Source organism: Merops nubicus, unplaced genomic scaffold, assembly GCF_000691845.1.
Source record: "Merops nubicus isolate BGI_N331 unplaced genomic scaffold, ASM69184v1 scaffold46856, whole genome shotgun sequence".
Classification (NCBI taxonomy): domain Eukaryota; kingdom Metazoa; phylum Chordata; class Aves; order Coraciiformes; family Meropidae; genus Merops; species Merops nubicus.
The window spans coordinates 1-70599 of record NW_008616523.1 but is presented as its reverse complement, the minus strand read 5'-3'; the positions used below and the strand labels follow the sequence as shown (position 1 = coordinate 70599).

The window sequence follows — 70599 nt, the reverse complement described above, 5'->3', positions numbered from 1 at the left end:
CTAGGTCATGTAGTTGAAATATTATACAGGTCATGTAGTTGCAAAACTTTGAATAGCTCAAAAAGCTTTTGAGTTCTGAGTCAGAAGAAATGAAAGAAAAATATTACTGTTGATGGGACCTTAGTGGAAACTCTGTCCCAGTAAGGATTGCAGGCCTAGGTCCACATAAAAACAGAAAAGCTAACTCAAGTTCTTACTGACATAACTAATATCACTGGTTTAAATACCTTTTTAGTAGTGTTCCACTTTGTTAATAAACCATTGCAATGAAGATTTAATACTAGAGCTACTGACACTGTAGAGCATCAGTGTTCGTAGCATAGAGTTTTGATAATGCAGTTGTCTGGGGTTTTAGAGTAAATGATTTATTTAGTTAGTTAGTTAGTTAAAGCCATTTAAGTCCTTGTACTTTGAATTTAGAATTTGCAGTACAAGACCTCTGCAATTCAAAGAATGTCTTTTTAGTGAGAAGAAAAAGTGAAAGAGATTGGATATTTTATTCTAGTTTCTCTTTCTGCTTACCAAAGTAGCAACATCTTCCCCTGGATTCTGTGTATCTAACTAGAGTGTTTAATTTTCTGTGGTCTTAAAATCACATGGTTTTGTATTCAATGTGGTCTTAAAAATAACATGGATGATAGACATTTCAGCTCTTTGGCAATTTGGAAAAAAAACTTAAACATTATTTTATGTCAAAGTGGACTGTTAATCATTATTTTTTTTGATCTAGAATTCTCAAGTTACTCTTAATGAGCAGAGTTATTTCTAATTTGAAAACTTAAATGACTTTCTAGAAACACATACTCCTGAAAATTTGAAAAAAAAAATCAGATATTTTCTTTAGATTCTTTAGATTTTTCTGATCATGTAATGTTAAAAAAATTTCTGCTGAAATGAAATACTTTTGTGTGCTGTATATAAGCTTTTCATCAAAATATCTACTCAAAATTTCTTCCTGTTCCTCCTAATTAATCATCTTTGTGTTTGGCAACTACAGCTCATTTTGTTCCATCCAGCGTGGATCCCTAAGATTCAAAGAAGTGATCCGCAAATGAAATTATTAGAGAAAAGATTCAAATCCTGGCAGGGATTGGATGCTGTTAATTCCATTTACTGCAAGGTGCTTGGGCTCAAATCGTTAGTAGCAGTTGGATGTCTAAGTAATTTTGACAGTGGCAGTTAAACACACCACCCTGGTGTCATGAGGGAGCATGTATGGATTAAATGAATTTTATTGCCCTCTCCAAATAGCACCAAGTGACACGGTGTACATTTTAACAACATGTGACAGGACTATTTACTTGTTCAGCTCTTCCATTTACATCACCACTGTGACTACTGCTGTGTGAGATGTGCTTCATCTAACTGTATGTGTCCTGCAGAGAGTTGCATGGGGTTATTTTGTGCCTTTTTGTTCTCACAAATTTTCCATCAAATATTTTTCATTCTGGCTGCTGCTCAGAAGAGTGTGTAACTGTGTGCAGACTCACTCACTCGAGGGGAAAAAAGTCCTTAGAAAAATTTTCAAACCCCTCTCCTCCCACTCCTGCATTTTTTGTATTGTGTATCTAACTCCCACTAATGTAATATGAAGACTTGAATCCTTTTGTAGAGTGAAACAAAGTTCCTTACAGTTGGCAAGATGTTCCTTACAACGTTGGTGGGCCTTAGAATGATGTTCCAGCCTCTTTGAATGTGAGCCCTGAGTGGAAGCTTTGCCTGAGCAGGACTCTCTTGTAAAGGAGGCACAAGTATCTGCAGATTGGTGCTGCAGGTATCAATATCCTACTGCTCTATGCAGCTGCTGGGCAGGGGAGATCTGTTGTGGCCACTGCTCAGGAGTCTTTGAACTACCTCTAGGCATCAAATATAATATTTTAGCTTTAATAACATGAGTATATTTTTGGTTCTCACCTTTTGTTTGCTTATGTATGTATTTATAAAGATACATATTTATTTTGTAAGAGAATAAAACCAGGAAATTGGCAAATCTGCTACTGTAGAAAGGCTGATGAGAGGGGAAACAGACCAGTAAGTTTGTGTGTAGTAAGTTTGAAAGTGAGATTTAAGACAGTGCAAGCAGTGCTGGCTTATAGATACCTAGTTATCAGAGTAGTTGCTTCATAGTTTAGTTTATCTTTTTTCACCCTCTCTTCTTGAGAAAACTAGGCTTAGCATTTAAATGAGATACTTTTATCTGTAGTTTTTCTTCATGGCAAAGGTGGTGCTGGCTGATGAGATGACTGGTCTACTCATCTTTCAGAGCTAAGCTTGCGGTTCTGTTGTAGGCTCTCTGCTGTAACACACTCATTTCTTGAGTGCTGTTTTTTAATTGTCACTCCAGTTCTGCTGGTTGGTAAGAATACTGCTGTTGAGATAATTAGAGAACTGCAAAGCAAGCTGGAATCACTTCAACAACCTCAACAATTTTAGATTAAAATTCAGTTTGAATTAGAGCACGTGTGGACAAGGTGAATTTTACAAATTACAGGGTAAAAGCCAAGTGTTTTTGAGGGGTGTGAGGGGAAAGAGAACAAGCAAATTCGAATATTCAAAACCAGGTAGCTCTTCTCAGCTAATTTAAATTGAGTCTAAAACTTCTAAATATGAGAGCTGTTCCAGTACAGTCTGAAATCCAGTAAGTACTCAACATAGCTGACATAATTGAAATCTATAATCAAATATGGTTTGATTTTGCAGCAAAAGAATACTTGCTGTCAAAATAATTGTCCTTTTGTTTGAGTCTTTTAGATTTGTGACTTGAAGCTAATGATGCATTAATTCTACAAATAACAAATGGCAGTGGCAGTAACCTTACTAGGATTAAACATCAGTCTACCTTTCAGACTGACTTGCACTTGTTTCTTCTGTCTTTTGGGACCAGTGCATTCCATTACCTGTAAATAGAGTTATTGTACAAACATGAATAAATGTGCCACTTTGGGTAAATAGCTCAAATCACTGTATACTGCACAGCCCTGAATTAATAATCTTTTTCTTCCCTAACTATAAACATCAGACTTTCCCATAATGAGTAGAGGCACTTCCAGTGCTCGTGTTCATAATATTCTCATTTCTGCTGGATGTTTTGATGAGTTGCAAAGCATTTTAGAGTGGTGACTCTCAGCATGCAGGGCATGTCATGTGAATGATTGCCCAGCCAAAACCTGTGTATTTTGTAAAGGTGACTTTTTAATTAACAAATTTCAGTCTACTCAAGCATCTGTATTAATGTGTCTTGCAGTTTGGTTTTTATAAAGTCTGTCATTGTTAGGATGAAGTATTTTCTATGGATGAAAGTCCATTCCAAATTTACAGGTGTTGGTTATTCCAAGGAAAGGAATCACTTACTTGGAACATAGCTCATCTTTCTCACTGGATATGCTAAGCTGGAAAAGTATCCATCATCTGATATGAAATAAAATTCAATGTAATTTTTATTGGCTAATATTGGCCTTTCATACCTTCCACTGATAAGAGTCCATGCATGGACAGCCACACATTTTACAGTAACATGTGAACTTTAATATCTAGATAATGTATGGGATTGTCTGCCTGGTATTTTCTTCATATTTTCGGTAAGGTTTAAAATGAGGTATATTGAACAGATTCCTATGAGGGAATCACTGCCTGAAGAGGTGGATGGTGTCACAATGTTAAGGTAGTTCTAAATGGTTTATTCTTATAAGCACAGAGTGGATGGTTGTCTCCTTGGTTTTGGAATTTTTTTTCTGTAGGCCCCCAGTAAGTTAGATACTTTTATGATGTGCACTGTTCTCACTTTTACTTCCTTTGCAATATTAGGTGCGAGTGATGGTGGATTTATGTAACAGCACAAAAGGAATATGTTTAACAGGTATGTTTATTATCTTAAGCATTACACCTATGTTAGCTTCAGGAATACAGTTACAGTGTTTTCAAAGAACTTAAGATCAATGACTGTGTCAAAGAGCTATGCTATTTATCAGAATTTACAGATCAGTTGGGTTATTTATTTAAAAAAAAAACAGGTGCTATTTTGAGACTTATCTATACCTACTTGCTGTAAATGCTGGAATTTAAGTAGCTCAGTTTATATTACTTGGAGCTACTTCTTTCCTATGTGCATTTCATAAACAAAACTTAGAGACTTAAGTGTTTAAAATTGATACTAGTTGAGGTTTAGACTTGGTATTTTTGTGTATGTCCCTACACTTCAAAGGCTAACATGAGATGAACAAGTAGGGTGTAGAAACTTGCTTTTGTTGTTGTAATTGCTGTGGGGTAGCAGGACTTGGGTGAGGAACGTGCCTGCCTCCCCTGCCTTGGGCCACGCCAGCAGGATGCTGGGTTTCACATGTTACTGGTGAGGAGTGGAACGGCTTGCGGCTGGCACACGAGAAGATGGGAGAAGTTTCTACATCAGTTGGTGAAGATAGTGTTGGGCAGTAGCCAATTTAAGGCCTACAGTCCAGCTTTGAAGTTCATAACAGACTGAATCACATGTCCTTTTTGGAAATGGGATTAGAAATAAGCCACTCTTTAGATTAAGAACATGTTTCACTTGCTGTCTGGTTTGTATTTGCAAATGGTTATAAACTCCATTTGGATCACCAGATTACAGCATAAATTAGGATTACCATAGTACACACAGATGTTAAATGCTGCTTCTGAAATTGTAGATTGGTTCTGATTGCAACTGCGGCTGAAACACAGACAACCTAAATTTTTTCTTTGGGCTCCAGACTTCTGAATTCATGCCACTTAGTGCCTTCTGCACCTTTTTGCTCTCTTGACACTATTAAATTTTGTCTCTATTACTGGCTTTCTCTGCTATAGGCTTCTGTGGTATTTGCTACTTTTCTAGCATCTTTCTTATACATCTTATGCTTATTCAAGGATAATCAAGAGCCTTGTTTTTTTGAGATGAGACGTAATTGAACACACTAATGGTCATAACATTGCAGTGTGGAAAAAGTGGTCATTTACTGGAAAACTGGCAGAAAGATGTCAACTCCTGTTACTGCCTGTGCTGATTAAAAAGGATAATTGCTGTAGTGGTATTACAAAATGGTATTCACTTTCAGCATTAATTAGAAAGCATTATGAGTAAAGTTGTCATCTTAAGGGAAATCCAGTAATTACTGTTATTTTCTGTTATAAAGAGTTTTGTTGAAACAAGAAAGGATGGTACTTTGTTGGCTGGATAAAAAATGTTCGTAGAACTAATTTGGTTCTTTAATTGCAACTACCACCTTTCTTTGTATTCTCCTAATTTGCTTTCCCTGGTTGGTGTGGTGTGGTTTTTTTTTTTTTTCTTTTTTCCTTAATGGGTATGGGGGATCACGTAAGATAAATCTTGTTACAGAAATAATTTCTGGTTTTCTCTGCTTTCTCCTTTTTAAGTCTCTCTACTTGAACTAAGTCAGAGAGAGTGAAACAAATTGTTATGTTACTGAATAACTGAAGTCCAATTTCTAATACACCAACCAGGTTCTGTGGGAAGCTTGATCCAGTCTGAAGAACAATTACATATGAAAAGCTTGATGGTGATTTATATGTAGTTAATAGAAATGACTTTTTTCCCCCTCCCTATTTAAATAATCTGAATCCTGAACTTTAATGAAATATCCATAATACACAGAGAAGCGTAGTATGTATTTTTAATGTGTATTTTCAACAGGGTTTTTAATGGTGACATTCATCAGTATTGTAAAACTATTCTGCTATTATGACAGGATCTTGGAGAGCACTTATGGTGAAGGAAATGTAATGATTACTAGATGCTTTGCTTCCATAGCATTGTAAAGACACCTAAGTCCCTGACAGTGACATTATGTTGTAGAGGTGTTTTTTTTTTCCAAGCCATTGTCAACTGAAATTTGTGAAAACCAAGACATGAATAAATGTAATTGTTTTTAAGGGTACTCTTTCAGTAAGTCTGAGTTTCTGCTAATGCTCAAATAGTAATTTATAATACAAAGCAGTTAAATCCATAGGTACTAATTTTGAAATTCGAGGTTCTTTCCCCTTTTATTGTTCTGACTGAATGCTAATCAATTCAGTTTGGAATTGTGTTTTGTTTTCTTGCTAGGTTCAACTCACGTTTTCTTTTTTCTTGTGTTCTTTTGCTTGTTCTTGTTGTAGGTCCCCCAGGCCCCCCAGGTAAGATACCTGAGCAATTGCAGTGACATTTTTGGGTAATTGAAACAGTTGCTTGTACAAAATGTTGAAAAGTACAAGTGTACCTTTTATAGAATAGTCTCCCTTTGCTGATTAAAAGGAGGGAGGGTTGGATGACTGCCTGCCTTTGTAACTTTTGTATTTAGGTCAACGCGCGTCCCTTCTGAGAGGGGGGCAGTTTCAGACAGTATACTGTTCTAGTGGAGGCAATGGATAGTTTCACATCTGCTACAACATATTTGATCAAAACCAAATGGGATTAAGTATTATTTAAGTAGCATTTAGCTGAAGAGTGTTTGTGTGTGTATGTATATATAAATATATATATATAAAAACCCCAAGTACACTAATATTATAATTTAACACTAAAAAAATATCTCTTCAGAAAAGGTTGGTTACTGATTCCACCCTCCCACCTCTCCCATAACTTTTCCTCCTTTATTTTTAATTCCCTTTTTCTGTTCTTACTCATGTGGTTGCTAGGCTATATGAATGGTTACTTGCTTTTTTTGGATTGGTTTTGTTTGTTTGTTTGTTTGTTTGTTTTTAAGGAGGATACGCTATTGGCATGGAGAACATAATGGCCCAGTTAGAGGATTTTGTATGTCTAAGGGATATAAACATAACATATGTAAATGTAGTAGATTTAAGGATAAATTGCATTTAACAGTGAAAATTCAGTTTTACTGTTTGGTTTCTTCAGGGCCTCCTGGACTCCAAGGACTGCCTGGCTACAATGGATCAGATGGAGTCCCAGGTGTACCAGGACAAAAGGGAGAACCAGGAATAAATGGAAAAAGAGGAAAAATAGGTATTTTGTGTTTGTGTGTTTTTTTTAAAAAAAGAAAACCTTTCTTAGTGTTACATTCAAATGCAGTTACGTTTAGATCTCTGTACAAAGAGAGTGGTTTCAATGTTTACAAAGAAGTTGACTTATGTGAAGCTTTGATAGATTACCTTCAAACTTACTCCACAGTGAGGGAAATGCTATACATACATAGAATAATGCTAATTACAGCTCTTAATTGCACTTAATTGAATCTCAGTATTCTGAACCTGCTCATAGTTTTATTGCAACAGTATTTCCATTCCCTCAAGCTGCCAACAGGCCCCTTGACCTCATATGTCTTAAAAAAAGGAAGCCAGAGTTTGGGGGTGGAAATTGTTACACCTTACCACAGTTTTGCTTCCAGATTTGTAACAGCTATGGCAGGACTAGTATAACTGCATGTTTTTCTTCTTTTCTATATTGTCCATTTAGGCTGAAAACTCTCAGAGTAGATTCTGTAAATTATTTTTTTTTTTTTAAATTTTGTTTTGTACTGTCATAGGGTCTCTAGGTACTATTTTAAGATGGCTGACAAGATAGAACAGTTCTGCTGAATAGCCCATAAGCTGTGTAGCCCACAAGCAATTTCCAGTGGTGATTAAGAAAACAATTTGGCCTAACTTACTGATCATGCTTCTAGCAAGTGTGGATGGACAGTTATAGTAGCCGTCTGAAAATGTTGCTAGGTAGCTGTATGTATGCTCTGTTGGGACAGTGGGAAGTGTTAAAAGTGCAATGTGTGTTGTAATGTTAGTGAATTATTCATTTAAGAAACCAGAGGAACAAGGAAAATGTCCTTTTATTTCACATTTGTAAGGCATAAATATATTACTTCATATCTTCCATTAGTATTCCTGCTTACCCAGCAATTCCCTAGCTAGTGTTGATGAAGCCCAGGGCTGTATAATTCATGATCAAAACTCAGAGATCACTAGCTAAAGAATGTATTATATGCACCAAATCTTCCTATTGGGTTACATCGATGTTTTGAAATAAGAACAAATTACAGCTACTCAGTTAAATACACATGGAAAAAAATTAGAGTGAATATATTTTCTATTTAAAAAAAATAAATTAATTGATGCATAATACTGGAACGGTGTTCTTGGTACTGAAATGGTTTTTATTTCTAGGTATGCCAGGACCAAAAGGTGATCAAGGACAGAAAGGAGAACCTGGAGAAATGGGTTTACCTGGCAAGGATGGTATGCCAGGAGGAAAAGGAGCAAGAGGAGCAAAGGGTGAAAAGGGGGATGCAAACAATGATGTGATGTTAAAAGGTAGGAAGAAACGCTCTTAGGAGCTCCCTGGCAGCAGTGTACTTGACAGAAAAAGATATACTCTGCTTCTGAAGCACAAATGTGATCTGCAGAGTAGGACCAGCCAACATAGCCATATTATCCACAGTGAAGTTTGAGTATTGCTCTGCCCAGGAGCTGATGTTCTCTTTTTAATGCAAGTGTATTCACAACAATTTTTCTGCTTGGGCTTTGGGTTGAGGTGTACACGAATTCCACCTTTGCCACTACACTTCCAGACAGTTGACCTTCTCCTGCTATTTCTTGCCAGTGTAATTTTAGATTCGAAAATGAGGGGCAAACTTCCACTCAGGAATACATTAAACAGTCACAAATATAAGCTGTGTAAAATCATAGCATTGTACTATCTGAAGTTAAGGTCTTAGAATACAGCAAGTAAAAGTTAACTGTGCTGCTTAACTCTCTAATGTGCCTGTAATCCAGAGACATAAACTGCATTGATGTCCTACAACTTTTAAAATTCTGCATGGGTCAACTGCTGACAAACATCATCCTAATGACTTCACTGCCTGTTTTCCTGTACACAAAAACCTCTGAAGAAGAGAGGCTGTTTTACAGATCTCTCAAAGGCTGTCATGTGGACATTGTACTCTGTTTTGTACATAGGTGCAAAAGGTGAACCTGGACTGCCAGGACCCCCTGGGCCCCCTGGACCTCCAGGGCCTCCAGGGAAACGTAAAGGCAGAGGTAAAGCACAGCTTCAGGAGAACATATACTGCAGTGAATCCACAGGTTAGTGCTTTCCAGTGTTCTTTTTAATACTGTAAACAGAGTCAAGATTAAACCCATTGCTCCAACTCTCACAAGACATTAAGCATAGTTTTAATTGTGCAGTAAAAGTGCATAAACTTAAAGCTGAGCATGTACTTAGGTGTTTTGCTGAAGTATCCTTTGGATAAGGCAGCAAGCTATCTCCAGTATAATACAGTTCTTTTAATCATGCTGTGCTAACGCTCAGGCATGTGTATGTGCACATGGTGTTTTCTGGTAGATGGGGTATATTTGGAAAGTAAGAGAAATGCAGTTGAAATTTTTAGCTACATTTCACTGTATTCTACAAACTTAAATTGGCTTGTCATTGGCAGAATTGAAGCAAGCTTGAACTGGCTACGACTTTTAAAAGCTGGAGAAATACAAAAAGGTTCTCTGAGACTTTGTGTCCATTCGTGTATATAAATTTTGGAGCAGGGTGATCCTGAGTTCTTTTCCTTTGTTGCTATGTATCATTGTTGTATCCTGAATTGACAGATGGATCACGAGTCCCTTTTATTTCCTTTACTGTAGCTGTGTTGGTGAGATATATGGCTAATTCTAACATTCAGGAAGGAAAAATTAAAGGCAGGGTCGATTCCCTTCAAGCTGCGGCTGCAAATTGCACAACAGATGCTGTTGGAATGAAAATGCGAGTGTTCAGAGTGCCAGGTCATAGACTGTGTGCTGAAGTGTAGCAGCTGCTACACTTCTAAGTCTCTGATTAGGATGCTGACATAATTAAGTTTGCCATGAGATATCTGTGGCGTGATTTTCAGGTGTGCTGGATACAAGCAGAGCCTCATGGATTTAATTTGATATTGTGGGTTGTTGAAAAATCCTGTTGTTTCATGTCACAACTGCTATCCATGTTTTAGAAGATCTTTTTTCTCTGGTCGATTAAATTTGTGCCTCAGATAAAATCTGTGTGTGTGTGTGTGCTTGTGCCCACGTGTGCTCTTGAATGAGTGAAGCACTGCCTCTGCTGTCTGGAGCACACACAGAGAAAGTTGGTTGGCCAGTATCTTTTCCTCCAGCAGGTGACTGGTTGGAAGTACTCTGCTGTCTTGAAGGGTATATTTTGTAAATGCTTTGACAGACACAGTGTACTGAGCATATTTTTCCATGCTTGATGTTTTATATACATTCAAATGTATTAGTAATAGCTAAATACTTTCTGGAATAAAGTGTTGGTGTCAATGTGATACCAAAGACTGTATTAATATTCTAAAACACTTCTATAATAAACCCATTTCTTACTATACTTTTACGGATCTTTATATTTATCATAGAAAACATTTATTTTAAACTGGCTTTCTCAGACAGGTTTGACTTTCTTTTTGCTTGTTTGAGTGGGAATAGCTTCTAAGAGGTTACCAGGGACACTGAGACTCTATGAAAGTATTTGCAACTTTTGTAATCAACTTTATTTTCAACAACATTGAAAAGAAAACTTAATCTGTGGTCTTTGATCTCTCTAATGCTCTAAACAATTATGTTTTGAATTAGAAGTATTAAATAAGAGTTTGATTTTTCTAATGCTTTTTGGTGTCAGTTCAGGCGTGTAGGGGTGGGAGGAGTGGGCATGGGTAGGAAGGCTCGTGGCTGGAAATGAAGGATGTTCTTACTCATTTTGTTCTGAAAATCAGCAGCCATGTTTTAAAACTATTTCAAGATGGATGTCTGAACTTTCTGGACTTTTTTAAATTTTGGCCAAAAATGTTATCATACATTCCTGAAAATTCTCTCTCCAAAATAAAATGTCTCTTTGAGACTTGCATCCCAAACAATTTCTACGTATTTGAAGAGGAGAACTTTCTTGCCTTTTTTTTTTTTTTTTTTTTGGCCAGTGCAGTTTGCAGTAGAAGATGAGAGGTGCTGATGATTTGGGTGCTCAGAAACATGGGTTCTACAAACATTGTGGTACTGTGATAACTGGAAAGTTGTGGTTCAAGGTATTAGCTGATTATGGAAAGCAAAGAAGTTGGTGCAAGAACAACATTGTATTTCTTGCTTACTCCAGCTGTAGAATGGAAACGCTGGTTTTAGAGGTACATCCTGGATCTGGCTTGTCCTTTAGCCCTGAATGATATTGCATTTGATGCTTGTGGCTTTCAATGCCTGTTGCTACCTGTGCAGTTGTGGATTGAATTTTCCTCCCAGCTGAGCTGCCTGTTTTCAGGGGGGTCAAAGTGATACTATAAGAGAATAGCAAAGGATGTCTCTGTTAGTTATCTTTTACATATCTGGAAAAGAGTTATCTATGACAGTGTTCAGTAAAGTGGGGTTTCTTTTGTAATTGGGAATGTAGTTTCCTGATAGGCACACTTGAAAGGGAACAACACAAGAACTTCATGCAGTTCTGAAGTGTGAAACAAGCAGAGCAATTTGCATGTCTCACTGTTAGCAGTGAGATGCTTTTATGTCACCGTGATTTTAATTTTTTTTGTTATAAATGCTGTTAAACCAGTGAATATTTAATAGCGAGTGGAACACGTATCAATTATTTCTGCCTCTTATTTTTAGTATGGTGTGTAATTTTACTAGCATGTAAGAACCTCAATCAGGAGATTCTGGGTATTGAAGTATCACAACAGAGGCCAAAGAGCCGCCTTACAAAGGAAAGGAGAGAGTTGGTGCAGTGTCGTGGGTGGAGAGGTGTACTTCACTCCCTAGAGAGAAGCCACAAAATACTTCATTGATACCAGACAGTGAGTTAACAAAGTCCAGTGGTAAATGCAACAGTGGTTTAACAGGATTTGATGGTTTGAGTAAACACTGGAGTATTTACTGCACAGAGGACAGGATCACATGAAGCTGTCAGGGAGAGCCTCCTGTTGAGTCGTGAGGTTCAGAATAGACCACCTTACATTCTAAACTCATTCTCAGAGGGGAGTTTAGGTATAGTTGGATACAAGCTTAGTCCCAGACTTGGCCAATGGTTTACGTCTGAAGGATTATATATGCATAATCAATCCTTTATATCACTTAGCTAAGATTTCAATGTTTTAGTGCTTTTAATCCCAATTCACTTACTATCTGATGCAATAAGGATTCTCTCAGTCTCAAGCGAAAATCTCAAGAAGCTTCCCTACTCAAAGGGAGATCCTGACGTGCAGCCTCCTGCTGTGCAGAAGAGCTCAATGGTCCCACTATTGATGGGTTAAGATGATTGACTTATATTTTTTTTACCAGCTGTATTCTGGTTGGTGCATGCTCAACTAGCTCTCAGCTGCTGGGTAAGATTTATGACCCTTAGTCATTGTGTTATCTGTCTCCCTGGAGGCAGATGCAAGCCAGATGCAGCCATCATGACCACCAGTGGTGGCTACTCCGTAAGCAGAAACGGTGGGGGGAGAACATCACCACAAACAGAAATGGCACTGTATGTGAAATTCAGGAATTCACTGACTGTTGCATAAGATATAATTGGAGTATTTACTCAGGTAGCCTCTTTTCGAGTGTTGAAACAGACTGACGTGCTTTGGAGGGTAAAATATCTGATGGATTTCTGATGATTTTGAATCTCAGTGTGCAAATGGGAGTTAGACTCAAATCACTCTGCGAAGATGCGATCTTCCTCAATGTTTTATGAGTGAGTAGGCTGTCGGATCTTATTTCCAAAATTCAAAGAATAAACCCACTTTTGTAATTAAATGTTCATATCCCTCTGAAGAAAGGAGAATAAATAAATGTGATGATTTTCAACTGTAATTAACTTTATTACATAAGAATACAAGAATGGTTTCTTTAACTGAAATTTTGAATCAGGTAAAATTTTATTTCTTTCAGAGAAGAATTAGTTGGAAGATCAGGTGTGTTTGTTCTCCATGATACTTGTTAGTGAATTCTAAAAGAAACAAACCGTTCCTGCTCCACACTCCCTCACTCCTCCTTTCCACCCTCCAGTTTTAATGTTTTGCAAACTCCATTAACTCTCAGTCAGAATGTTTTATGATAGGGATGAGGACAATATTTCTTTTTTTATGGAAAGAAAGCAGTGAAAATTTCACGTAACAGTCTCTGATTGAAAACTGTCTTTTTAATCTTAGTTGCTTTCTGTTTCACGCAGCTGAAAGTCCTCAGAGAGTATTGTAAATAGTCTGAAATGCAAACAGTGCACTCACCTTCACCACAAACCCTGACCTGGGTCTTCTCTGTTCTGTACTCTTAGGTAAACTACTGTATAGGGAACTGCTCATTCAGTTAACTGTATCTGTTAGTCTCATCCCAAGAAAATTGACCTGTGCAATGCAACTGGCAATTTCTGCTGAGTGGATTCCTTTGTTGAGGTATTTAGACAATATTTTGGGATCAGAAGCTGGAAGAGGTTCTAGAGGAATTACTAGATTCTAGCTATAGGCATGCATCTTCCCATGGTTCAATTATGAACTTTCAGTGTCTGATCAAAAAATGCCCCAGATAAACGGGTGGGAGAAGTATGTGGTGTTCTTGCTCTATTTTGGAGTAGTTGCCTTTTTCATGAACAGAGAGGATATAACCTAAAGGAGAGTACAATTATGCAGTATAATCTGTCCTGTCATTCCTGAATGCCGTGGTACCCTTTCAGCATTACTTTATAGTTATTACAAATTTTTACCACCTCTCTGATTTAAACTTCATTGCAGTCCTGTAAATCCTGAAAATACATTGGAAGGCAACAACAAACATGTATGTTCAAAATAATTTGCACTCACCATGTCAAGCAGTGCGAAATGTGTAAGGATATGAAAGTTAAATGTGGAATTAGAAAAGGCGGCTGCAATAATATCAGGATATCTTCAACAAAGAGCTAAGAACTGCTCTCTGTGGTTATTCACTCACAGCAAACTGAAATGTGTTGCATTGTTTTAAAGGCAGAAGAGGTACATGGCTTTGTAGAAAAATGTTTGTAAATAATTTAGTTCAGGTGTTGTTTTAACAGTAAATGCTATGAGCAAGCTCAGCCAGTTGCTCTTTATATTGTTTAGGGTGTGGAGAAAAACATTTGCAGGTGTTTGTGTCTAATGTGAACGATTTCTGTGTGTGTAAGGACTGTGGTGTATCATTTCCTGTAGTCCTTCCTACCGCTGCTTTAGCAGCGCGCGGCTGACCCGCATGCGTTACGTGCCCAGGGGGTATGCCAGTGCTTTATTGCTGTCCTGGGCATTAACAGCATGAGCAAAAGGTCTGGTGTTGTCTGCACAATACACCTGCTCTGCATGTAGATCTCGGCATGAAGCTTTTAAGTTTAGCCACCACTCATTCCTAAGAAAGCATTTTTGGCATTAATGCTAAACCAGGCAGCTGCCAGCTATCTCAGTGGTCTGAAGTTATCTAAGGAAGGGGGCCATTCTGTCTTTCTAAGTAGCTACTCAGAAATTCACAGCTAAGTGATTAAATCTGTTGAGCAAATTTAGTTATTTCTCAAAGCTGACTGTCAGCCTGACAACTTTTAGGAAACAAATCATCCTGAACACTTAATCTCTGTGGCAGAAATGAGAGCAAGTCTTTTTTTATCTGTTTTTTTTGACCAGACCAGCCTAAGCCTTTTTCCCAGATGAATCAAAATCCCAGTTGTCATTATTTTAGCAGAGTCACTGATGTACACATCTGTCACAAAATATAGAAAAACGACATTTTCCCCTTTCACAACCCTAGGTGTGACATGTGATGTACCGAATGATGACACCCTGGCTGGAAAAGCTGAAGACAGAACCCCTGGTCCTTCAAAAAAAGCCGGTAAACTGATGCATAGCATGACTACCTGCTACTTACTGTTTTAATGTCATAGGTAATGGACGTGTGCTCTTTCTCTGCTAGACTGTGTCATAACGTCTGTAGGAAGTCCTGTTCGCATTGTCAGCGTACAGCAAACGTTTGGAACGTGGATGCGGGAACCCGCGAATGTAAGCGATGAGCGGATCTGGCTTACCATGCATTTCTCAGGTACCCGAGCAGTGGTCGCTGACCAAAATTCCCTTGTGACACTAACATTGCTTTCTTAGTTCCTTCAACCTGAAGTAACATTTCTAATCAAGTACGATGGGTTTTTTACCCGTCTTTTTCAGAATATTTTCTGTATTACCTGTATAATACTTGACTTATACATACAGTTACTGAAATTTGTAGTATCTTCAGACATTTTCAGAGCCAACATCAGATTTTGAAAATATTTCAAGGATTTGGTGTTTCCTAAAAAATTCAAGTTTAAATGCCTGTTGTTCATGCCTTTTTATACTTTTCTTTCAATTGTTCCATATGGTTTTACTTCCCTAAATTGTAGCTACGAGTTTTGCCTTTTCATTTGGCTAGGCGTGAAAAGAAATCAGATGCTGCATGAGCTACATTTAGTGTAGGAGAATTTCCAGGACCTCAGTGGAAAAAGGAAATATTTTCTGTATGTTTACCAACAATGTTTAGGATTAGGGCCCACCAGATCTGTGGGAAGCAGGCCCTTGAACACCACCTCTATAGGGATTTTTGTTTGTTTCTTTGTTTTTTGTTATTCATCTCTGGATTATTTTATCATGTTCCAGCAAGTTGAATAGTTATTGAAAACACAAAATACAATTGTCTGTCAGGTGTGTTTGATTGAGACTGACTTTCAGTAGAGATTGAATTTTAGTGTAGAGATCTCAAAATTAGATTACCCAAATGATGGTCTTTTTTTTTCATGTTTTCTCCTTTGTTTAGGAAAAACTATAAAAGAATATGAGAATTCCAATGCCTTGCTGAACGACAGCTACACGGTCATTAACATCACAGGATTCTTCCATGGATGTGGTCATGCAGTGCAAAACAATCACTTCTACTATCAAAAAGGAGGAACCAACGTCATTCTGAAGTAAGTGAAACAAAGCTTGCTTAAGGCAAGTGGTGGTGTGGAAGGAGGAGCAACGGGTTAGAGTGACAGAGGTGAACCTCAGAAAAGCAGACCACTTTCCTTGTGCCATTTTATGTTTCTTTTGGTCCTATCTAGAATACAAAGGAGGAATGGTAATAGGAAGAATGGAGGAATGGCTCAGAATTCTTTCCAGAACAGAACAACTATTTCTTTCCAGTTGGTAACTACAGTGTAGGCCACTGGCCTTCCATCTCTGTGTGCAGATGCTGTGGGAGGAGAGGAACTGTGAGGGTAGTCCAGGTCCACTCCTCTTCTGGGGCAGGCTGTTCTTTAAGCGTTGTTCAGCTCTGTGGCTAAGTGGTTAACCTGAGTAGTTACTTCTTGATAGGATGACTGGTCCTCCAGATGAACAAGATGCCACATGCAGAAGCGAAAGCAGATGGCTATGCTGGGGCCCAGCGGGCTCCTAGTATACACTACACTGCTGAGCATGTTCCTGCACTTGGATTCTTTGCTCTGCTCATAATCGTGAGAAAGAAAATGGAACAAACTAAGGAATTTGGGGGTCAGAAAAAGCATTTGATTTAAAAAGAAAAAAAAAAACAAAGCTGTGCATCTACTTGCATCAGAGTAAGAATTGGTTCAGCTGCACCCTGGGGGATACAGATGAGTGGTTCTGTGACTGCAGCCCACTTGTGGGACTTGGCTTTGCAGAGCCGCTGGCTGGGGTGATGCACGTGCTTTGCTCTCGGGTAGCACTGACTGTTCTGAGCAGGCAGGGGCTGAGCTAGTGCCGAGGAGTGCACGGAGGCACCAGCTGAGGACATGGCGACCTGGCGAATTGCACATTCCCCTCTGAAGGAGTGGCACCACTCTTTGTTCTCCTTGTAATACAAAGCTCCTACAACGCTCCCAGTGTATCTCCCTGAACTGGAACTGGGAGTTACATTGCTCTTTCTTCAGTTTCTACTGAGGACAGAGACAGACAATACAAACCAAACTCAAAATCTCATCTAGTGGGAAGAGCCAAAGAAAGGCAGTCCAAGGCCAAGTGAAAGATTGCATCTGCTTTCAAGTTTGCTTACATGGCTCTGATGTTTGAGCCAAGAACATTACTCTACTTTGATGTCTGTTCCCAAGCAGGTGTGAGTGCTGCCTTCCTATATTCATTTGGATGCCAAGGAATGTGAGCAAGATGCTTGGTTTCTGTAATATTTGTGCTGCCAAAGACAAGCCCACTTTATGGCAGCCTCCTTTTAAATATCCTTAGGGCTTTTCATTTATACAGCTGTAAAAGACCATCTTGAAGCAATACACAGTGACAGGACGGAGGTTGTTCACCTTTGCTTGGGTACCGTTGACTGTGAAATGCCTTCATGTACAGGTGAACAGAAGCTGTCTGTGAAATTTTCAAAACCTAGGAAGCTGCTGAGAGCTGCCCTTTCTGTTCAGTCATTCACTCTAAGATTGTTTACCTTCAGCAAGATAGAATGAGGCACTGTGAATTCTGTGACAGTGAAGACATTGATTTTGGGCTGCAGAAAAGCTTCTGGGAATATTTGTATTGATTTAATGGAAGGAACAGGTGAGGATCTGGTTGGTTCCTTTTGCAAATGTTGAAAAAAAAAATGGAAAAGAAGTTTCCTGTCATATGTAAAGGCTGGAAAAAGTAGGTTTGTCTGACCCCTGGCAGATTTTCTCATGATGGTCTGGTCAGATCCCTGACATTTTGACTACTTCATCCTTTCTTCTTTTGTTTCATAACATACTTTCCCACCTCCATTATTTTTGGTTGACTTCATCTTAGCAATCAGAAAAGTGCTTGTAGCTTGAGTTCCATGCAGCTGACAAAAATATTACACTATATCTTGTCATTTACCCCAAGGTATCAGAAGATTAAGGAATTTCTGAACCATTTGGAGTTCTAGGCTAGACTGTTCTTGACTGAGGGAGCAGAAGAGAACCTCACAAACGAAACCTCAGTTTTCTGCTCCCTTCAGGACTTTCACATAAAAGAGAAAAAGACAGGGTGTTCTGTGTTGCTGATCTTTCATGTTTCTAATGAATCTTGACATGTTTTGTATCTTGTTGGCTCTTTATAGAAAAAAAAAATCCTAAAGAAAATCTGTGTTTGTGTGACCCTTCTAAGGGCTCTTCTTGGCCTTGCCCTTGTATGAGGTTATTTACAAATGTGAAGCAACTAACAAGATTAACTGGCTTGATGCACTTGTTTCTCAGAAGTGTTCTCCAGCCTTGAAGCCTTTTTTTATTGCTTGTATGTGCTGCTGGAATACGGAGTTGCTGCAGACATGAGTTTTACAAAAGCTGAAGGTGAATCATCTAGTTAGTAATTCTTGACTTTTCTTACGATGATTTTTCCAGTATATCCTATCAAGGTCTCTTCCACAGAAAAAAAATTCTTCCAGTATTTTTCCTTCTATTGTAAGCTCCTGGATCTGAAAAGTTCTTGTCATTAAGCCTGTCTTTTCAGAAAACTTTTGCAACTGAAGCCAATTCCTGTATTGAGTAATATTTTTCCTCTGTTTGAGGAATGGAGCTACACAGTTATCTACAAGTCAGACAATGAAATGTGCTTCGTTACAGAAGGCATTGCATTACTTAAAATGATACAACACTCTCTCTTTGCCTTTGCTAAAGCACTGCATTATTCAGAGATCACATGCTGACTGCAAATGGGTCTTGATAGTAGCCGATTACCCTCTTAAACTAGCAGAGGAACTCAGCTGCTCAAGGCTGCTGTCCTCAGATTATCATCCTATTAAAGAATTTCAAGGAATAAAACCAGTTTTATACATCAGAGGTGAGACATCCAGGCTGGTCCTGTTGCAGGCCAGCACGAGGTCAGAATTTTGGCTTTGCAAAATAGAGTTTTTATTCCTTTGATGTTTACTTGAGCAAATCACTGCATTATCTGAAATGTTTGCAAAAGTGGAACTCCAAGACTATGTGAGCCTGCCCAGAATTCATGCTGGTTTGGTCAGTCAAGTTTTCTCCCTTTAGTTCCCACCTAGTAGAGAGCAAAGCTATGTACAGATTTCATTTCACAAGCTTGGGCCTTCACCTGGTATCTAATTCTTTTTCAAACACATTCCTTTTAGTTGCTTCTTTCATCCTAGTGATAATAAAGCTCATAGACTAAAGTGAAGCCTACCAAAGCAAGTTCATGCTCTTGTGCACCCTTTAGGTTGGTTATTACATTGGAATTTTCTCCTAGTGTTTTGGAAGGTGCTTTGAGTGGATTACTTAATCTGAAGAGACATGAGAGCGGTCCTTGAACTCGAGTATGTGAATAACGCTTCTCTCAGTAACAACGCACTCTGAGTTGCTTCAGCCAAGCAGCGTGTGCAGGAGTGGGTTTTCAGCACACCGTACCAAACGCCTACTTTATCTCTTTGCAGGCTTGGGCTTGACAAAGCATCGCTGGGCGCACTGGTAATTGAAAACGCCTTGTATCACGGGCGTAACTACCTCTTTTCTAACTCGAAGACATATTTCAACGTAGCAGTGGATGAGAAGGGTCTTTGGATTATATATGCCTCAAGCACTGATGAGAATATAATAGTAGCCCATATTGATGAAGAAACATTTTCAGTCATTCGACGTATCAATACGACCTATCCCAAGTCCAAGGCTGGTAACGCATTCATAGCATGTGGCATTATGTATGTTACTGATACGAAGGACACGACAGTAACTTTTGCTTTTGATTTACTGAAAGAGAAGCAGATTGATGCAAGGTTTGAGTTACGGTCTTCACAGTCTGTTCTTGCTATGCTTTCATACAGTCTAAGAGATCAGAACTTGTATACATGGGAGAATGGGAGCTTAATGGTATATCCTGTGCATTTTGGCAGATGAATATATTTTAAAATATCATGTATGGGAGCCAGGTGTGACTGAACAGATTATTCAAAGCTATACACATGGGTGCACACATGGGGAGTCTGTTTGCTGATGGTGGTTTGTGAGTGCACATAAAAGGGAGATGAGGCACCCTGGTATAAACACATTTCTACCACAGATGCCACTCTCATCTTTTTAAAAGAATAGCTGCTTGGTATTGCAGCTGGCATGCAGTTAGCACAGGCTTGCTTTTGTTTTTCCCCTGCTATTCAGCTGATAATTATATCTAATGTACATTGATTATTCCATGGGCAAGTGCTCTGCAGAGATTATTTATAACTTTCAGTTGCAGTCATTTTCTTGTCAGTTCTTATGGGCTAGTATAAATCTCTAAATAATGAATTTTTGTGTACAAATACCATTGTCACTTTCGTTTAATACTTTCCACTGATCCTTTGTGAACTTATTTTTTTTTAAAAAAAGATATACAGCTGTTAAAAATAACAGGGTTGGAAATTGTTGTTTAAAGAGGAAAAAAAGCAGAAAGCGTCAAATTTGACAAGTCCAGTTAGCTGTTACATAATCAAAAGCAAAAATCCAGCCCACGTACAAGCAAAATGGGAATAATAACATTATTAAATATTGAATATATGTGAAATTGTGTTTAGTAAATGGAGTGTGGGGAGAAGAATAATGAGATATAAAATTGAAGAGATGATGTAAAATTTATGATTAAAATTGCCTTTCTAACAGTATTTTGTGTTGCTGCAGGCTCTTCTTTGCCCCTCACTGCCATGCAAATGATACCACTATAACTTGCTTGTAACTGTACTTACTTAGTGTAAGGTATAGTTCTAGAAAATCTTTCCCACATTCATCCATACAAATGAAAGCATAAAATAAAGAGTAATAGCAGTTTTTTGCTGCTGTTCTTAAAAAAAAGAAAATACCTGGGGCAGGAACGCATGTTTTTCATCACAGTGTCTTAGGAACTCAATCTGTCTTTAATCTTAACTCAGAGATTGCCTGTTTGCTTTCAGATTTTTGAGAGCCAGAGATGAGAACTAATAGGAACTTTTTGATCTTAATTTTGTTCTGGTATGTCAGATTTCTGAATTTAACACTGAAACATAAATCCCTGCTGTTGCTTTGTGTATGTGCATTCAACATGATAGTCTCAGAAAAGCCCTACTGAGCTGTTAACACCCGTATGACATCCAGGTACCATCAAAGGGGTTAGTGACTTTGGGAAGGTCTATGTCTGCAGAACCTTGCCTAGCAAATGTGCTGGGAAAATACCTCTGCTGCAGCTGAGCTTCAGAGTGTGACAGAGGGGTGGTTGGGCCTGGGCTGCACCCTCTCTTCTTGGCAGACTTGCTGGTTTCACTAAGGCCAGAATTCAGGCCTCGCGTGCTAAGGAGAGAGGTGCAGAGCGAGACAAAAAAGCATAATTGATCCTTTGAACACGGTATATGAGTTTTTGATGTACATACAAGAATCTTTCTATACCTGTGGGGTGCAAAACTTTGCAGTCTAGAGCTATGGGTTTCTACATGCAGGTTTCCTTTGACTTTTGTGGGGTGTGGTCTTAGTTTTGGGGTTTTCTTGGGTTAATTTTTTTTTTGTGTTTTGTGGCTCTGTTTTTGTGCATGGGTTATTTATTTGTTGTTGTGGTGTTTTTATAAAATTTGATTTATGGTACTAATAACATAGACCTCTTTTGACTAAAAGAAGAATGCTCAGGAATATACTTGGACCAATACAGTTCAAGCTAGATGTGACCGTTTCTAGATAATGCGCCTATCTTAAATCACGTTAAATTTCTTAATGTCATTGTTGAACAACACAGATCAACCTCTTGGAGAGAAGGAGGGCCAGCAAATCCTACCTCTGTTTCTCAGTGACAGAACCAGACTGTGTTCCTTTCGGCTGCCATTGGTGGAGATGAACTAAATTCTGTTAACCTTATGCTTTTCTAGGACAACTGAAAATAAAATGCAAATAGCTAATCCATTTTATTTCAGTACAGTCTGAGGTCAAGTTAAAGCTAGCTCAAGCACTAGCCGGTCAATCTACTGAAGTATAATTTAAATCTATTCAAACGTGAGGAAGAGTTCTGGAACGGACTGTTCTGAGAAATAAAAGTAACTTACTTAAATTACAAAGGGAAAACTAAACAATGACATTTACTCTTCTTTCTTTTCATACTTCACAGCCTGCAATTTAAAATCACCTTTGGAGAAAGGTCTTTATTCTAGTATATTTTACAATACAGCACAGACATCAAAATTTTCATTGGGGGAATATGACAGTTTGTTAACATTTAAATATGCAGACATCTGTTTCGGTCTCTTAAGAACATGGTTTTTGCTTACAACAGAAAAATACATCTGACAACAGTAGCTAGTTATGTTACAAGCAAACAATATTAAACTCTGCATAGTTTATACAATATACTGTGGTAATAATTTAATTACCAGTTTTATCCACTATTTACTAGCTGGCCACATAAAGCCTGACATTCATCTCAGATGTGGCATTATATGTTCCACTTGTATTCTCTTAACAGCTTTATTTAATGAAGTATTTTCTGGACAAATGAATTTCAAAACTAAAAGCTGATGAGAATTATGGATGTCTTCACTACAAACACTTGGTGCTTACAATACATTCCTAAAGTAAAGGCAGGTGTCCAATAGGAATCATAACTGTGAGACAGAAAGGAAAACAGTGTGCAAATTAAAAAACAGTACATTTAAAAATGTATTGATGTGCAAATTACAGTATCAACCATGTATTAATACCAACAGGGGAAAAAAATCTCAGCATAAAATGATGTGTATCTCACAGTACATTCTTCATTGCACATGTTCCACGGCATTTGCATCCATTACACTTTCTTGCAAGAATCATATACACTGAGTACCCTTAACAGAAACAAAATTATTTTACAATGAGTTGTACACATGCTTCAATTAGTGGGAAAAACTGGAATAAAAATTATCAGAATCACATCAGAAATGCTCACTGACTTGTGGAGCCACAGTGCTTGTGAAGTGACCAGTAGCTGTCAGAATCTTGACAGTACTCTTACTAAATGCAGCCTGTGGGTTACTGGGCAATAACCCCACTTATGACTGACTGTACTGGGTTTAGGTCTTTGCTTTTACAATACAGTACATGCATTTCCACCCCCGTGATCCTTATGAGCATACTCAAGATATGCCTGTTGTAGATGCCTCTTTTAATCTTTTTCCCTGTAATACTTAATGCTGCAGTAACTGCTTTGAAAGGAAATGGAGTGTTTCCTTTCCACAGTGCACATCACTGTGGTTTTAGCTACTTAAAGGGACATTATATAAAACCAGGATTAGTTCACATAGCATCACAGAATGTCAAAAATGCCTGAAGGTACATTGAAAGCATTGGGAAGAACCCTCATCTTCAGTGTGCCATCCGCTCCACAGGAGAAGATACGATTGCCTTGCACCGTTTCAATCTGGGTGACACCGGCACCAATGTTTCTGAAAATGGACTGCTTAGCATGTTCGTTTTTAAATGAATGAGTTAAATTATAGCCAGTCAGTCTCCACACCTGCATCAGAAGAATGACAAATGACAAAAGGAGATTAAAATTAGGACTTGTGTATTTCCCCTGATGTTTCACGTTTCTGGCAGTTCTAGATGCTATTCAGCACAAATAAATGGTATTTTTTGTTGTCCATTAGCAACAACTACAACAAGTCCAAGAGTCTCGAGAGGCGCCTGCTGAAATGCCAGGCCACCCTCACGCGGACGGGCTGGTTGCCCGGCAGGGTGAAGCCGCCCTGTGGTACCTGATGGGTAGCACCCCTCCCAGCTTCCCCCCAAGAAGGCTGCAGAAATGAACAGGCTGCACTTTTGCCCAGGATGACACCTGCCAGCAGCTCGCCAGCAGCTGGAAATGCGTCTCTGCTGAGGAAGGCTGCAGAGGGGAAGCTGCAGAGCGGCAGCACAGCTGCAGGGGCCCGCATCCTGCCCGGGCCATGAAGCGTGCAGAGGCACAGAGAGCACCTGTTACGCAGCTTGAGGTCCAGCTGAAGGGAGAGAAACTATCCTTCTCTTTACCCTGTTCTTGTGTTCCCTTCCTTCAGCATTCAGGAAATAAGCCCTTATTTCTGTTACAGCGTGGTGTGGGTAGGGTTTTTAAATTATTTTTATTTTGTATTTTTGTTTCTTACTACTATGACACCCCAGTAGCTGTCTAGGTCTACAATATCAAAAGGAAAACCAGAACTTGGTGTTACAGAAATTTACACAATGAAGTTACTCAGTGCTTCCCATATTATAAAGAGAGGGCAAAACCAGAACATTTTTGAGAGAGAAAAATAAAGCTAAGATTTCAGAATCATGCACTCTGTTTTATCCACTTAAATTTCAGCCCCACAACTTTAAAAAGGCTGTTTAATCTTCTCTAGTGGAGAAGAAAGCCTACTTGCCTTGGAAAGATATTAGTATATTTAAGTTGACATTATACACATAAGGCAAAGCATCCTGTAGGCCAGAAGTGAGGCTGGGTTTTCTGGGCTCGTTTTTGTTTTGTTACTGGATTCATTTGGCTATTTACAGCACGCTGGCCAAGGCATCTCAATACACTTCTTCAGCTACACCCTGCCCTGCACAACCGAGCTGCTCCGACACCTTACCTTCATGTTACCCTCCGCCGAGCCTGTGACAAAATAGTCCTCGGAAGGCTCCAGCGCCAGGGCCTTCACAGCCGACTCGTGTGCTTGGAAGGTAGAAAGGATTTGCCTCTGTCTGATGTCAAAAATGCAGATACAGCCTTTCCTACCTCCAGAAATTAGGAGTTGATGTTTAGGTGCATACTGAAGTACTGTGGCACCGTGATCATGACAAGTGAAGGCTGAAGAAGAATGATGTCAGAATTTAATAGATTTGAAACTAAGTAGCTTTCAGTCCTAAAACCATTTCTTCCATAAACGATTATCAACATTTTCTAATTTGACAAATACATTTCTTAATGTGGGTAATCTTATACCAGCTGTCATCTTTTTGCTCTCCTAAGATCTTCACAGCTCAAAAAAACCCTAGAATGTAATAATAGATATCTACGAGCTAATTAATACTTACTTTATTATTTTTTTATTTGAGCTATACTATTTTTTAACTTATGAATTTAATTTAACTTAATATGGCAAACTTAATATTTTCTCAATTTTTTACATTCAGGTATGCACCTGTATTCTAAAATGCATTAGACTGCATAACATGTTTTCTTTTGTATCACATTGTAGTTTCTTAACCTGTTTTGCATAGCAGCCCTGACCCTATTTCTTTAAAATCAGGCTGAACTGTGCAGTCTGCCAGTTTTAAAATATGAATCTCAAAATGTACCCATTGCTTATTCAAGTATTGCAATTGCTTGCATATGTTTCTGATGGTTGAGTTGTCTCTTTCAAAAGCCCAGGATATTGTATTTGGGTTTGTATGTGTTTTTCTTTCATACCACAACATGACAGAATTTCACTGTAGTTTCTTACATAAAGATGCAATTATTGAGCTTGTCAAACAGACACAAACAGCTGTTTAAGAATCCAGTCCAAGTGGTAAAAGACAAGGACAGTAGACAAGAGTTATTTGTACTACGACCTGCAGTTGTCTTGTCCTCCGTGCTTCACCAGAGTACTAGATACAGTGCCAGTTTAAGTGAAATCCAGCACATACACAAGAGTTGATAAGGCAGCCTTAATTAATCAGCATGTTTGGTGTCTGGGTTTTTTTTCCCCTCCCTCAGGACTGTATTCAGATGTTTCAGGCTTGATTAACACTGCCACATGACCAACTTTGTGTATGACCTTCTTTCTTCGTACTTTTCTGTACAGAGCAGATGAACATCGTGCTAGGGACTACAGAGTACCAGTTCCCCAGTACAAATTTTTGCCCTCACCCCAAAAGCATGCACAGGCTCTATTTCCTTAGGCAATAAGTAGAAGTTTAATTTTTATTGCAGTGCTTACCATGTATAAGATTGTTACCAGATGAAACCAAAGTATCCCAGAGGCAAACATTTCTGAGGGGGAAAAAACATCCTGTTGTTATGGCCTGTTGCTAATGGATTCATGGGGTGACATGACTCAGAAAGTGTTCACATTTTATGTCAAAGCCTAGAAGGTATAACTGAACAAGGAGCCCTTGACTCTCTGCAGTTATTGGAGAGCAGCAGGTTTCAAACCATTACAACATGCAAAGGGGCAATAGCTTTAATTCTTTCTATGCTCTTTTGTGCTTTTAAGGGAACTCTACTTTCTACCTGTAAGAAGTGTACTAATCCGAGGTTGTATCAAGAAATTATACAAGTTGTTCTTTTCAGAGAAAAATATTTTGCCTCTGCGGATTGTATTTCTCTCTTCAGTAACAGTATCACATTAAAGAGCTTGCATCTGAACCACACCTTGAAAAAAATGTTTACTTGTTGACCTCTCCTCACAGAAACTAAATTTGGGAAACAAGCAACTCAAGGAATGATGTTCAAAGAAACCTCCTGGCAAGCTCAATCTGTTACAAGTTCAGAACACCGAGCCTTAACATGTCAGTCACAAGTGAACGCACATGAGCAAGCAAGTTAACGGAGGAGAGAGGTAGCTTTGTGAAATTCCTCAGTGTTTCTTTAAACACACCTGTTATCATTGGACTGTCCCGATGTAGCAACTAGACTTGAAGAGGTTATAAATGCAAAGTCACTCGTGGTTTTACTGTGGCACTGCCAACTCTATTGAAAACAAACAAAAAAGATGCAATCTTACTAGCTGTAGTCTGCATGAACAGTTACGAGCCAGTGTGATGTCACCAGTAACTTACACAAGCAGCCTTTTAAACAAGGTTTAAAACCTGATGGGCAATGCAGTTTGAAACCTCTGAGAATGGAGCAATGGATTAAAAATCCAGTGTAAAATAGAAAGATACTAAAATACATTAACAAATTCACACTATAAGCTGAATTTCAAATTAAGTGTGGTCTTCATGCACTGTTAAGAAGCAGTAAAAAAGAGTGAAGGCTGTATTTTTACTAAGTCTTGGGGTTGTAAAGTCATTACTGTCAGCTCTGACTTTTAATTTAGTCAAGGGTAATGCTGAAGGACTATTTGTAATTACATTGCAGCTTATGGCTATTGTACAATTTTCCAAAGATGTATCACTGAAACTCTACAATTGCTTTCATAAAGTAAGCCAGTTAAAAAGTAGCAAAATCAAAACTGTCTCAGTGAAAAACTGATGCTCTTGGTCTGTCTGAAGTCTCAAAGACTTTCTTTTCCTCGTTTACTTACCAGGTAGGGTTTAGGATTTGAGGTGGTTTGGTTTACTTGCCAAATACTTAGAAATCCTTCACCGTCAGCAACACCACACTGCAATGAACAAACAGCATTTATTATCATAACATACTGGTCATGAGGCGCTTACTTCATGACAGTAAACAGCTGACTTGAGGAGAAAGCCCACCCAAACCACTGCCTGCACATTAAACATCAATGACAATGATTGTCAGGTATAAAATAGTAGTTCAGAAGCCAGACGAGTTCAGTGCTGATTGTTTAATGATCAAAGATTGATACTCCCCTACGTTCCTAACTCTTTCCTGGAAATGGAGGCTTTTTAAGTGTGAAAGTTTATTTTTCAAGTCCTAATGTCAAATGCTAAATCTTACAGAGGCATCATTACTCCATAACTCTGCTGAAAATGCCTGGTAAAGTAAGATACATGACAGCATGCCATAAAAGCATGGTAGGAACGATTATGGAAGGACTGCACTACATCATGAATGGTAAAATGACTGAGTTATATTTAACCAAAATGCACAACTAATACTGTATATTCTATACTGCATATTCTATAAGTATTTTACAAAATGTTTTTAGAAATAGTTAGAATTACTTTCTATATTTTCTCCTTTTAGTCAGGTTTCATGAGTCCTGCCTGAATGACCTTCATGTGAATCGGTGGGGACAACTAGCATATCTTAAATTCTTACTTAAAATTGATTCCCATGTGTTGTTAAGATTGCAGTATCTCAAAACATAATCAAAACACTAATTTTAAAAATGCTTAAAGGAGATTTTATGCTATCTGAAAAGAGGTATGCTGGCAGATTACTATGTATTTCCAGCTATTTCTAAAAGTTGACCTTAGGTGTTTTATAGCTATCTTACTGTCATGCCCCATGTCCTTTAATTCACATTTTATGGCTTTTAACTACAATGAAGTTGAATAGTTTGTCAGTAAAATACGGATGAGACCTGCTAAAATAACAGAGTGGGCAATATGAAAAACTGAAGAGGTGAGTATTCCTCCAAACTTCTTTCTTTGCCCACTCTGTTTTCTGCATCTCGTACACCTCCCAGAGTAAATTCCAGGCAAAGAGTATGACTCTTGCACTCTTTCTGCTCTCCACTGTACTGGAGTATACTCACAGTCTTCAATTAATAGGCTGTGTCATATGCATAGCTTTCATGTAATGCATTCTGTCAAAACTTTACTTGGGCCAGAATGCAAGGTATGAAGTACTTCTTGAAGACCTGCACCTAGATTGATACAAGTTTGCTTCTACAAAATAAGTAAGTGCTCGCTCGCTTTTTTTTAAAAATGTTTAATTTAAAAATGTTATCACATGGAAACAGATTTCAAAACAGGGAGAACAAAAAGTCTGAAAATGTGGCGTGGGATATGGGATAGCAATGGGAAGCTGACAGAAGAGACAGTAAGGGTCAGCATGTATCACAAAGCTTCCATATGCAACCAAAATTAATATGATACTGCTTATGTCATCATTCTAGGACATCTTAACAGTTCTGTGTGTCACCAGTTAAAACTGCTTTAGAAGTCAGAGCCCCACCAAATGTTTCCTTATAACATTTAAGATTTTCTTTTTCCCCGTACTTACCTTATTGCCCTGGGAATTGAAATACATTCTCGTAACCCTGGCATTCCCAGCCTGCTGGAAGCATACCAATTGCTGTGGCCTTGTCCACTCAAACATTCGAACACTACCATCTTGTGCTCCTGTAAGATCTAAAATTAAAAGATAGATGTTCATTAAAACTACAGTATTTTATAGAAAATTATCTACCCTGTACTAGTAAGTATGATTCACTTACAATATTGATGAACTGGATGGGAAGCCATTCTCTTGACGTTATTCAGATTTCTTTTAATAAGCTTTATATAAAGCAAACAGAAATTAAAATAATTTAAGAAAGAAGACAGAAAGACTCTTCAATTTTGTTTATACTACTACATGATGAGTGTCCCCCAGTTAAAAAAAGCTTAAGCTAACTTTACTTGTGTCTCATTATGTTTAGTTGCATTAGAGTAATTCAAGTCTGTTTATGACAGCCTTGTTTAGCCAAGCAAGTTCAAATAGTATTAATACTATCTTCTATTACACAAAGAACTTACACACATGCTAACGTGTGTGCTTTTGATGTTAGTCCTAATGCAAGAATTTAAAGTAAGGGATTGTTCTGGTTTGGGTTGGCTTGTTCGGTTTGTTGTGTCACCAGAAAGCGCAGGCCCTATCTGAAAGTTCCCGTAAGAAAGAAAAACCGGATTGTCCCATTATTTTCCATGCAACAATAGCTCTATGCCACAATATACAAGAAAATGCTTAGCTTGGCCTTCTCTTTGGCCAGGTCTTGGTCATTGCAGGCCTTTTATGACACCACTGAATTAAACAGTGTAGTGACTAATGCACACTAGATCTCTCTCCTAAATAATACACTCAAAAGAACTAAACCTGCACTGCACACAACTTACCACACCAGCTCCAGTGCTAGTTTGGCCACTGCCTAACCACGGCATAGAGGAAGATGGTTGTATCTGATTCACTCCAAAAGATGGTGCAGTTGATTGAGTCAATGTTGTGGTAGAACCACGGAAGTCAATGTCATCAGAACTGTAAAAGAACAGCAGTGCTCTGCTTTAAAGCAGTGTTTCTTTGCCACCAATGCTGTTTGCTTATCTCACTGTCAAGAGCCTTATGTGGCTCTTATGTAGACAAGGGAAGTAATTATAATGAGACTGTAAACCACTAATTCCTGCACTTACATTGTACAAAAGCTTTCCATGTACTCCAAAGCTATTGGTGTTTAACCTCAACAGATGATCCTAACCTGTGGTAGGCTGATGTTAAGACTATAAGCTCTCTTGTAAAGGCTGTTGCAGGACTACTGATCAATGCATCTGTGGTACAGATGAGTGCTTGCTGCAGCTGGTATGTTCCCAGTGCTCACTCAGCACAATAATGGAGGAGACAGTAACTGAGGCTGCTGGGTTGTATAACCAGCGGTAGCTACCACAAGTAGCTTCAACACTGCAATGATCCAACCGCAGTGTTTCTAAGGTAGCACCTCCCTTATTGGCTTATGCACTGTGGGATTTTACTCCACTGTGCAGTGCAGACATGCCACAAATACTCAAACTCCTCAAAACCTTAGTTTCTCCATGTATAAAACAAAGACATTAATTGTTCTTTTGCTTTCTCTCACTCAGTTGTAAAGCAATCTGAAACCTACTGAAGAGGAGTAATTGTTGTCTGATCCACTTGTGCTTAGGTAGGTATTGTTGATGCAGCCTCAGAGTAAACCAGTATTCTTCATAGAATCAGAAATAAACAACCTTACCTTTTGGACTCTCTATCATATTCTTCCCCAATCCATATAAATGACTGAGCAGCCAGTAGAGCTGAAATATCAAGTTCTTGAACATCATGTGTAGATGCCAAAACAATTTCATTGCTGTTTGCCTATGCAGCACAAATAGAAAATTTATACTAACTATAATTAATTTTTTTTTTTTGTTACACTCACTGTAGTATTTGAGGCTTACCTTATTAACTGCAAATGCCATTATCATATCTGATTCTTTGTGAATGATTTTTGCTTTTCCTCCAGGGTAGCCGAGATCTGCTTCAACCTACAAAACATTTATGATACATTCCAATTAGCACAAAAATCCATTTTGTAGTGGTACATTCAGACTGCAAAAATCTATACAAATTCATGCAAGAAAAGTTCAGTGGCCTCAGCATAGTTTAGGAAGCTAAACTTCAGGCTTCTCATAATCTTTGGTGTTCTAGAAACCAGAAGTTTTATTTGAGTGTAAGAAACACAAAGTTGTGTGTGCAACACTTATTTACGAGGTGTTCACTCATCCCAATTATCAGGACATCCAAAGTTAATTCACTGATTAAATGCCTGCCACACAGACTACACAGGACATATAGCTTCTGTTAGTCACATTAAAGAAAAGCCAGTTCCACAGAACTTTTAAGAATGTGCTAGAGGTTTGGGAGAAGGGATACTACCTTGGTTTTGTGATCTTCTGCTACGCAGTTTTGTTTGACCTGCTCCACACGATCTTCTACAGACTACATAACATCACACAGTCACAAACACAAAACACATGCACAAACAAATATAAAAAAAGAATGAAACATTCCAAACTAGATTTTAAAGGCCACTCTGTCAGTAAATGATGACAAATGTATTTTTAACTTTTTATAAAAGGCACAGAAACTAAGACAGGAATCTAAACAAACTCACTTAAAATGTAATGCCTCCTAGATGAACACAAAATGTATGATATAGTAAATAAATGGAGGAATAATACACACACAAACTCCATACTTACAGGAATTCTTATAGATATTAAGTGGTATAATTTTTCCCATGGTACTTAGGTGTCCATTTAAATTTTCAGTTAGAACTCATTACAGATGTAACTGGTATAATTTGTAAAGCCCCATATTATATATTGCTATATAATATTACTTTTATATGTATATATTACTCATGCATATATACATATACACAAAGTAGTAGCTCATTTAAACATCTTTTTCAATATGACACAAAAAAATTTATATAATTATTCAAATTTATTTACTTATTACCATTATTGCAAATGTTCTGTTTCTTTATTAGGACAGTATTCAAATACATAAAGGTAAGGTGAGATATGTCTTGTCTAAAAATAGTTGGTTCAGTTGATATTTCAATAAACAACATGACAGTCATGTTGATTTAAAAAAAAAAAAAAAAGCAAGCACTGCTAAATCAAAGAAAGGAAATGGAAATGCCAATAAAAAAATTTAAAGAAAAAAATACGAAAGAGGCTGAGGAACAGTTATAATTGAGCTTTCTTTTAAAAAAAAGTAATGCCCTTTGTTTACCTCACTTTGCTTTCTTTTCTTTGTGAATATATATCTTATGAAAGTCTCCTGAAGAAGTTCTTGCTTCACAAGAAAATGCCAGAGCCTTTTTGCTGGGAGAGCTGAATAATCCTTTGATCTGGATAAAACAGAAGGGTGGGTTGGTGGGGAGAGAGGGGGAAAGGGAAAAAGCCTTAATGTAATTAGAATTGGTGGGGGGAAGAACTAAAGAAAGACTCTGAATGACTTCAGATGAAATTCCAATTTGAAGGAAAAAAAGACAACCAAAATTTAAGCTTTAATTCGTTCCAAGGCAGATATTAAGAGATACTTTTTTCTTGCATTTTTTTTTTAAAAACACATTTTGTTACTAACTTCCAAGTACTACAGTTTAATCTGCTGACTTGCATTTATATCTATATTTGCACTCTACTAAAACTGCTTTCATGCTGAAATTATGCTGGCCCTACAGAATTTCCTTACATATTCGCATTTCAATATTCAAAAGAATCACTAATACTTAGCTCATACATAAGCCAAAAAAAAAATATTGCCTCAGATTTGAGGAGATATTTCTAAAGAAGCAGGGCATGTTTGTAAGGCTATTTTAATAAAATCCTAAGTTCTTTTTTAGTATATTGAGAAAAGCAAGCTGGTTTTGAGTTGCAAACATGGTTCACTATCTGCATTTAAAGATACCTGCAAGCATAACACTGGTCTAAACACTGGAGGATTTGCTTTACAGGGACTGTACTAGAACTTTCTCCCCTCTTCCTGACATCTGTATGTATTATGTAACTCTTTTCTTTTGTTCCTGAGGTAGGGTGAGAGACAGCTACTACTGGAAAAATACTAAAAAGTGGTTGAATAGGGTCTTCCCGGCAGCAGCCAGTAGTCTTAACTTTTAAGTCCTCCAAGCTCCCCTCTTTCCTTTTTGCTTTCCTTCCTTGCTGCCATTGTGAAAAATGCAGCAGAATAAGTAAAGGCTGCGGCAGGAGACAGCCGCACAAGAACAAAGAAAGGGACATAGGAAAATGGTTTTTGTAAAGCACTGGCTAGACCTAAAATCTAGTCAACTTTCATTGGTCTGTTTAGGTGGAAATATGCTTTAGTATTTCTATGATCAAAGACACTGTTTTTTTTAAATGAAAAAAAAAAAACCTACTTGAATGGTGTGTTTTCAGGTTCAATCATTGCTTTATTGCGGAGAATAGCTGGTCCTGCACCTACACCAAGGTCACTGGGGTAAGTATTGATGTAGTTTGGTGGTGGGCCTTCAAACTGGTCCATTCTATCTTGAAGAATCTGTTCCCAGTGTTCCAAATTTTTTATTACAGCAATACCCAATGGTGATGTTACAGGCAGATCTAAACATAAATATTAATAGAGGGAGGCTTAGAGAAAAAATAAATCATTTAGGTTAGTGTACATAACCAAAATAATATAACCAGAAAAAAAAATCTTGTCTTTACTTACTGGCAATTGTACAAAATAACTTAAATTATTTACATTTAAACATGAAATTGAAAACGCAAAGTCAAAAAGGCACTTATAAAGAAAACTAAAATTAGAGGAGAGTTTAACATACCAGTGAATTCCAGACCAGCAATGGGAAAGAAGTTCTTAACATTGTGCAGAACTAATTTTACCATTGTCAGATGCAGGAGAGCCCAGCTGTATAAAAACAATAGATTTAGTTCATGGCAGAACAACATTAACACGTCTGCAGAATGTTTTACTTTCCTTTTACCAAATACACAGATTAGAAAAACAGTGTAGATGGTTCACTGAAGTTTACCAGACACAAGAGGTAGGCTACTTATATATCAACTATGAAACATAAGGGTGCCTCTGAGGGCACCTCGCTCTAACAGATAGTATCGTCTTCTCTCTTTTACTAATCCCAAATTATTGTACTCTTCCCCCAGATTAGAGAGTGTGCATGTGTGAGCCTCTGCAAGACTGACAATTAAGTTCAAGACCCCTGAAACACCTCCTGAAATTCTCCATAAAGTCACAATGACTATAGGCAAGACATTACTTGAGTTTGGCATTCATGGCAGACTCTTTCATGCTGGAAGAGTCTCACAGATATTAAAGCTACCAATCTTATACAGTATAGCTGTAAGGACTAATGAGAGACTTGAAGAACACATAAGAGTCATCATTTTTCTCCATTATTATAATGCTAAGGTCATCCACTTTATTTTATTTTATCTTGCAATATTTTCTCTTTAAGTGTTCTGTATAATCTGCTCCTCATTCAAAACTAAAGATGGTACTTGAAGCGGTAGTCTAAAATACAGTTGTAGAGCTGGCATTGTGGTATCTCATGTTCCTTGTGTCTTAAAAATGAAGATAGGGGATTTTTTTTCAAATTTTTTTTTCCCTCCCCAAAAAATGCAAATCACACAGCTTTGACTTCCTAATAATGATTTTTTTTTTTTTTTAGGCAAGTAAATGTGGAACTCTAATGGCGATGAGGATTTGTCACTTCTGTAATCCCATTGTCACAGATAAATCTATCCATAGTACTAAAACTATATGACTGAAACTGGATGGTGCAGAGGTCCTGCATTTTAATTTGGAAGCAAAGGTAAGCACACAAAATAATTATTCTAAAATAGTGGCAATTTCTGCTAACCTGTAAGAATTGGCATCTTTGTGTTCCTGTATCTGTACATCAGAGAGGAAAGCATCATCCTCTTCCTCATCACTGTGAATGCTTTCATCAGAATCATATATAACACCACTGTCTGATAAAGGAAGAAATGGCTGCAATGCAAAATAAAAATCTGCTATAAAAGTCATTTTCTGATCTGTTCATATTTAACTCTTATTTTAGTTTTCACTTTCATAGTTTAAATGACAATAACTTAACCTATAAGTAAATTTCCCTAAAACAAACAACTAGCAAGGGGAGAAGTGTTAATCTCTGTTATTGGCAAGAGACAAGTTTTGAAAATTAAGTAACAGACTTGTAGGCTCATCTTTTATTATAAAGATAATATTCTGCAGCTTACTACGAAAAGCACACAAAATTTTCATGTTATTCTTGTCCTTTCAAACTTATAAGACAAGAAATAAGCTTTTATGAACTGTAATTTACATTTTCCATTTTAAATTACCTTTGCCATAAAGTAGTCCCACATGCTGAGTTCTGGAGGGATGAACTTTTCTTTGTAAGAGGGCCTTTCTGCAGGCACGGGTGGTGGGACACTGCTGTCTTTTACTGGTCTTCCTGGAACCAGCATTCGCATATTAAACCGCCGGCGATGTTTATCCATTTCTTCTGATGGAAGAGGTGGTGCTAAATTCAGGTAATGTGAAAAGCTGGTATTAACATTGCACCTTTAGAAATGGTTGTATGCTACAACTGAAGCAACTAAAGACATTTTACTGGTACTAATTTCTACTGATTCAGAAATCAAAGTCAGCCAAAATAAAGTAAGTGTAATTGTATAAAAAGTTTGCTTATAATAAATTCAATAACTATGTTATTTATACATTGGATACATAATGAGTAATACATTTTATTATCTGCATTAACTTCTCAGGAGATGTAGCTTTTAAGTAAAAAGCTTTTAGCAGAAAAATTTCTCAAAAAAATGTAAGACGTTTTGTTGAGAAACAAAAGTAATATATAAAATTTTGCTGAGCTGTAAACTGCACAAGTAGCAATAGTTACTCAAAATATAAGCCAAGGAGCTGTTAAGATAGCAAGGAAAATTTGAATAGAGAGACAGGCTTTTTGATAAATAAAATCTATTTTCAATTGTTATGATATAAAATGTCTTAATAGTTATTAAAATAGGAATGTGGAATTTGTTTGTCAAACTGTTATTGGCCAGAGAATATTGGAAGATCACACTTACTTTATTACAAAGGAGCTAGATATTTAAAATCTTTTATTTTTTTTTTTAAAAAGCCACTACTAACATTCATCTACACTGCAAGTTGTTACAAACCTTCATTACCATCCTCTGAAACATCAGAAGCTGTAGCAGCTTGTAGGTTAAAGGAAAACAAAATACAACTCAAATGAAGACACTAAGTTATTAATATTAGCATCTTGTGAAAATAACTACCTTAAATGAGTTATTCCATGAATGGCAAATATCTGTTGTTGCCTTATTACTGTTTTGTTTTATATTTCAGATATGGAACATCTAATTTTTGCATAACTTTCAAGCCTATCATTGTTTTGAAAACCAAACGTGATTTTTCAGTATTGTTGCACTGTGAAGTCTATGATAAATGGTTGTATTTGCCTTTGTCTCCAGAGCCTGAATTCAGTCTTCACTTTTGCCCTTCCTCATGCAGTATATTAAAATGTGCTCATCTGTCCTTGCAAAAAATCCTAGTTGAAACTATATCTTGCAATGGAAATTAGTTTCAGAAACCCCGTTTCCAAGTTACTGAAATTGTTAAACAATAACACTCATCTCTCATGTACAGAAAATGATAGGTATTAACACTGATTTATACCATCTGTTATTTCACTCAAAAATAATGACTGAGAGTCCTGGAAAGTGTTATAAGTAAGCATCTAATAGTAGTATTAGTAATGTAATAACTATGCAACTTTTATGGCAAATTTAAAATGTGCTCGGTACTATTACAAAGGACAACACCAAGAGTAACATTTTTTTCTGCTTTTTAATGAATATAACATTTTTATTGCCAGTAGATACTTAAATTCTGCTTGTTTGCATTTTGTCTTTAGAAGGAAGGAAGGAAATCTCTCCTGCTAGGTTTCTAAAATGTATAATATAGAAATCACTAGTACAACCTTTAGAGAACAAAGTACCTGGAATATTTTCTGACTGCCTCCGAGGCTTTACAAGAAGTTTCACTCCTCCACCAAACACAGCAGCCCACATTCGGCTGTTCAAAGGATGGGCTGCTAGTCGAAACAATTCATTACACGAATTGGTTGCAAGGGCATGTATAAGGAGACTCAGGTAGACAGCTATAACAGCTTCACAAAGTAGGATGTTTAACTTTGGTTGATCTTCATCCTGAGCTGAACTTAAGAGATTTATAAGTGAACTCACACCTGCGAAGAGAAAGGAGGAAAAGTTCTATATGAAATGAGTAGGAGTACAAATAGAAAAAAAGAAAATGTTTCAATCTACTCACGTTTTATGTTAAACAACTACAAATAGCCATGCGATACTTTTATTCAGATGAAACATACTCTTAATATTTTTCTTAAAATCATAAAGATTAAAATTTTTAAAAGCCTTCTTATGTCTGGGGTGTCTACGTTGTACCTTTCTGCAAATACTCTGAGCAGTTCAGCGTGCCCATAGACAGATGTAAGGCAGTACTTCAGGGACAGCTAACAGAAATACTTTGCTAGGATGTGAGGCAGACTGGAGGAAAACTTAGGATGGCAAGTTATCAGCTTATTGAGTTTATCGCAGAGATCACAGTCTTTTCTTCAAACATTATTTGACATATAGAAAGTTTCTTTTCATTTGTTTTGATATGTGAAATAGTTGAAGGTGGTTATTCATCTGAGAACTAAATCAGAAACACTAATCCATCATTTCATCCATCATATTACAGGGCAGTTAAATAATTTTGAAATGCGGAGGTGGTCCGGTAGTGCTAGAAGTAACCTTATTTCTGTCTCACCAGGCCACTGAGCAGGAGATGAGTTTGGCGTTGCGTGCTCTTCAATGCTTTCTGTCCTCAGTCTACGTCGATCGCTCAGCAGCAGTCCTTGATAAACCATCCCTGTAAACTGATTTGCTTCTGTTTGACTGCTAAACACAAATTAAGTTTTTTTCTGATGAGAAAAGATTTTAGAATAATTTTTGTAATAAAGTATAGTGTATATGCACATGCTTCTCAGTTTAATCAGAAAATGCAATATTTAAAATTCTGTAGGACTATGTCAGGAATTTTATAACTTCACAGTATACAAGATATATTTTTTATTAAGTCTTGAAACATTTCCATGTGGAATTGCCAAATTTAATACGTTATGTGCATAGCTCCAGATATCAAAAAGGCTTTTTCAAAAATTTAGTAATATATTTGTCCTGAAGAATTTTTAAAACTGTTTTTACGGTATTCTCTTCCAGTTCAGTTCAAATTTGCAATATAAACTGCATGAAACCTGACTTCAGTTAGGCTCAGTTGTATCCCCTGCACCCCTATTCAGCAATGACTGTGCTGTGGAAAACAGCATTCAGATACTTTTCAGAAGCATTCTGAGTGACAGTGACACCTATTTATTGAAAAAAATATAAGTAATTTCATTTTTTTTATCTATATAAAACTAATCTGGTATATCAAAGCTACCAATGTGTAAATTGGGCAAGTATCCATACATGGGTATTTACTGCCCTTTTTAGGCATGTGCATGAAGAATTTTCTTTTTTGGATACACAAATTATACTCCAAATGCAGGACCGTAAGAAAACTTCTGTTGTTACCTGTAGCTGTGGCTGTCACATAGTGCTTGATAAATAGATGCAGAAAGTGAAGCTGCTAAAGAATGAAGTGTGTACACCTAAAATAAAAATGAGCCAATAAGCTATACATAAGTTACATATAAAAGGTGAGTAAACTACAACTCTTTTTAAACAGCACTGGAAATGTGTTACACAAGAATGTCCTGGTTTTAAACCAAGAGAAGGAAATAGAAACTGAATGTTACTTTAGGTTTACAAAACACTGCTTTGAAAATTACAGCTGTTCAAGATGATTTCATTGCAGCCTAATCCTTCTAATAGTATGTTAAGATAATAAACTTTATTCTACTATAGAACTGCCACAATAAATGCATATACTGAGGGAGTGATGAAGTAGGTCCTGTCATGATAATGAACTGGACAGAATGGTTACTGGGAGCCATATTACATGACATCACAGTTCAATGCAGTAGTAGTAGCTCAATATGCATAAGATACAAAAGTTTGTGTAACCTATGTTTTATCTATGATCTCTTTTTACCTCAGTTACGTGCCTAAAAGATTTTCAGAAGTCTCCAAGAGTAACAAGAATAAAACTCCGTTATGGCCTCACAATGCAATAGAAACACTGCAGTTCTTAAACAGAAGAAATGCAAGGATTTCTCTGGAGTCCGATGAAATCCACAGTGTGAAGAAAATGGTACTGCCAAACTGTTAAAATGTAAACTTCTTTAAACCCACTTTACATTCATTTCTATAATTTCCTACCATCTCTCCATTTAATCAAATACTAGGCATTAGATTAAAGATATGAATTATCTTAATAGTTGTTTTGCAGCTAGGAGGCATCAGCTCTTCTTTATGACTTTTCTTTTAAAAAAAATGTGTGTGAAGTATGAGTTCTTAGAGTAAAAAAGAAACTTGCTGTAGCATAATGCAGGATGGAAAAGCAGTCAGCTGATACAAGACAGAAAATGAGATGTAAATGAGGTTTGGTTACAGTTTTAGAAACTTAACTGCCTTGCAGTGGGACAACCCACTTAGTTTCCTAATTTTTCCCTATTTTCATTTAGTCAACAGAAATTCCAATTAATTTAATGATATGAATACTGATAAATGTACCAAATAATGATTTAACTTCTTACTAATTAACAATGTCATAGTCTCAAACTTTTGGACTTTTTCTCCCTCTGCTTACTGAAACTGAACAGAATTTATTCACCCCTGAGTATGGAGCCAGATAAAGTAATTTACCACAATTCCTTAAAAAACAGTACACTTGAAGAAATTCACACTAGAGTAAGGTTTATAATATCTATATTAATAGAAGGTTATAATACAACTTACAGTCTCTCATCTCTACTTCCATTCATCTCCCTACAGGATTTGACCAAAATGATAATAATTAGTTAACTTACACGATCATGTTGTTTAAGGGCAGAGAATTAAGTGTTTTAGTGAGCATTCACAACAGTTGGACTAGGAAACTAACTGGATTCAAAAAGATGTCAGACGGCAAGTGGTTAACTAGCATTTGCAGTTCACCAGACTTAAGGGAAAAGGTCAGTACTGTGACAATGTAAGTGTTGAAAAGTTAACTCAAAACACCACATTTTATTTTTTGCATGCTCACTCCCCACTTTATAGAAAAATCATTTAGCATTTTCTGAAAGCTTTTCATTACCTTGACGTCTTCAACATTAGGATGTGGCGGTGACTTCATCTGCACTATAGTGTAAAGAATATCATGGATGTGGTTGTTCAGATACAGCACAGGATTAGCTATCACAGTCTTTGTGGATGCTATGCTTGCAGAAAGCAATGGAAGTGTGGTAGGTAACGGAAGTGGAGACTGAAGCTGTTTTACAGTAGTTTCCTGTATAGAAGAAGATAGTATTGAAAATTATTGCTTTGAGAAAAAAAAATTTAGAAAAAAGATAATTTTACATCCTAGATATTTTTCCAGGGTTATTTATGCTCTTCCACTGCTGTCTACTCAGTACAGACAAGATCTAACTGTGACTGATGTCAAAAGTAAGTTCTTATTTATTGTAATAACACAGATAGACCTGATGTAGGTGGAACACACTGATTTAGTGCAGGAAGAGTATTTTTATGTAGTTCATTAGGAAATCTTGGGAATGTCTAATAAGAAACACTTAGTAAAAATGCCTTTGCAGTACTATTAGTTGACGTACTCAATACTCCCTGGTCTGAGTTTAATAACAAAAGTAAAATTTGCACTAATCTGAGTTTCTCAGGTGGAAACAGACATATTTTATTTAATTCTTAAAAGTATGTGCTAAGCCGAGCACCACCAAAAAAGTTGTCTACAGCTTCCATCTGAAATGTGAGAAATCTAGAACTAGAGTAAGTTAAATGACTTGCCCAGAATCAGATTTTCTGCTGTAGCTCAGGTTAGTTATTAACATTTTCTGGAAAAATATCTTTTTGTATGTAATAAATGTAAAAAATGCCATAAACCAGTAAAAGGGACCACTGCCATGTCTGACTTGGTATTATATATTGAGCGTTGTAGCTAAGATCCCATTCCTTGTAGGTCCCTTGCATGATTTGCAGAGGTGTAAGGAATGACACTTCATTATATTTAACCAACTGTGGGTTTAATTTAGTATAAAGGTACCCAGAGTATTGTGATCAAAATTATAATTTCTTTGGAAAATACATATAATCCTGCAGCTATATTATAAACAGCAACATTTATGTTCCATAACTGGGGGTAGCTTAATCCTCAATGTCACGTGGCAGATTCTTAAGAACCAAATAATCAGGATGTAGACAAGCACCACAGTTAAGTATTAAAGAATATGAAAATGATCTTGATCATCAGACTTGCAGAACATAAGAGCATCTACCTAGACATGAACTTAAGCATTTGACAAAACTGACAGTCCAGAACTTGTGAACAGAAATTATTTGAATTTGTTTTACCTGCTGTGACTCTTGCAGCAAGAACTTCAGCTCCATTCTTACAGATGCTAAACCTCCACCTTGTGCCCCATGAAGACTACAATAACTTAGAAAAACCCTTAGAAGAGCTTGGTTCTTCTGCAGCCACCACTTTCGCCTTTCAGCATGTTCTCGTTTTGCTTGTAACCTACGTCTTTCTATCTGGTGCCGTTCGTAGGAACCAATGTCTGGTTTATCCACAATATCATCGTGATCAAGTAGATCCCCATTTACTTTGGTATATGTTTTACAATAGTCTTTGCCCTCTGCATCATGGTTGCATATTTCATGCATAGCAGCAATTTCTTTTTCAAGCCAGTTGTACAGCTGAAACCTGAGCTTTCCTCCGTCTACTTCATAACCCGTAGCCAGAGTCCTCAGCTCGGTCATAAGGATCTTTAAACAGGCTCTGAACTTGAGCTGTTCAGCAATAACATCAACCTCAGTGTCTCCTGCATCAGAAATCTCCCCATGTGGCATTTGTGGGATGTTGGTGTCTGAGGTTCTCTCATCGTCATCTCCATTCTTAGAATCAGATTTTGAGTTTTTCATCATTATACCAACATCCTTGTCCTCTTCGTCTGACCCAGTTTTGTCTTCACCCCAATCAAGAGTAAGGGGCTCATCATCAAATTTTACTGCTGGTTGACTCCAGTCAAATTGTGCAGAAGATTCAAAGGCAGTTGAAATTGGCTTCGACCAGTCTATATCACCACTTCCAGCACCATCCCTTAGGGCTTTGGAATCTGAAACACCAGCCTGTAGTGGTGGACTAGATGAATCTTTCTCTGCAGCTACAGCAGACTTTTTTCTTACTTTGGGAATTTTGGAAAGGACTTCAAGAGCTAGTACAGGGCAGCCCACTTTAAAATGAGCATTTGCAGTAGTGAAGAATAATTTTCTTTCTATAAGATTAATTTTATCAACAAAGCTTTTCTCAGTTTTAAGACCTAAGGTGGCCAAAGTCCCCTCTGGTGAGCTGAAGTATCTTCGGATGAGCAAAGGGTGGGTCCGAAGATAATTGTAGAAACTGAATACCACAGGATTGCACGACTTGACAATAACTAAGAAATTAAATAGACATGACATCTTTTGAAAATGGCTTTCAAATGGTATCATTCTGTTCTTCAGTATTTCCTGTATTAACTAACTTGTCAAAACACAAAACCAAAGACAGTTTTGGCTCTGGTTGCCAAGACAAAATGAAAGAATTACTTATTCCCCACAAAACTATTAAAGGTATGAGCTGGATGAGTAGAAAGATACTGAATTCTCTCATTTGCCTCACTGTTCTATTTCACTCAGCTAAGCCCAAAAAAACTGAGATGATCAGCCAGGTAGAGACTTCCCCAAGGGAGGGAGTATGCCACAGCAACCTATGGTAGCCACCTGCCACTTAACATTCATCTCAGAAGAGATAGGATAGGGAATCCTGCTTGAACACTGCAAATTCCTAGAAGCAAGAATGAGAATTTAAGTCCATTGGAATAAAGACTATCTGTCATTCAGTAGTAGAGAGGTTTTGTAGGTAAGTACCAACTAAAGAAGGACCTCCTGACCTTATCTGATAGCAGAACTAAAGTTTGGTACTGGGGGCTGGAAACACATCCTTGGAAGAAACTGGATTTTTTAAATTTTTAAAAAAATTTTTTTTTTCTAAGACTAAGTAGCAATTGAGTGGGCCAGTACATAAGCCAGTTAATGATTTCAGCATAATGGCATTTCAAAAGAAAGGACTGCACATATACACAGAAAATATTTCTCCTTTTCTACTTAGTAATACAAAGTTTGTCCCATTAGAATAATGTTTTTCCCTTACCTGGGTTTTCATCTTCATCTTTAGGTGTTTGTTCCAATAATGTGTCCAGTGCTCTAGTGTAATCTTTCATTATCCAGTAGGCAATGCTTCTCAGAAATGGATCAGAATGCAATTTAGTACAGCTGAACCCACTTCCATCCTTATGACAACCCAAAATCTTTTCATAAAGAATGGAGGTGTATGTGACAGATGTTTCAAACTCTGATTCATACAAACGAGCAATGACCATTGCCAACTGGATGTCTTCCATTTTCTCAAGGCACACCTATGATAAGAAGTGGGGAAAAGGTTGCTTTATGAAGGAAAGGTAGTTCTTTAAAGTAACAATGGAATAAATAGCAATATATGTTTACAGGACAGATAATATTTTTCTCATTGTATCTGTTCTTTAAAGTACATATTAATGTTTGGGTCAAGAATGTGGTAAGTGAAATACATCTAAGTAACATTTTTTTCCGTGTTTGGAAAGAAGTGTACTTTCTTCTATATCAGGAATTACGATATGCATAGTAGTACATCAGCATATCAAAAATTAATATGGCAGAAGTAAAGATAAAGAAGTTTATTGCTTTTTCTACCCAGTAGAATAAACATAAGTTCCACCTTTAACACATATTCTTCACACTGCCTCATCTGCAGAATTACATCTCTGAGGAAAATTCTTTATGTTCTCAGGTAAAGACAAGTATACTGCATATAAATAGCAGGATAACAAAAGGTTCTCCAATTCTTATTGTCTCCTGAAAGGTACTGCTTGGGTTATGATCCTTCTTACAGCTCTCAGCTCCCTTGTGGCCAGCAAGATCACAGCTCCGCTAAAAAGGGATCGTAAGGCTGCTTCAGAAAAGGACTCTTGAGTTCTTTTCCTACTTAATGGTGTAACAACAGGTCATGCAGAATAGCTGGAGGCTGAACAGAGTGCTGCAATGTAACTATGTTGATCAAACAGGAAGCTTTGCCAGAAAGGTCATGACTCGTATTCCCAAGACTACTTCCACTGAGGACTGATGTAACTGAACAATTATTCTGGCCTTCAGATCAACTTCCAGGCTGCTTTTCACAGTAGTGTAAAGTTAAACGGTATGTCTGCAGGGCACGAGAGGTCATGTGTGGACATACCATGCCATTTGTGCTGCCATAATTTGTGAAAACATCAGAGAACAGCTTGTACAGATAAAATTACATAGGTCAGATAGAAATGGAAAATTTCTCAAAAGTCTATACCTCTATAGCATCTTTCAGTGAACCTGCTAGCAAGAAAAATGCAGCTGATTGTTCAAAGCGTTGTTTTCCCAACAGAGCAAACGCATTTTTTAAAGCGGCTTTGCGCCATCTGTCTTCGCTGAAGTTGTGGCTGAAAAAGGCAGTCATCTTTTCATCCTGCTGGGACCTGCAGAAACAAACGCCAAGTATCCAACTACTTATGGGACTGTAGCATACAATCACCTGAACAACATCACTTAAACTCTAAGCAGAGCGAGTTCTGCTTTGCATTCCTGGTTCAAGAAAGATTTGATCAAATTTACAGTGAGCAGAACTCACCTAAACAGACCCCACACCACTGCCTTTTTCTTCATAGCAAGGTAAAAAAGTGCAGCATCTAAGGCATCATTGTTCCTCTGGAATGAAGCTTTTGCAACCTGTAGTAAACAAAACCTACAATTATTACTGAAAATATAAAGGCTGCTTTTAGCTAAATAACAGATGTTCTCTGTCAAGAAGAATGGTCTAGGTGACTATTATTTCTACAAAGCAACAGTAATTTCTGTCAGAATGTTTTATTCATATGTAACAGCTCTCATTACACTTTAAATATTCCTAAGAGTCAGAAAACCAGCACTACTGCAGATATTAAGCCCTGTCAACCACAGTGGAACATCACAAATGTGCAAATAAGTATCTTTTCTTTAGAAGTGTTATAGTAAGTCATACTATTAGTTGAAGATGCTCTTGCAATTAATTGTTTACACATACTTAATTTAATAGAAGTATTTCTTTAACAAACACTGTTTTTTTGTATAGGACTCAGAGATATAATTGCATTTGATTTGGAGCATGAAGATAATTAAGTTTGTCTCCTTCTTTGAGTATCCTGCAACTTTTTAAAATGTAGTTTTACAACAGATGACTTGGAAATTTAGTTATCGAGGAAGTACTTCTGTTCCATAGACATTTCAGAGATTGCATTATTTGTTGCAATTCAAAGCAAAAGCTAGTAATTCTTCTAATATATCAAACTTCAAGTTACAAGAAAGCTGAAAGCTATTAAAGTAAGGATTTAATTCTCATTAGTAGCTATGGAAAAAGTTTTAGGTATTATCTCAAAAATATATTGCATTTTATCCATTATTAGACCTCCCATAAGAAAACTTTGCATGCAAATAAGATTCGGTGTTATTTTGGTTTTACTTAATAGGTGCATATTTCTATAAAACAGTAAAAAGTTAAAAGTAATTTTGCCTCTCTTCAGAAGAGTAAAACCTGCATTTACTTTCAGTTCAGATCATTTATGTTCTATAGTCCTCCATTATAAAAAATACAAAATTTGCAAAAAGATCTTTTTATAGAGTTTTTATTGACTAATATTTTTACGTATATTTATTTGTTAAATACAACCCACTACTGAACCCAAAGCATAATTCCCTGTTTGATGTACCGCCAGCGGGCAGCTACGACGGGTAAGCGATCACAAGTACCTTCTCCATGCACCTTCGGAGCGTGTTAATATTCCTGACCCACCAGCCAATACCCATAGCTCTCAGTTCAGACCACTGTGGGTCTCCCTTCTGGATAGCAGGAATCATATTGATCAACTCCTCCTCAGCCTCAGAATGAAAAGCCCATGCAAAATGGCAAGTAGAGAGGCCTAAACAATAAGATAAGATAAGATAATAAAATTTGTAAGATTAAGACTGTTAATAAGCAAATGGAATATGTCAGAGATGCAAAGTGGGGTCTCCAGCCCAGGAGTTAGGTAGATCTGACAGAGACTGTTTCCCTCAACAGGAAGTAGGGCTGCCACAGAAACAGCCGAAATATCTTTTTGCTCATTACTAGAGTTATAAGGTGCAAGCTTGAAGAAAAAATATTCTTTTATCACAGAGGCAGAACCATTCTGGGCCAAAAACCTTTCTGTCTGCATTTAGATGGTAATTCCTTTTCTTTATTTCACAACTGCATTTACTCAGACTGAGCAAGGGAAAAAACCCACTGTGATGAAAACAATAAAACAATTTTTTAGGTAAGATAAATCCATGCTCATGCTAAAGAAGTATCTTCATTCCTCCAGAGGAAGCAATGACATATATACAGAATCTCTGTTACCTGCTTGGTGAACTTATTCAAGGCTCAAACCGAATGGGGCAAAATTCTTCTTTGGTTCTAGAGAGCTATATGTTTTTTGCTACTCCCAGTGCGCACAGGGAAGTCTGTAGTAACCTTTTGCAAGATAAGGGTCTTAATGGAATAGATATAATCTAAAATGAATATTGATTACAAATCAAACATAGCCAGGTCCTGTCAGCACAAGTGGATCAAATGAAAGCAATACTTCAGTCTAAGATTACCTTGGTGAAGCAGCTGAACTCGATACAGAGGCGGGAGTGATGTCAGAAGGCAGGTGTGCAAGCGCATAGCCAACAAATACCGTAAGCCACATTCATCTAAGGTATCTCTTCCTGTAATATAAAAAATAGTGGCTTTTGAACATACAAGAGACTACAAGAGACATATATACAACTTATCACATGCAGTATGTCAGGAATGTAGGTTTCTAATTTGCTGAGAACTTGAACTATGAGTTATTTATTATGTATGAAATATAATTTAGAAGTTTTTATTTTGTAGTGTAAATAACTGATACTAGTTTTCAGCCTTCTTATTCCAAAACACCCAAACACTAAGTATACCTTTGCTGAGGGGAACGAGAATGTTAATTCATTATGTCAGTTACTAACCTGAGTAATTCTTATCTCTGTTCTCATCTAGTTCAGTGCTTGTTGTGGCTACGGTGTCTGCCAAAGCTACAAGGAACATCTGCTCCAGTCGAGTGAGGCCTGGGAGACTTGAGTGCATCAGGTGGCTAGAAAGGACACTAGCATGTTCTCGGCCAAAGTAAGTTGGACCGTACTGTGACAGATTAATAACTTTGGATTTACTCTCCCTCTTTTCAGGCTCAAAATCAATAAAGTCTTCAGTTGTAACAGGCTGAATCTGGAATAGATCTGAGTACTGATCCTCTGTTTTTCTCTTGGTGTGATCTTCAGAGCCCTGAGGTATTTTAGAAGTTTCTTCAGACACATAAGTGGCATCCTGATCTGCAGCAAGCAGTGCATATAGTGGCAGTGGGGGAATTGAGTCTATCTCTGTGTAGTCTCGAGTCCCATCTTTTCCAGCTGTAATGGTATCCTTTGCAGTACTACCACTCACGCTAATGGTGCGAGAAAGATGGCGTTTTGGGCCAGTGCCTTCTCCAGCTTCTGTGTCTTTAACTATTGCAACTTCTCCTGCGATACATTTAACTAAATGGGATAGAATGGCTTTGGCTCGGCGAACTTTACCCAGATCCATAAGTTCTAATAACTGGGTTGGATGATACTGGGGTAGAGTAGGTGAAAGAACATGAGCTGCTTCAAAAAGGCCACCATCCTGAATTACAGTTGGAGTGCCAAAAACATCATCCACAATACCTGCCCCATCAATTACACTGGTCTTCTTTGCCATCAAGCTTGTTTTGAGTGGATCTTGTGTTGTTGCGTCTTCAGAAGTAAAAACATCACTTTCTCCATCACCAAACTTGACAGTGTGTTTCCACTGGGCATAAACATGCATTTCACAGTCCATTCCCACTACCAGTATACCATCTCTCACCCAGGACAGAGAAACAGGCAGTGAAGGAGTGCCATCTACAGACGATACCAAATCAATTGATCTAAGCAACACCCACTTCGACTTTATACCTTGTTTTATGCTACCACCTAGTGGTAAAGTAATAACAGCTACTCCTTCTTTGCTGCTAGTTTGATCCGTTACAATTCCTGAAAGTCTTCCATACATGAAGATGTTGGCACCGACTCCAACTGTCAATATATGTGAACCATCCTCTTTTGAAACCCAGTCCAAATGCACCAAATGCTTGATACTGGGCACCAGGTACTTGTCTTTATTCAAAAAAGCATCCGATTTACTGTAAACAAATAAATTACTATCTACACTGACCCTTGAATCAAGTACGCTTCCAACCTTAACTAAATCATCTAGATGAATTGTCTGTTCCAAAACCCATTCTGATCCTCCTGTAGACTCACACTCAAGTATACAGACATGCATGGAAAATTCTTTGGAAACAAATCCGTTATGCTGTATGGGTTGTTTGTACGCCACCGCGAGACGTCCCGTGTACGAACAGCTAACGGCAACGGGCCTCCCCACTATGCTCACTGTACTGCTGTTGTCTTCCCCTTCATCGTTCATTAACGGCCACTTTCTCCAGTGATATGTTTCCCTTTCTTCATTTCTGCTGTTTAGGTCTGTGTCTACAGTACACCTCCAGAAGCGCACTTTGTTGTCTGAACATGATGTTACTATCAAATAAGGTGCAAGGCAGACTGGGTAGATTGATGAAGAACTCAGGTGACCTGAAGTTAAAGCAAACATATTTACTTTAGTAATATAAAGTAGAATGCCTATATGAATAAAGCAGACAGAACACTAACTACTGATAGAAAGCTTTACAACCTGATATTATTTTTCTAATTTGGAGTTGGGTAAGGACAACTGCATTAAGACTGATAACAGTCTTGCAGCTTGAACATTACTAATCATCCGCATTTCTGGTAATGGAACTGAACTAATGCAGAGAATGGCTGTTAGACTAATGGCAGGAGTACAAAACCTTCATCATACGAGACTAAGGAAGCTAATATAGCCTACCAAAATGAAACATAAGAGGGAAGGGGATAAAAAAACCCAAAGACAGGAGACACAGGGAGTCAAACAGAAGGTGGTCTAAGTGCATCAGGTAAAAGAAAGCACTATATACACAACATATTAATGCTCACAGATGAACAAGTGGGTATAAATTTTGCCTTAATAAATTAAGACTAGAAGTTTTCAGCTATTAGAGCAGTAAGTTTCAAAAACAGCTTTCCTGTAAGGAACTGACTGACATGTGTATGAAAGGGTAAGGTGACACGGACACAATGATCTGAGAGAGCCTTTTCAGTGCCCTGTTCCCTGTATCAGGGAATCAAGCTGAGGAGATACAAACATAAAAATTAGGAGGTAAATTAGTGGCTCAACTGGATAGAAAAAAGAAAAAACAAAAAACAACAAACCGTTCAATTTACCTGCTGAAGGAGTTGCTCTTATTACTTCTACACCAACAGGAAGATCCAGAGGTTGGCTATACACAAGTCTTGAGCTCAGAATGAGTTTGCTAGCAGTCTGAAGATTAGCAATTGATGAAGACCGTGGAATGGGACTTATGCCAGGTGATATATCTGGAGAAGAATCCACAGTCTTTTGTTCAGGTACGCTAAGCTTCTTCTCTGATGAAATTCCTTCAGTTGGTTTTGCTATATAAAAAAAATTGTCAGTTTAAAAAAAATGTTTTTAAGGAAGGACAAGGCATGAATATCCTATAATCAGATCTATCATTCTTAGCAGTGCTTGTTACACAGAAAAGAGTTATATGATGCATGCAGGCTGCATTAGTTTTATTGCATGCAGTGACTACTATTTTTAAAATACCCATAACATTCTGAAATACTGATAGTTTATAATAAAGAATCCAGTGCTTAAGTACATTGCTTACCCTACTGATAATTCTTATATTGCAATTGGCATAGAATGCAACCAGTGTTTGTAAGGAATCTCACTGCTTCAATGGCATTGATACATTATTCTGAAGTTTCCTGACTTTGAAGCTCCTGCTTGACAAAGTTTACACAATTTGTTTTAAAATAAACCAACAAGCTTTTAGTTTTCTTTTAAATAATATGAAAGAAATGTCTGTCTCTTAAGAAAATTACAGCCGCATACTCACCTAAAAAGGCCTGCACAGATTTGAGATGAAGATGCCACATCTGAAGAACAGAGCAGCCATTACTGTCTTTTTCAATTACTACTAGGTAGAACTTTTCTGAGAAAGGTGGTGGACGATACCCTGTAATTTAAGCATATTATCACTACCATGAAGTTTATCTTCAACATAAATAATTTTCAATAACGTAAGATTCTCTAAAAAATATTGATACTAAAAAATAATATTTTCCTCTTTGAAATTGCTTGATTATAAAACAAAAGACTCAAACAGTGCCATCAGTAAGATTTTTTTAATTGACATTTAGTTTGCTCATAGCTACAGAAGCTACAAAAATAGATAGACTTACAGATAACCTGAATATTAGTGGCAAATATGTTTTATTAGATGTATTTGCCTTCCCAGTCAGTTTGAAATATTTTGTTTGATTGTAAAGACTTTGCCACCTGCCTGCTTTCTCCCTTTTTTAAAAAAAAAGTTTTAAGTCCACTACTGAATTCCCCAGTTGCTGTCTATTAACCTAGAAGTCAGATATATTCATCTTATCACCTGGAACTACATAGTGAAGCAGAAAATACACTTCTGTAACACACTTCTGTTACACTTTGTACAGATCTTACATGTAACGTACAGCATTTTGAAAACTGGACTTTGTCATACAAGATAAAACGTTTCTCTCTAAGAAAATCAGAATGTCTTTGTTCAATACCCTTACCATGTAAACAAACATTCATAGGAGCAACATAAAACAGCCATTTTACTGAATTCTACGTTCTCATTAAAAAGAAAACTAGCACATGCTGGCTAGATTTCTTTAGACTTTAAGAAAATTTTGGTACCTACTTCGTTTTACTTATTTTTACCTTGTGACGGCTGGAAAAATATCTCAGTTTCCTTCCCTTCCCTATCTTCCTTATGTGGTTTGTATCCCAAAATGAAGTCTTCTTGAAAGACATGAAGCAATTGTGTGTTTGAGCCACACTGAAACATGAAGCAATAGTTATGCTTCCGTAACAGTATAAAACCATTTTGTACTAATACAATTAATTCTTTTGTGCAATCTAGCTACTGATGAGGTTTATTTTCTTTTATAGTATTGAAACTTATTGTAATGCAGTTTGTAAACATTCTCCTCTCGTATTAAGAACAACGTATTCCAGAAACTATTTTTTTTATATTCAAATAATTTCATTGACACCACGCTAGACAAATTCTGTAATAACATTTATTTGACAGATAAATTAGTATCTGAATGGAGTTTTTTTTAAATTTTTTTAGATGTTGAACAAGTGAGGTTGGCAAAAACTCTTAGACTTTTATCACTCTTCAGTAGGAAGACATGTCTGCAGTGAATTGTTTGGGCAATCTAAAAAAGGGAATGAATTGCAATTTTCCTGCTCTTGGATATATAAACAGCTGTCCTTCCTGATAGATTTCTGTGCAAGTACCTCCACCTCTCTATAAATGAGGCTGGTGGCAGTGAAATAGTTTCTTGCAGGCAGGGAAAAATATGTCCCCCAAAGACAGTGATAGCAAAGTGTTCATGGTGCAAAACATCCTGGTTTTCCAGAGAATCATGGAAATTCTATAAAAATTCTATAAAAATGTTTTGTAAATTTGAACTTAAAATTGAAGGTCTGATGTGACTTCTTTATACATGTTAAAGACGTTAAAGACATGCAGATGTCTAATTCAGAAATGGTAAACCAGTTCTGGTTTTTTTTTTTTTTTTTTTTTTACAGGCTGCTTCCTAACAGAAAAGAGCACTGGAACACGTCTGATCAAAATAACTGTGAGTAAGAACAAGGTATAATACTACACTACTTCCTCATTGTTTGAAATGTATAGCTGTATTAATTCACAGATAAAAAACTGTCTTACAGAACAGTCCAAAAAAAATACTGAAGTCATACATGGCTGTAATTCCTATATTTTGGAACAGTTAAGTCTAGTTTTTAGTTTAGTGGGTTGGTTTTGGTTTTTTAATGTTGTTCATCTTTTTGTTTGGGAATGGGACTGGGGGAGAATTGTGTTGTGTTGGGGTTTCTTTGTGTTTTTTTTTTTCCCCCTTCCTGGAAATGATGATGGTTTGTAAACCAGCCTAGTGTTCTGTTAAGTTTTGTTTCATCAGGATTTTATTTTGCTAAGAAAACATTGTCACACTAACAACAGGCTTGAGCTCCTACTACCTAATAAAAAGTTGTCCAACTTTCATTCAACATATCTTAATTTTCTCAAAAGTTCAAGGCAGCCATTGTCACCATAGAGAAATGTCATCTCTTTTACCTCTTTTCAACAGATTACTTTAACAGATAACACCAATAAACTCCTTTATATAATACCCTTAAAGAGTTAACCATGGTTATTTACTTTATTAGTTATTGCATCAAGTTCAATAATGCATCCAGGCCGAGCAGTAGATTGTTGGCTCACAATGTTAAACACTTCCCCAATAAGTTTCTGAAACAGAGTAAAATGAGAAGAGTTAGTACATTTTTGATGCTTCAGTTTTCCTTGCTGGCATATATCGGCAGTGTATTCAGACTTTCTGTTGCCATTTTGGCACTTACAAATAATGTGTTTGAGACAGTTGCACTGTTGTGAATCTGCAGGTATTCAAAGGGATAGCACACCGTTTTTTATGGAAACTAAATGTTGTTTTTATTTAAAGATTTAACTTTAAATAAATAGATAACTTAGTATCTGTGCCATGAGAAATTTAATTATGCTGCTTTACTTCTGTTTAAAGCTTCAGGTTTTGTCACAACACAGAAAGAAAAAAGTACAGCTTATGTATGAACTGAAGGCTCTATTGATTTTTGGTGGAATGTTCACAATCATTGCTCCAAGAACAGATTGCTGAGATTGATCTGAATACTGACAGGCTCTGTCTCACAAGATAGCATATACAACAACAAAAGAATGGAAAAAAAGTTAAAATGTCCTCATTTTACAGAAACAGCACAAGCTCAGACTTGACTTTGCTTAAAGGCACAGCAATGGAATATAAAAAGCATGAAAGAATTGCTTAGTACAGAAAAATTAAGATTTAGTATTAGCAAGTACCTGCTGACTCCCTCCTGTCCTACCATCTCTGCCCTTTCTCATATGTAGATGTAACTGAAGCAGATACACTCAAGTCCTGTTCTTCTGTCTTCACCTTCCCACTTTGTCTTTTCAAAAGAAGGAGGGTCAAGAGCAAGAAAGAAATCCTACTTTTCCTTTCCCCACCTGCTATAGGTTGGGGAAGCTTGTCAGGGAAATTTAGTTTCAGTCCAGCCACTCTTAGTAGTAATAGCTGCATTTCTGTCTGCTAATGTTGACAGACAGCTACAAAACATGTAATTATGCAAGGTATAATGCATAAGATCCTACACACAGAACTAAGTGAAGACAAACGACTGGAGGGGGAAAAAAACCTACCTGAATTAATTTTAATATTTTCAAACCACTGCTATGTAAAACTTACGGATGATTCGGGGTCAGATAATTCATCTAGAAGTTTTCGTGCATCTACAACGGCTTGATAGAGTCTCAGGTTTTTGCCATCAGATGCGACAAAGCAAGCACTAGCAGAGTTACAGTATGTACCTAATAGAGAACACAAAAATGGCATCCTTAAAGAAAACAACAGCAGTCAAATGGTATCAGGTAGTCTAATACAATCCACAATATCTGAATATGCTTCTATATGTAATTTTCCTAGAGTTCTGAGGCAAAAAACCTAAGCAAATGCATGCATTAAAACACAATTATTTGAACTTTGAAATAAACCACTTTCTGCTCATTTACGTAACTGAAACGCCTCAGAGAAGTTGAATAACCTAAGCAGAGTTCATATACATTTACAGACCTTGCTCACACATGCAAGAATCCATATGTATCACACTAAGGGAACGCTGCCATTCCTTAAAATGCCTATGAGCTCTTCACTGTTCTCCTTCAGTAAGGAGATGCTCAGGAGGGCTAACTCTGGTTTCCCTAGGTTGTCAGAGACAATTTATAGTAGGAGTATTAAGTAAACTGCCCAGAAAAGCTGTATTAGCTGTAGCTTTTTTCCTTTACTGTGTCTAGACTCTTTGGGTGAAATGAACCTACATGAATATTCCCTTCTACTCTCCAGTTAAAAGTGCAGGTATAAAAGTGGAGGAAGAAATGTAACTGCAGTAGTGAATACTATATGAAAAACTAAAGCAGTGTCTTTACTGCTTCTCTACAGTATGCAGTAGAGGCTTGACACAAGGCTTTCTATTATGATAGACTTCTTCCTCTTACATTGTAAGAGGAAAGGAGCTAGTTATTTCTGTTCAGAAGAATTTGTGGGATTCAGGAAGCACAGAAAGTTATAATGTGAGCAGAGATGATGGATTTATTTTAAAACAGAGAGGTTATGCATTTACTAAGCATATTTAGGATTTCTGAGGTTGTACATTTTTGACAGCCATTTAATCATTGCAAAGGTGAAACTAGCCTTAGCATAATAACATAACCTGGCATTATTAGCATAAAATTTAACATTCTCTAGAGCACAAATGACCCTTGCAGTACTGTATACAAAGATTACAATTACTGCAACAGCATCTTTATGATAATTCAAAAATAAGTATCTGTGTGGCTTAATAAAGTAACATTTGTAGAGATAATTTTCCTAACTGCAATAGAAAGGACTAAAATAAAATACAAAACCTGAAGAACTGTCCTAGGGCATTACAGATGAGAAGTTGTACTGCCTGAACTCTGAAAAAGTATAGTTTGCAGCTCTGTGAAGTTAATGTAATCCATTTCTTCAGGAATATTCTGTGTTCTAACCAGGCTTTGTAAAGCACTGATGGCCTGAAGAATTTTTGGTATTGTTTCAGTGTTGCCTAAGCAGAGTTCTTAGCCAACATGTTAAAAGGTTTTGATACCGTAAATTTTGGTTAAAAATCTTTCCTGATAATGCAGATGGTTGCAGTGGCACAAGTACTAGTTCTGTTCAACCCACTGCCTCCCGCAGCTGTACGCGGCCAGCGACCCAGGTGCCCAAGTCCTCAGCACACCCGCACTGCTCATACCAGTTCCGTGCAGAGGAGAGCCAGTGAAGCTGCCCCAGGGAGTGACGAGTGCTTACTCACACAAGGGAGTTATTGAATGTCAGCTGATCTGCAGGAACTACACACGCAGGTCAGACAAGATGTTTTGAAGCAGCTTAGTTTCAGATGAAATAAAAACGCTTCATTTGCACAATACACGGAAATTACTGAAAAGTTAATATAAATACACTCCAAATGCAACAGTAGTTTATTTTAACAAATTAATTCTTTAAGTCCCCATGTTAACTGTACATAGAAGCATGGTAAGTATACTCACCAAGGCAATAGCTGGGAATAAGTGTTGGAAGCCAGGCTACGTTAGAGAAAGCAGAGGTATGAAGAGAATTAATTCGAGCCAGTTCAGATACTCCTCCAGTGTATGATAAAGGTCCTATAGGGTCTACACGCCACAGAATCAGCTCGCTATAGATTGCGTTTGGGTCATGGAATGTGCGGGTTGCTGCATTTTTCAGCTGCTGTCTAGAAGAACCTTTCACATGTTTAACAGGATCCATTATCCTGTTTAACCTGTCAGAGTCCCAGGAACTGTCAGATTCAGGAGTTAACAGAGCATTATGATGAGAAGATGTCAGCAGTAGTGGTAAAACAGAATGGCAAGCTAGATCATTAAGATGAAAACGGTGACCACAGTACCTAAATTTGTGTGATACAGTTAGTACAGTAGTGAAAGCTGATTTATCAGCAAAAGTGACTGCCCACTGATTTAGAGAGCCATCTATATGTTTGGAAATCATCATTACTGTAGGAGAAATAATATTCATGTTTGCATTGTCCTGAGTAAAGCTTGGTCCTTTATTTGTTAGAGACTTATCTGGAAAGTCCATTGTCTTCTGATGTATACCATTACCGTTATCTTTCACAATGACAGGGCAAGCATACATCATAATATTTTTGCTAAGGGAACTAGCATCTCCTGATGGAAATGCAACAGGAATCCTAGAAGAAAATGAAACCTAAAATTAAAAAAAAAAAAAAGAAAAAAATTAGAATATAATACCCCAGCATAGCTCTCAATAAATGTCAGCTGTTCAACAGGAAGTACTTAAAATTATATTCCTAGTGACGTTCAGATATAACATAAAAGACACAATAATAGTTGATCAGGTTCATAAATAATAAAACAATTTCAAATATACAATACCTGAACTTGTCGAAAGATGCCTGGAGTGTGTTCATCTAAATATTTCACATGCCACACCAAAAAGGTACCATCAACAGGATGGATAGTAAACAGCATATCTGGATTTCTGTTCCATTCAGTTACAAGCAACTCAATTTTCCGATCTAACAAAACTGTTGGAAGAGGCATCCGTGGGCCTGCTAGCAGAGATGTTTTGGGGCTTCCCTCCCTTTCTCCATCTTCATGTTCTGAAGAGCCTGTACCAGTCCCTGTCTCTGATTCTCTATCGATAGACAAGTCTGCAACAGAAATGTGCCATTTTATCCATTGCAAAGACTTCCCTATCAGTTTCTCTTCAAAAAAAAATTATTTTATCTGCTCAGATTACTATCTGTTAAGAGCATTCATGCACATTGAGGGTAGAAACATCTTCCTTTGGTCTGTCTGTACAGTATGGGGCTCTGGCCTCTGACTATTGCTTCTAACTATGCAATACATGTAACAATAAATATGAACATAAAAATCCAGATACTTAATGTCTTGCCTAAGATTATTCTGATCAACTGTACAAGCCCACACAATTTATATGAATGCTGGTTCCAAATTAAACTTGTCATAAATTGGTATGTCATTACTGACAATCAGGTTGTAAGGTAAATAAAAAGCAGGTCTTTGCTGTAATTTCATAGGTCAGTGGAACATATCCAAAATCTAGATGAAAGAAGAAAGCTACCATTCTTTTTCACTGTGTATCACTATTCCATTCCAACAGAAAGTACATCATTAAATGGCATTTTTGCAATTAGAGCAGCCAAACTTTCAGCTGTAAATGTCTATTTATTTTAGATTAGTGATAAAATGTTACCATTTACAATTTTTGTGCTAAATAATTGCATTATTTATTGCATTAATCTGCATCAAAATAACTATTGTGCTACCTATCTCAATATTACTAACCATGATTTAATTTCATATGTAGACCTCTCTCTTTTTCTTCCATTTCTTCTTCCTCTTCGGCCTCAACATCAAAATCTTGTTCTTGTTGTTCAGAAATTTTTCTCAGATGCTGCATAAATACTTCAATAGAAGATGTGAAATTAAATTCTTTATTATTCAGCCAGTGAACAACGAAACCTCCATTTCCTTCATCTATATTAAAAGCTGTTCCAGCCAAGACTGATGGAATATCTGTGGACATTTTTAAACATATAAAAAAAAAGCTATATATTAAACTGTTGATCTTTACATATAGATACACACACATAGACACACAGATTTCTTAACTCATACATTTAACTTATTTTAGGTGGAACACAATTTCTGCCTGTAAGATGCAGATCAAATTTCTTCATGCAATTCTAATTAAAAATGAAGTACTCAACAGTCCTAATTACTTAGTTTCATATGTTGCAGTATTGTCATTTCATGTACAGGTTTTACGTTAAGGCATGTGATTGTTTGTTCATTTTTTCCTTCTTTAAAATATTCTGCGTTAGTCTATAAAAAGCAGCTAGTTTCCTGCCAAAAATCAGGTACAGCTTTTTTTTTCATTCACTATATATTCTGTAGGATGCAAATACTCTATTCATCATATTTCATTGCCTCCCAAAACTCAATAAGGAAACACCCAGCAGACTTGAAATATATGTTTCTTTTGCTTTTTGATGTGCAAAGATGAATTTAAATGGCTTTTAAATGTTCTGAAGGTATTCAGATTAAATTCAGCCTCATTTGTCTTACAAAACTCTATGTCAAGTAGTAGACTCGTGAAGTAACAGTTTTCCTACACATTCCCTATATTCAGTTAGGCAAAACACAGTACATGCATATCAGCCCCTCTGATTTTTCATTTTGTGCAAATATATTATTACAGTTTAATAAGTGGTTATATTTTACCTGTATTAGGGTTGATGGTTGCTGCTATATGGAAGTGACCAAGTGCATTTGCCTGATGTGAAATGTGACGCTGAACTTCATGAGTACCCTGTTGATCTGGCAATACATCTGTGTGGGTAACAAGAACTGACGATCTCCTTTGTCCTTTTCTCATATTTTTCAAGTGGTGAATTGTCTGGTATAGTTATAAAAAATAAATTAGGAAATGCTAAAAAACTTTAACAAAAATTCACACTTCTATAAAGCCTAAAGCTTTTTAGATTCTCTCTGCGTAAGAAGTGAAGACTTATTTCAAAGGATTATTTTAAATAGATTTCAACAGAGATGGTAACATTTATGTACATATCAGTTCTGGTCAAAGGCAAAGCTCTTCTAACAGTCTTCTGAATACCTGCTCCGACAACAAAGAAATACAGTTTTGTGTAACAGTTACAAAAAAGATTACAACAATCTAAAAACAGTAACCGTTGCAATTTCATTTTATAATTATTTATTTTTGTGTAACTGAAAATTGCTCAGCGCATGTGGAGAGCACAACAGATTCAACAGCCAAAAGCATAGTTGGTGCCACTCTCCCCATTGACTGATGGTCATAATACGTAAGTAGTAAAAACTTGGTCTGATTTTAATTCTACAAATGAGCGGTGGGGTGGTTGGATTTGTTTTGTTTTCTTGGTTTTATATTGATAGGTTTTTTCTTACTGTAAACTTAATAGACTTGATATGACTGCCACCTTTTGAAAGTATAATTATAAAATCACCTAAAAATTAAAATTTATTTACTGTTGCCACTGTTTTTAGAACTACAGACTTTCAGACAAAATCAGAATGAAACCATCACTTACTATTCCATATTAAACATTCTCTCTTCCTATCACTATTAGTTAGCTATAGAAAAAGCAGATTTGAGTTTTAAGAACATGAAGCTCGAGTGGAGAGTTGCAAAGTCTCTGACTTCTTCAGTGTTTAGTAATAGACTTCAAAAACTTATAAGAAATCATTTAGACTACTCTGTTATGTTTATAAGAACAAGATAATAGCCTTAGAGTCCTCCATCCTTTAAATATTTAGGAATCTTGAAATAAAAAATTGACAAAAATAAGTATTTACTTGTACCTCTAGTGCATGCTCTATTTTGTCCTTTTGCTTTCCAGATTGAGAGATGGTGCTGCTAATGCTGGAAGTGCTGGTTTCACAGATCTGCTCACCAAGAAGAGTATCTTCAGGTAACAGTGTCTCTGCCCACAGTCGACAGATGCCATCAAGACATGATGTGAGTAACACGTTAGAGACCAAACCCCTATCAAGAGACATACTAATGTCACTGCCCCATGTACCAATGTAATTACATTAGCTATACGGATACGGTAGAAATTAGGGGAGCGTACAAGTATTTGGTAGTTGTTTCATCTAAATTTCTGCCTGTTCCCTAACTAAAGGTTTTGGATCAGTAGTTGGTTCTGGTATGCTGATTAACCCACAGATTATTGGCAAAAGTGCATGTGAATGTGGAAATGTTATTATTTGATAAATACAACAGTTGTTGTGAAACTGCCTAAACTATTTGACTTGCTGGACTATGAGAAGCATGCATAAATTTTACTAAATAATGAAAACTGAAATTGAACAACTAATTAGACATCAATGTATACAACATGGTACAGAAAATAGCTTACTAAATGTTAATAATTTAAGAAAAAGGTATTTCCAATGCCATAGCTCCATTTGGTGAAGACAAAGGCTTACATCCATGCTTCCTTCCATAACTTGAAAAGGCACTGAAGTTTACACAATATTTTAGAATAAAACTCACCCGATGTATTTTATTTCTTGAAAGTATAAGCAGGGAAACCTAATCATGTTTGTTATGGCTAAATGTTAAGCAGAGCATTAAAAAAAGTATGTGGCTTGCTTGCTTTTTAAAAAAGAAAGCTTTCAAACCTGGGCATGTACTTGCTAATGTTACGCCACGAAAATCCTGTCACTGCTCGAGGATGCGCCAAATAAACAAATGAGAAGTTGACAGTCCCCGAGCACTTTTTCTTTTCTTCATTCTCTTGGGGCAGAAGAGATGACTTCCACCCAGTCATAGGATACCAAACCTTTAAGAGGCAGTCATCCTAGGTAAAGCAATAAATACAACGGGGTTAGCTAGCTATAATTAAAAATGTCACCAAAAGAAAATCCTCAATACTAAGGAAATGACTGTTCTCATATCCTTCCTGAAAACTTGATCTGTGGCCCAAAACTGTTTGCAGGTTTTCAGGCAACTCATTTCTGAGACCGCTTATTTCATTAATGGTCATCCCGAATTGAGTTACAGGCCTGAAGAATTACTCTGCTGGCAACACTCCACTCCCATCTTCTGCCCATTCAGTTGGCCCCCCACGTTCCTCTTGGTTTGCTCTATTTTCTGCACAGCAGCTACCTGTGCTTAATGCCCATGTTCCTTACCCTGCAAAGACAGAAGCCCAAGATAGGCTGCCACTCACACTACCACACTGAGCTCAGTAGCAGGTTTCTCCTGGGATAATTCCTGTTGGTCCCCCCACACAGGAAGCCTGACTTGCATGGAAAGCACTTTTGTCAAACAAATGCTAAACACTGCAAACGCTTATTTAATTATTCTTTTTTTGTCCTTACCTTCCCAGCTGTTGCAAAGTATTCACCATCAGGAGACCATGCCATCAAATGTATTGATACTGCAGTCCTGAAGAACACAAGAGTAAAGATCTAAACTTTTTTTATTTATTCTATAGTGATACTCCATATGCATTCAGTTGACTAAGTATTACTGTTCATTATTTAAATGAAATACTAGAATTTTATAGTTGCTTTAAATGTACTTTAGAAATAGCACAAGCATAAGAAGTATTTGCTACAATGAAACATAATATTTAGTATTGTCACAGTTTTACAGAAATACAACCCATAAAATAAATTGTTTTAAGTATAGCAAGCCTAGACTAGATACGATCAGGGCACCGAAGTGAAGTTTGTTCCATCTCCTCCTTTACTCCCAGTGAAGCCAAAACAAATAGTAGGTAGAAATAAAACTGAAGATCTTTCATATAACTTGTAAGAGTATTTGTCTGTGACTTCAGCTCACGGGTCACCTCATGGGTTTGAAAGAGGAAAGCAGCTTATACACTGCTTTTTGAGAAAAAAAAAGCTCCCAAAATGTCAAGAGAAAACAGGTTCATAGGCAGCTGCTTCCCAAATCTGCATGTGTACATATATGTATGTACACGTACATAAATGGCTGATCATGAAGCACTTCTGTAACATGGATCTCAAAAAGAACTGGTTGAAAGTTTCAAGATCCTCTTCCATAGATTCAGGAAGCAGCTCTCATCTTTATCAATGTAGCATATCTGCCTGATACTGCGCTTCTATTTGGTCTTGACCAAGATCTCAACACTACTTTCAAAGATGAGAAAACAGAGACAGTTTTGATACATTGCCAGTGTGCAGTACATTTTGGGTAAGCCTTTGACGAGGTTATCTGGTGATAGGTCATTTGAAAAAGTGAGGAATCTTTATTTGAAGTAACTTACATTATTTGAATTTCATGGTATTTTAAGCTGATTTTAAAACACTTTTTAAAATACTGTTTTGGAGAGAAGATAGTGTTGATGTATGAGTTGGCATTGCACTTTGTCTGAAAATAAAGATTATCTCACTCACTTGCACTGCCAGACACATTTCCAGTCATTTAGAACTGGGAGAACTTTATCATCTTTGATCCGATTGTCAAGATTATCATCTTCATCTTCTTCTAGAATGTCACTAGATGGTGGAGCCCACAATTGCAAAAAGTCAGTTGCTGTCAGCAGCCTGTTACCTGAAAGAGAGTAATATCAAATTGGTGAAACCAAGATGATGCATGTGTATTGGAGATTAAGACTTTCATCATCTTTTGTTGACAATTATTCAAAACAGGTTGAAAACTCAACTTTTAAAAGTCCATCTTAAATACGAAAGAGTATTCAATCATATTACACAGCTGGCTTTATTAAAACATTTTGAATTTATAATGCCTTTTAAGAACTAAATACCAAGGCTTTTTGGTGACTTCAAATGGTAAATTGTATTTAACAATGAATGTCGCACATGGTAAAGAGCCATTCATATCTCAAATATATACACAGTTAGTCATCTTATAAAATACCTGTGCCCAGGTACATTGTTGACTTTGTGATAAAATTCTATTTAAAGAATTATTAGTGGTAATTTAAATCAGTTGGCAACATAAAACTGATTCCCAGGCTAAGATCTTGCATAAGAGACTCAACACACTTGGCACAGCATCTTCATAAATGCCAACTGTAGCTTCACATTTTAAGCAACACAGTGTGAGAAAAGATAATCTAAAATATCCATATTTATGCTCTCACTTTTATGACAATAAAAATATTTTATGTTCAAGGTATTGTAACTACAAATGTTGAACAAATACTTTAGAAACTTCATGTTACCTTGAGGATCCCATGTCAGGTTGTAAGTCATAGAACTGAGGAAGAATTGCCCAGTTTTAAGCCACTGACACTTTAGTTGCTGTAGTTTAAAAATAGGAAAGAATTAATGCTTATTTCAACAGCAAAATACAAACATATCAGTATTTCTGTTTTTCCTTTATGAAACTGCTGTTAAGCCTGTTGCAAGAACATTCAAGACCAAGTGGTAGACTGCTGAATCTAGTTCTAATAATTTAATTGCTTTACAAAAATTAAATGTATCACAGAGGGCCCTGCGAACCAGAACCTGTCACACATACATATATATCTGTAGATTACTTTAAACTATTTAGGTCATACATTTGTAACAACATAAGGGATGGCAGTGTAGATGCAGCAAGGATTGTGAAACCTGCCTGAGAACATACTTAATGCTTGAGTGCTCAACCATAGCTGTGCTGTTAAAACGAGCCTGGGTACACTTAAGTCTAAGTCATATTTCTCTAACACAGACCTGATGACCTCTTCAAGTTAGAAGAAACATCAGCTTGCCACCATGTCCTTCTAGTATGAGATTCAAGAACAAGATGTCATGGTGAGCTTAGGAGAAGTACAGTCCCCAGTTCGATGCATGCAGTGGAAGATTCTACCCATCCAGTTTTATTATGGATTGTGGAAAACTTTTATCCATGAGTAATAATAAGGGGCTGACAGATTGTGGCCTCCTCTAAGACAACCTCCTCTTGTGGCCTCCTCAACTAAACCAAATTGCAGTCATGAAACACATACTTACACAATTCCTTTTATGAGAGTTTATACCAAGTGGTTCAAATATGCAAACAGCATTTCCGTATGATGCTGCAATCTGGAAAAAAATTGAAGACTCAAAATGTAAGGTTAGGAGGTAAGTGTAATAGCTCCTTAGTATATCAGAATAGTAAAGAATTTCCAGTACCTCTTCTATGTCCTGTTGTTCAAGAAAAGTGAAATTAATACAGATGTCATTAATTATTTTATGGGTACACTTTCTTAAGGAATTTGAGAAATACATACTGCTGCACAAGCTTTAAGATTTTAACTCTACGTAAGGAAGATGTCTTTAGTGAGCTAAACACTGTCAGTCACGTCTCATATGTTCTTCTTGGCTGACTACTGTTAATGCATAAGGGAAAGTTGATGCCTTCACTACTACTGCTCCCATTCTGTCTACTTCACAGCTAACTAATAAATTAATGATTAGTGTCTGGGTCTCCGTGTGTTCCCAGATTCCATTTTGTACCACTAAATAATGATGAGAAACAGGAGAAAATGTATTTCTATTCTGAACAGTGAAATACATATTGAGGGGAGACAAATGGTAAATGGAAAAACTGATGCACTTACACCACTGAACCCCTCAGTTTCTTTCACCCACTTATTTCATAGAAAACTCCAAACACAACATGGTGTTTATCTGCTCATGTTTCCTAAATACTAATATGCTTATGAGTGCCTTTGACTATCTGTAAAATTCCTTTTTCTTCCTCAAGAGATTTTAAAAGAAAAACTGTTTAAGTTCTTCCCATTCAGGATCTGGTTTCCCCAATAAAGAAATTATATATAAGTTTCACAACATTACGAAATCTTACTTCCTCCTCAGGGGGAGGGGTTAGAGGGGAAGTTTGCTACACCACACACCCCAAGAAAGGAACAGACAAGAGTTCAGAGTCCTGAATGGTGACCTTGCAGGGGCCACCTGTACAGATGGAACCTCTCTTCCATTCCTACTGGGACTGCTGTGCTGCAACGCAGGGGCCTTGCCAGCTAAACCTGCCCAAATCCTAACCAGGGCCTTCTCAATAGGGCAACCAATTTTTAACCAGCTAATTACTAGGCAGTGACAACTGACAAACAGTATTTGCTCAGCGCACTACCACAACTCATAGAAAGTAATTTTTTCTCAGCAATCTAAACTGTCTCTTCAGCCTTGTTTTGGGATTAAAAATAAAACCACACAGCCAGTCAAGGGGCCACGTACTTATGATGGCTTATATTGTAGCTCTTCTAAACACATTAAACATGCCTAAGCTTTTATGAAAAATAAAGTATTTTTAATTCATTATTTTGGAGGGCACACATGCACACATCTGTGTTTATGTGTGTACATGAATGTTTTATCTAGGTCTTTAGCTAGGTGAAAGTATCCAGTAAAGGAGACAACAACAATAATTTTAATGCCATTCCAGTTCTGGTACTATATTTTAACAAATGTGTTTCCACAATTTGTGAGACTTGTTACTGCAGGTCCTGGGAAGGAATAAAAAACATTGTTACAAGATGCCTCCTGCTCAGAAACTCAGAAACTTTCTGTAACTCAGAAAGTTACAGATAAGTAAAACTGATCTTTGTCATGCAATTAACTCATTAATGCTATTAATATACTATGTTAATATACTATAGTAATATATTAATATATTCTGTTGATGTTCAAATTTTTTTAAAAAAATTCTATACGGATTTATAAAAATCCTTACCCTGCCTTGTTGTTGGGAGCACTCCACACAACTGACCTGGATGTTTCCATGTTTAGCACCAGGAATAATTTGCACACATTCAAAGTCATTTGCCAGAATAACAATGTCACAACCAGAGCCATATGCCTGAAATATGTTTTAAAAGAAACACAATTAAAATTTTATTTTAAAAAGGTAACTGAATACTTATTAGATGACTTATGTTTCTGAGAGCGCTGTGAAAATCTCCATTGAAACAAGATGTTCATTATTTACCAATTCAGTAGCACCAGCAGGATAAGCAACAAGTAAAAACAAAGTAGCAAAGGAGACCTTAAATATTCTAGGGCTTAAAATCACAGCAAACAGAAACAGTAGAACAAACCAAAACAAACCCAACCAAAAAAAACAACTCCCCAGCTTAAGCTCTGTGTGTACTTGCACTTGTGTATGTTTTGAGGAGTTTTTTCTAGGTTTCAATTTGGTGGTTTTATTTTGTTTGTTTGTTTGTTTCCCCCACCAATTCTCATTGCTCCTTATGGCAAGGCAAACAGGACTTTACTATTCAGGTGCACTCGTTATTAAATTTGCATATAAAATTCCTCTTTATGTGTGTATTGTGACACACCCCCCCCTTTTTTTTTTCTTCAGAAAAAAAAAGTTTATCTTCTCTGTAAGAATCCAGTCTCTGGACTTTTCTGATCTTCAGTAAGTGCATGTAACTAGACTGTGAAACAACAAAGATTTGTCTTGGATATATTGTATCTCATGCAATAGGTGCTAAAGTCTAAATTGTTTATTTGCCAACCTTTCACCTCTCCCAGTGTGCCAGAATATTCTAAAAAGTTTAATCTCTCCAGATGTTCTACTGAACTCCCACAGGCAGGTACAGAAATCCCTCCCTAGCACCAATCTATCAATACGCCTTTTAAAAGTAAACAGCTATAGCTAGAAGTCTCTTCCCTTAAAGTAACTTTTCCACTGATTCCAGTCCAGTAGGCAGAAATTTTACAACAGCTGAATTAAGCAGAGTGCAAGTCCTCAACAGGCAATTTCAGGTGTACAAAATTACGTGGCATTTTAATTTGTCCCCTGCTTCTTTCACAATAATTTCCAAATTACTGAGTCCTAGCCCTCTCCTTTGAGGTCAATCAGTTTAAAGGCTATCTGTATGATTTTTGAGAAGTATATGATAAGTTGTGAGGATTTCTATAAATTCAGAGGCTCAGTGCCTGTTCATGGGAATTCTAGGTAATGGTGCAAGATAACCACTAGAACTAGAAGGGACAATTTTGGTCTCTTGACCTTCTGAGTCTGCTTCTGATCCTCCCTGGGAAGGAGCAACAAGTGAGAAAGTCTGAAAACGGCTTAATTTACCGAAAGTACAGTCACTGCTAAAAACAAGAAGGAAAGAAAGAGCAATACAAGCAGCAAAGCAGAAGCTCAAGCCTCAGTTTAAGACACTGTACAATTGCAAACACAAAAAACGAAAACTGTGTACAAAACATAAATAGTCTAAAAGATTTCCAACGTCATCTCCCAAAAATAAAGTGACACAGCGTTTGTCTGAGTTCTCAAACCCACAACTGTTGTTCTGGGAAGCCCTGAGGAACTGATACTGGAGATACTCAAAATGTAAGCAGGGCAGAGGGAGAAAAACAAACAAACAAACAAACAAAAACAACTTGTTAGAGGGAGATTATCTATCCTAGCTCTTTGATGACTAGGCTATGCAATTATCAGACCCAGTCAGGAAGGGAATAAGCTATTATTAAATTGGAATAAGATTTATTTGCAGAAAGAAAGATCAGATTCTGAGTTAAGTTCTGGCATTGAAAAGAAAGTCCTTTTGTTTTGTTGTTTTCCTATCATTTAGATTGACATTCGTTGCAAAACAAACTCCACCAGTGGTGTGGAATGCTGGACAGGCCAGTCCTGCCAGGAAAAGTTCACAAGTGGGAAGGAAGAAGATGGAGACCGGGATCTGAGTGTCCATAAGCAGACAGAGAAATAAAAGCAGGTCCTCTTGTTCCAGTGACTTATTCAGAATTCTAACGTTCACAAGCAATTGATTCACCTACTATGTATTTCCAAGAGTGAGCAATTAAAACAGCAAAGAACTGAAAGACTCACCTTCTTTTCAACAGTCTGCCTCATAACTACTAATACAAACCTACTAAAAGACATGATTTCAAATCATTATGCAATACACTAAAAAAAGGGCTTCTAATCCACTTCAAACAAGGACTTCAACCTGTCAGATACACTATTTTTTCATTGACTTGCAAATTTCAAACTAAAACATTTATCACTAGTTGCAATCCTGTTAGCAGGGGATATGGCCATCCGCCTCAGAAATAAGGAAAGGAAAAGACTTTTCAACTTTAAAACTTTAATTTTCTTAAGCTTACAGTTCTTAAATATGCACTTGTGTGTGTGTGTATAGCTGACAATGCATGACACAGCAAACGTTTTATACTTGGGTATGTCTGTTGAGTCTGTGAAGCAAAAGAATTTAGTGTCTTTTAAAATGTTTTAGTTTCTCTTCTCTCCTGTCCCCTATCTGCACTTCTTGTTATAGAAATAAAGCAGCATTTTTCTGGTTAATTGTACCAGTTAACATATTTCTACAGAGTTAAGTAAAAAGTGGTTGTGAATTAAAAGGGTGATTTAGAGTATAATTTTTTTTTCCTGAAAGAAACATCAAGATGTAGACATCTCTTTTCTAAGTGAAATCTTATTAGCATCACTCATAGCCTTCCTCCTCTCTGACTGCGTTTGGCACCACACCAACAAGTGACTCAGCACACCCAAGTGTCTTATGCCAACAGACAGGATCTAGTCCGCTAGAGACCTTAGTTGAAACATTCCCAGCAGCAGGGTATTGGCCTTTGGCTCTAGGTTCTTTGAGCAAGTGCTGTCTCTTAGTTCTACGGTTGTTTTCTCAGTGTAGATATTTATTCTGAGAATGCTTCACATTTCTTGAAAGTATATTAAAGTATATTTACCATAAATCTTAAATTTACTTTAAGAAGTACATTTATTATAATCCTACCTTTAAGAAATGGTGTCCCCTCGTTTTAAAACAAGTGTTCACTTTTTCACACTTACAGTCTACAAACTTCTCAAAACAGAAAATGTTAATGTACTTTTCTGTACTGAAAGATATTTCCATATTTTACATTATACATCAAAATACAAGTTTTCCATTTAATTACTTTTATGAGGCTTTTCTAATATACTCAATATATTAGCATATTTATACTTAAACAGAACACATTTCTATTTTAATTTTGTCCTTTCACTCCTTAAGCTGCTAATGCAGTAGAGGCATTGTGTGTTGGCAAAGAATAGGGAAGTGTCATCATATTTAACATTGGTAGCTCCTTTTTAAGGATTCAGCTGACAGCATCTTCAGGGAGATCATTCATGCCACCACAGGTCTCTCCTGCCAGAATAACAGTGGCCACAGCATTTGTGGCAGCAGACTAACAATGTGCATAGCCTGATAAAAGGAATGGAAAATTGGTAAGCCATACATAATGGAGAGCTGGAAAGTAAGAGGCTGAGATACTGTAATGGATGAGAGCAGTGCAGAGGTCTTAGGTAAACAATTATACGCAGTCACTGAATGAAACAAGTGCAGTAAAAACCACCCACACAGAGTATCTGCCAACCTCTATTTCTAATGTCACAGATAACTTCAAAGAGAAAATTAAATGGAGTTGCAAACCCAACAGAATGCAATGATGACTTGCAGGATCTGTAAGTAAGTAATAAGCTGTAGTTTGCCAGTGTCTGCTGTGCCCTTCAAGACCTGGGACCACTGAAATCAGCATTGACAAAGTTCTGATTTAATGCAGGAGCACCATACAGAAGTAGGACATGGTGTCCTACTGTAATGGTTTACGCTATATCCTCAATTTCCAGGTATTACGAAAGCACCATGTGCATGTCTCTCAGCTGCCCATATTTTCCAGTTAGATTCTCTAATTTCAGTGTTGGACACTGGAACTAACAGACATGGAAACAAATATTCCTTCAAATTCTCATCTTGTTTTTTTCCTTATAGGAATATTTTTCTCTGTATAAAAACCAATTAGTCTCTTTCTATAACCTAGAACTCTTTACAACTTTGGTGCAAGTGAAAAAGCCCAAGAAAAGTCCCCAAGCTCCAATGTGTACTATATAGGCATTTCAACATGGTAAATGATGTGGAAGAAACACAATCAGCCCGCAGTGATATTAAAAAAAAAGTTCATAAACATCCAAAATTACATAAATTAATTAAAACCTGTATTAAAACCTGAATTAAAGCCTGTATTTGCCTTGTAGTATTCCTCCAGTATAACAACACTTAATGCTTAATTTTATGGCTACAGATTGTAAACATATAAGATCCAGAAATTCCTTCACCTTCATATTGACCATGAAGAAAACTGAACTCCGAAATATTTCCAAACTCTCCTCAATGCACACAACATTTACACTTCCCCCTCCCCCACAGTAAGTACTAGAATTACAAACATTTAATGCAAACTAGTAAAATAACAGAAAAAAAACCCAAACCACTACTAGCCTCTGGCCTGTAGAACAGGCTTTTCTAAACTGACATTTGAGACAAATTCATGATTAAATATTTTACAATATGCTTCACACAGAGCTTCAGAGAAAAAAAGAACATAGTAAGGGTTCAGATGTTAAGCTTCTGTAATCCAGTTCACATAAACATGACTCAGTGGAAAACCTGTAGATATATCTAAGCACTAATAAATAACTGAGAGGGATTTGTAAATAGAGGTTTTAATTAGCAATTTTTCAGGAGGGAAGGAGTAGAGGGGAACCCTACGCAGCTGAGAAAACCTATTCTCAGTTGCTGTATCTTGCACGCATAATGGTGTGGATGAAGATTTTGCTGTTTTCAATGAAGTAAAAAAGTGTACACGGGCATAGGAGACTTTCATCTGCAACTGCTTCTGAAATTCATTACACAGAGTTCCAGGCCAAGTGTCAGTACCGGCATGGAAGCTGCCAAGAAGCTTGTATTTTCAGTTATGAAAAATAATAAATTAAATTTTTCCACTCCTATCAGAAAAGTTCTTACACACATAAACCACTAAAATCTGATATTCTCAGTTTTCATTAAGAATGTTTAGAGTTCTGTATTTTGTGGATTTAGTGATACCTCTTGTCATGGTTTAATCCCAGCCAGGAGCTAAACATCACACAGCTGCTTGCTCATTCCTCCCCTCTCTGAATGGGATGAGGAAGAGAATTGGATAACTAAAAGTAAACTTGTGGGATGAGATAAGAACAGTTTAATAACTAAA

At 37.0% G+C, this 70599-nt stretch overlaps 2 protein-coding genes across 4 annotated transcripts; one reads left to right on the top strand and one right to left on the bottom strand.

Annotated features, from left to right (window-relative positions):
• Positions 1-3810: 3810 nt before the first annotated feature.
• On the top strand, positions 3811-19778 carry GLDN (gliomedin). The gene is made up of 9 exons (XM_008942846.1): positions 3811-3856; positions 6127-6144; positions 6866-6982; positions 8125-8271; positions 8917-9042; positions 14701-14781; positions 14863-14988; positions 15736-15886; positions 19306-19778. The coding sequence occupies exons 1-9, from the start codon at positions 3814-3816 to the stop codon at positions 19763-19765; spliced, it is 1269 nt and encodes a 422-aa protein (XP_008941094.1). The 5' UTR covers positions 3811-3813; the 3' UTR covers positions 19766-19778.
• Positions 19779-22610: 2832 nt separating this feature from the next.
• DMXL2 (Dmx-like 2) lies at positions 22611-65410 on the bottom strand. 3 transcript variants are annotated; one of them, XM_008942842.1, is made up of 42 exons: positions 65291-65410; positions 63571-63642; positions 62799-62877; positions 62008-62164; positions 60964-61030; positions 60262-60440; positions 59437-59620; positions 58321-58495; positions 57382-57612; positions 56446-56723; positions 55561-56257; positions 53681-53802; positions 52582-52671; positions 51075-51192; positions 50215-50334; positions 49517-49744; positions 47126-48805; positions 46736-46846; positions 45866-46035; positions 44712-44809; positions 44394-44559; positions 43170-43434; positions 41333-42414; positions 40065-40256; positions 38402-38478; positions 37596-37726; positions 36763-37011; positions 35081-35262; positions 34597-34727; positions 33541-33626; positions 33118-33319; positions 31974-32091; positions 30629-30715; positions 30424-30545; positions 29558-29696; positions 28900-28960; positions 28686-28813; positions 27076-27153; positions 26428-26519; positions 25768-25820; positions 24436-24653; positions 22611-23345 (listed from the first exon to the last, which is right to left on the bottom strand). In XM_008942842.1, exons 3-42 carry the CDS (start codon positions 62827-62829, stop codon positions 23136-23138), a joined length of 8805 nt encoding a protein of 2934 aa, XP_008941090.1. In that variant the 5' UTR covers positions 62830-62877; positions 63571-63642; positions 65291-65410; the 3' UTR covers positions 22611-23135. The 3 variants fall into 3 exon arrangements, with proteins under 3 accessions (XP_008941090.1, XP_008941092.1, XP_008941093.1); XM_008942844.1 differs by having other exon boundaries at positions 37596-37723; XM_008942845.1 differs by lacking the exons at positions 47126-48805; positions 49517-49744 and having other exon boundaries at positions 37596-37723.
• Between the last annotated feature and the right edge of the window lie 5189 nt (positions 65411-70599).

Bases quoted from the DNA above. Each gene is read 5' to 3' on its own strand.
- GLDN (XM_008942846.1), top strand. From the start codon at position 3,814: ATGGTGGATTTATGTAACAGCACAAAAGGAATATGTTTAACAG. The intron at 6,983-8,124 runs GTTTGTGTGTTT...TTTTATTTCTAG, and splicing joins AGGAAAAATAGGTATTTTGT to GTATGCCAGGACCAAAAGGT. The intron at 14,782-14,862 runs GTAAACTGATGC...TTTCTCTGCTAG, and splicing joins TGGTCCTTCAAAAAAAGCCG to ACTGTGTCATAACGTCTGTA.
- DMXL2 (XM_008942842.1), bottom strand. From the start codon at position 62,829: ATGACTTACAACCTGACATGGGATCCTCAAG. The intron at 53,803-55,560 runs GTGAGTATACTT...GTTCTCTATTAG, and splicing joins TATTCCCAGCTATTGCCTTG to GTACATACTGTAACTCTGCT. The intron at 37,012-37,595 runs GTGAGACAGAAA...TTCTCTTCGCAG, and splicing joins ATCTCCTGCTCAGTGGCCTG to GTGTGAGTTCACTTATAAAT.